Here is a 72089-nt window from a genome sequence, read left to right as displayed (position 1 = left end):
AATTCAGGAGAAGAAAGCTTAGATTAGATTCATTAGAGAACCACTCAGGTCTGAGCCAAGACACCAAGAGCAGACACTGGTGAGGTGGCTCATGATGCCACCAGTGTGATATTAAATATCAAGCCAAGAGGAAGAGTTCTTCTGCTCTTCTCTGAGCAATGAATTCAGTGAAATTTAGTTGTAGTTGCTTGTTTTCCAGGTTACAGTAGCTAATCAGTTTTGCCTTTTATGAGTATGGGAAGAGAAACGGTGTTAGGGGCAGGGTCCATTTCCTCCCCTGCCACTCTTCCATGCACACATCATTTTCTCCTGCATTCAGAGTGAAGGCTTTGGAAGGCTTTCTCCTAACACCCGTTGAGGCCTCTCTGTATAATTGAAGAGCTTGTCTTGTGCCAGGCAGTTTAACATATGCAGCATTAAGCCAGTGACTCCAGCTCAAGCAAAAATGTTCTATTACATTTGTTCTGAATATCTGCAAGATGCTAACTTCAAAGTGCTTAAAAAGGGCAAGTTTCTAAACAGTGGGTCCTGAGAAAGGTCTATGGGGACAGAAGGGTGAAAGGCACTTAGGAAGAGAGAAAAGCTGTTAAAGGAAGAGCTAAATGTCTCTGTTTAAAGAAGCCAAAATTTCAAGAGAGGATTGTTCTTGAGTTGTTTTGGATTAGATTTTATTTCTGATTAATCTGTTCCTCGGTATCTATGCCCAGAAAAAAAACCAATTCTGTTTAAATCTTTTGAGTGGTATTACAAAATAAACATTTCAATTTGATTTGAAGGAGTTAAACAATGTGGTCACACTTGAAGGCACTATATGAAAGTGCTGACAGATGTCTAGGTCCGCTTTCCTCCATAATTAAAGCCCTACTTGAATAAAACCCGAAAGGTTGTTGCCAGATCTCTTCTTTCAGCCTTCTTTCATTACGTTTGAAGTTCAGGTTTTGTATATACCTTGGCAGAAACTTGAGAACCACAGTTAAATCCAGACTATATTTAACAGATAGAAATGAGCGTGGCTGGGCACTTGTGGCCAAGTGCATGTTGGAGTTTTATGACTCTTTGCAAAGGAGGCTTCAGTCATCAGTTGTGGTGTTCTTGGAAAATGAGCTTCTTTCTCCCTTTCGTCCCCAGAATTACAGTATTTGTAATATAGAATTTAAGTATTTTTATTTCTATTGCAATATTGCACCCAAAGCTTTTGATGGAAGTATTTTACTTCTCATACATCTGGTTCTGAGTCAGAAGCGTGAACTTTTTGCTACATTTGCTTCAATACTGCAGTTTCGAAGCAAAATCTCAATTATTTTGTTGTGGATGCTCAGTCTAACAGCTTGGCCAAGCCAATATGCTTTGTTCATGACCACACTTCACAAGATCCTGCAGAAATAAATCTACCTCCTCTACTATGGTGAGAATCCATCACACTTTTTCTTCAGTGTGACCTTCTGGCAAGGTCTTATCAAGCAAAGCTATGTTGTTTTATGCCTATTATCTTATATGAAATCCCTGACTGAGGTTTATCGACCCTTGCCTCTTGTTCCAGCTTTGTCAGGGGTAAGACTTCCATTTATTTGGAGTGCTCCTAGCAGTGGAAGAGGTGGGGCTGGGGAACTGTTTCTAAGCGGTTACTGTGCTGTGTATTAAATTAGCTACTGTGTACTACATTTTTGCGATGAGTGAAAAGTATTTGCAATGCTGCTTTTTGCAAGTGAGGATTAGGTACCTAATATGCCCTCTGTTTGCTGGGGAGTGCAGATGATGTGGCATTCTTGGAAGGCAAGGTAATAGTCACTGAAGTCAGATAGAAAATGTGTTCTGTCTGCTGAACAGAAGGGTAGCTGAATGGCTTTTAGTGCTAAATACACTAAGGACACGAAACAGGCAGTACTGTGGCAGGGTAGGAAAAGCAGCTGAAAACGAGTCTAGCTTTTTCCACTGATCTGAAAAAAAATATTCAGGACAGGTATTTATGAGCCAGCTGAGAGTACACAACTCTTAAAATCTTCACAGCTGGATGGACTGGGGGTCCTTGCCATGATATTGCACTAAGTCAATGTGGGGTATCTCCAGTATGTGATTATCTCCATGTAACCTGCTATTAAAACTGCAGAGAGTCTCTGCTCTTCTAAGATGAATTTTTCCCTTTTCTGTCTCAAGAGGCTGAAGCACAATGTAGGGCTGGGTTGAACACCCTATCCCGAGGTGAACTGTGCTCTTAAGAAACGCCCTGAGCTGTACCCAGCCCGTGGTGGTTACTGTTCTGCAGCAGTCATGTGTGCTTATGTTTTAGTTTAACTGGGTGGGTGCTGGAAGATCTATAAAAGTTGTTAATTGCATGCTTACGGGGGGGGGGGGGGGGGGGGAAGCACAGTTTTTTAGTGGTTTTGAGAATTATTTGCTTGCTGTTAGGTATGCATCCACTACATTTGTATGAGAGCTAACTACTTCTGCTAGAAATAGTGGTGCTGTGTAGTTATTTTTAATGCCTGCCCATACTTAGTGCTTTGAAATGAAGGGATATAGCCTCTTCTTCCTTTTCATTCATTAAAACCTTACTTCTAATTGTGGAAGGGCAGTTAGATCATGAGCAGGCTGTGGCTATTCCAACATAATATCACCCTAATGACTGAATATCTATAAGAATACATATTTAAGCAAACCTATCCACAGGAATTCTAATAAACAAGACTGTATCTAAAAACCGATTCCTGACTATAAAGGGAAAAAACCCAACTATGAGTCAATAGAAATAGAAATGTTGACTTAAACATAGCATTAAGCAGAAGCAAATGTCTATATTTGTCCTGTAGAGCAGTGTGGATGCCCGCTGGAGGGAAGGGGGGCTCCAGCCTGGTGGGCTGATGGCATGCGGTGGGATGTGTGCCTTGGGAAGGGGCGGTGATGACGTCTGGAGCCACGAATGGGATCCAAACTGGGGAGAAGAGCCAAGTCTGTTTTGATACCGGATTATGGACTGGCACTGGTGGGGAGCGCCTGCAAGACAACTAAGCAATAAGGTGCTGTGTTCAGCAATTAAATAAAAACTTAGTGTTTATTCCTAACATGTTTCAGCTAGGGTTTATCTCATGTTGTTATTTTGGAAATACTCTAATGCTAATACATGCTTGATGTTGCTTTAAACTTAAAAAACCCAACACACACACACCCCACCCCCCCACCCCCAAACACTTGAAGGCAGTGCATTACCTAAATTTACTCATGTGTTTTTTTTAAATTTTAATGTGCTTTTTAAATTTGCTTCACTGCATTTTTCATGGAAGCTTTATTTTTAGTTCGTTCCTAGTGAGAGGGAATAAACAGAAGGCCATACCCAAGCTTTCTGCATAGGTTATCTTAGGCATATTTCTTTTTTTCTCTGCTACTTGTAATAACTCCTAAGTAATGATGTAGGTACTGCAGAAAATAAATACCACGTGTTTCATTTTAAAGGAATGACATAAGTATGATAATATAAATAGAAAGCAGTGGGGGGAAAAAGAGGTTGCTGGTTCAGATGCTGAAGGCAGCGTAGCTGAGACAGTCTGGAGCTGAGCAGGAAGGCAAAGCCCAACCACTTACCCAGAACAGGGTTTGCAGGGCATGACTTGATGCTTTTTCTTTGGGCCTAGGCTGGCCAGGCAGAAGCTAGGCTGGGCTGAGCCTAGCTCCCTGCTCCAGTGGAATCTTTAACCAGTGTAGGGACACACCACAGGCTGTTCTAGTCATCTTGCGTTCACAGAGAAGCAAACATTTTGGAGACGTGCCAGATTTCAGCTATGTAAATCTCTTAGGAAAGGGAACACCCACAGTAACCATGTATTTAAATTCCCAGGCTGAAACCTCTGATACTACTAAAATTATTATTTTTTTCTTTTCGTTCTTTTTTAACTTAAGCAGTCATTGTGTTGCAAATGTAAGCTATTAAATCTCTGGGCAACGGGAGCATCTAAGAGTGAAGCTTCCTCCCTTCCTGCCCCAGCTGCAGACAGGCTAACTCTTACTGGAATAGTATTTTCTAGGCTTACTGTTTGTGGACAAAATAATGCAAAGGGTTGAGTAACCCCGTCTATGGAGTTGCTGGAGGAAGTGTTGGGAAACTGTAGTGCCTCTCTTGCTTTAAAACGATCATCTTTCTCTGTACAGACCCCCTGACATGCGTGGAGATGTCTCAGCTTGAAATGCAGTATCAGGATTCTCCAGACTTTCTCTTTTTGTGCCTGTTGCTTTTGAATCACTCACATATCATATTTTTTGCTTAGCACCATGTGGTTTTTGTACTGCTGCTAGTGCTCTGTGGATGTCAGTTCTCAATTCTTCTTTTGATGACTTTTTTTTTTTTTTTAATTAACTTACATGTGCATGGCAAACTTCAGTTTTTGAGGTCAGACAGATTTCATTGGTCATCTTACAGGGGTTCGTGACAGAAACTGGATTGTAAGTCAAGCAAGAAATTTGTTCCCTGATACTGTGATTATGTTCTTACTCAAAACATTTTGCAACTTTCTTGATGACAGTGGTCTGAATTTATTTTACAGATGACTCGGGGCTTTGCTGTAAAAGTTCTGAATTATCTAATTAGACTTGTACAAACTGTTCTTCTGGAATAAACTGGAGTTGCTTGGCCTTTGGGGGATTGTGCTACTGAAGTGATTAACATTTTTGGGTTTAGGGCTTCAGATTAACAAAGCAACTGAGTGCATGCTGAACTTTAGTAGATGTGGAAATAGTTTTTTGGGTGTTTTACTGTGTGTTACTGTACTGTGACGATAAGCTGCTAGCATCTTCCGTAAGCAATGGCAAGAAAGAGGTGTTTCCATTGTGGGATTCAATGTTTTTTATAAACCCATGTATGTAAGATTTCCCTCTCTGCAGTGCCTGACTGGAGCAGGAGTGCAGATTGCCGTTTTATACTGAATGCGTTGCATTTAGGTAGCTGAAGGTGTGGGGGGGCTCATCTCTGGCTCTGCTGCTCCTGTGTGGAAGAAGAATTTCAATTGCAAAGGAAGGATGCTGCTCTACAGGATTAAGAAGGGTAGCATTAGAGCCTAAAGTGTCTTCTGGACTGATTATTGAAAGCCACAGGGATAAACTTCTGGTGATTTTAATAAGATAACATTCTCTTCTCAAAACCGGCTAAGTCCAGCTGAGCCTGCTGAGGTCACCTTCCTAGAAGAACTCTGCCTGTAGAAGGGGGAACGGTGCCCTGAAGTGGAGGGGAAGGATTGTTGCCTCGAATAAAGGTGCAGAGAGTAGGACTACGAGCACCCTGTGACTGACTCTGAACTTTTTGGTATGTGGCTGACGGCAGAAATTTTGCTCGGCTCAGGGCAGGCACGCGTTTGAGAGGCAAACCAGCACTGAACAATGATGAAGATTGAACGCCAGTGCCCCTCGCTTTCTTCTGCCACAATGTGATGTAGTCTAGATGTAGCCTATGTGTAGTCTGCTGGTTCTGTGATTTAAAATCTGCTTCCCTCGCTCCCTGCCGCTGTCAGCGGTGGCATTTTCCAGATCCCTTCCCAGGACTCGGCTCACATTCTGAGCCTGAGCAGTCCTGCCTCTTGGGCTTGCGTTAAAGTGTCTGCCTTGGGTGGGAGATGATATACAGTAGTCTCCTTTATTTACAGGAATGTCTCCTTAATGAGAAAAGCCCTCCAGAATTTCCCCAAAGAACAGTCCAGCCGCTGTACTCACGCATCCCCTTCCCTGGGACACCCATGGAAAGGGCATATGGATTTCTCGCTGCCCCGAGTGAAAAATGTTCCTGGTGAATGTAAATTTTCTTCTGAAATTCATAGGTATATTGGGATCTACGGTCTTTTTGTGTGGTTTGCAGTGCTGCTCTGCTCTTTGCCTCTGAAAGAGGGGTTTGATTTATAGTGGCTCTCTGTGAAAAATGGTAATACATGATTTATAATGGTATTCATCCAACAACAATGATTTCCCAAGTGCTCATTTAAGGAAAAAAAGTGCAAGAGGAGGCTCAAGCTGTCTGACAGATTTGAGGCCATCTCCACCATACCCAAAATCTTAAACTGTGAGTACTTGTGGGAATATCTGGAAGAAAGACGGGTTTGTTTTTCAAAATCTGGCAGAGGCACTCCTTAAGCAGTACAAGACCCCTTGGGAAAAGCTGCAACCCTTCACACACCCTCTGCAAGGGGCTGAGCCAGGCTGAGGGGCTTCCCCCCACCTTGCCCTCCCCTCCTCGCCAAGTGCCTCTGAAATCCAGACCTGGATCACAGCATCCGTGCTCTGAGCAGTGGTTCTGGTCCAGCCTTTGCCTGCGGAAGCTGCAGCACTTGCTTAAGTCTGACCACAAAACAGTGGAAGAGCTGGTCCATAACACTTAGGCACGCTGAATGTGTTATGTGCTGTGACTTCAGGATGCATCTCCTCCTGCATTTGGATAAAACCAGATGGTTTGGGGCTTCTAGACACTGCTTGAGGCTGGGAAAAGCTGTTGTACATTGATATTTTGTTGTTGTTGTTCAGTAGTTTCCTACATCTTGCATTTCTGATCAGATCTCTTTCCACTTCATCCTATTCCCTTGGTGTGTGAGTTGGTGTCAGAATGAAAATGTATAGATGCCCCTACGTTGCCTCCCTCCTGCCCGCTCAGTTGTTGCTAATACCTTGTCTGAGGGAACCAGACCCCTCAGGGTGAACAAATACCTCTAACAAAGGGGGGAAAAAATTTACTTTCCCTGATACCAAAGGGATGGGCTTGCAACAACGGCAGACGGTCACCGCCTGATTCTCTGCCAGAGCGTCCTCAGCCCAGTGTTTCCTACGGGGGAGCATTTGGCTTCAGTGATGGATTACTTGCAAAGATAAGGAATTGTGGCCTTTTCTCTACTGACTTGAGTTTAGCAAGTTTCTCTTGTTAAATATATTTCATTAAAACTTTATCCCTATGTGCTGCAAACTGCTCTTGTCATAACAGTGTCCAGATGTGTCTTGAAAATTCTCTTTCTCCATTGGTTTTGATAACCTTCCCTGGCAACTTACCCTCTGTCTGTCCTGAACACTGTACTCATTATCATGAGGAGTTCTGCTCAAGTGCCTGCATCTTTCCTGGTGGTTTGTGGTTTTTGGTTGTGGTTGTTTTTTGGTGTTTTGTTGTTTTGGTTTTTTTTTTTTGTTTTTTTTTGGTTTTTTTTTTGTGAGGACCTTAATAAACTGGGAAACACAACTTCTTTCATGTTGGCCAAGGGCTTCAGAATTACAGTTTTCTGGTTGGAGACCAAATAAGTTAAAATAAACCCCAGTTGTTTTGCCTTATCTCACTCATGAAACACTGTCTGCAGGAGCTGAATTCATCCTCTTGTTTCTGCTGGTTTAGCTGTTCATTATTCCCCCTGCCTTTTCTATTCAATGCATCCCAGTCTTTTGCACAGCAAAGATCTTCTTTCCCATGCTTTGATTGAAACTTCCTCCCGTTTCAACTGTGCTTTACCAAGAGTACTTTGTCCAGAGCAGTAAAGGAAAGATGCAGTTCCTCGATGCTGGCTTGTGAAGCACATGCTGAGAATTCTTGTTTTCATACAATAACAGCCTGCCTAATGAAGGCAGTCGGAATGGCACGCACACATCTTCCGCGCTGGGTAAGGCAATGGCATCACTCGGGCTGGTATGATGTCCTTTGTTAACGCACCCTCTGGACCTATTTGCATTCATACGTACAGTGGGAAATTGTAAGGACTTCATGAGAGCTATAACCAATAAAGCTTCTCAGGACGGGATTCCTGGGGGCCTATGTTGTTTCCAGTTTGGAAGTTTGGATCTTGGTGTTTTGTTTTTTTTTCCTCTGCTTGCAAATATTTCTTGCGAATACTTTACATCAGGCTAGCATTTTAATTTTGTTTATTTAGAAAGCATATTTTCAATTCTCAGCAGGATTTTTCTTTATGGTAGTCTAGTATCACAGCCACAGATAGAGCGAATGTTTAATTATCAGGTTTTAAATTATCAGCAAACTTTTTCTGGTATTTTATTTTCCTTTTCTCCTGTACAAATACCTATGAAAAAAGTGCTTTCCCTTATTTTTCTTTTATCAGAATCATTTACCAGTGGTTGCTACTTCATCTGACTACTGCTGCATCCTGTACGTGAGACTGTTTTGTATCAATGTATTGGCTTGAGTGACCTGGATGCTGGCATCCCTTTGGTACTGACAGAGCTCAACTTGTAGCCATGATATGTCTCAGTAATGATGCGCATTAGTTCCAGAGCAGTCCTTAAGTTGGGCAATTCCAGCATCTTCCTGCCTCCTCATATCTGTGACTTGCAGCAGTACCAAGGGGAGCTGGGTTCACCAAACCACATGTCTACTTCATCCTTGCATATTTGGAGATGTGGTTTCTTTTGTTGTCCTACCCTGCTTCTCTGATTAAGCCTTCTTCTGTAAATCTATTTCTGATGCAAGCGTTATGTTTTGCATGTGTTCTTGAATATTTTTCCATCATTAATTTTTAGTTTTATCCGACACTAGACCTACTGCTGAGAAGTCTATGTCTAGAGATGTAAAATAAGTGAACGTGAACATTTCAAAAGTGACTTAAAGCATAAATCCTTGCATTCACATCTGGTTTATCTTCCCTGACAAGAAAAGATGACATTAAAGGAAAAGAGTAGGTGGGAGTAGAATTAAGGAGTTACGGTTCTTGATTGCTTGATGCATAGAAGATAAGAATTTCAGATCTTCCCAGATTTCATTATTCTCCGGTCCATTTGCCACTTCAAATGAATCAGCATCTTGTCAGTGATGCAGTTTTTCTCTGTTACTGCAAGAATTGCATCTGAGTCAATCGGAGTTAAAATATGGTACTATGAAGACAGCAGCATTTCAGTCTTGTCAGCAGAGAAAAATGGAAAGTGCTGCCTGTGCCAGAGCAAGGCTTGGCTGAAAACCCGTTCGGTGCTGCCTGTCTCTGCCTTTTGCTGTCCTGAGAACCAGACTGACCCTTTGGATGAGTCCTTTAAGCACTGTTAATGCCAGCCCTGTTTTGTAATGCAGAAGAATGCTTGCTACAGACAGCACTATAATGCTAGCCACGCTGCTGTGTGAAGCTTTGCCCCTGGCACTGCTGTCCCCCTGCTTGTCCCTGTGGTCTGTAGTGCACTACTGAGGCCAGAGGATGCAGGCAGATGCAGAGCAGGCACCGTGCACGGCCGCTGCTCTCAGCAAGGATGCACCGACTGGTGTTGAAGGGGAACAGTGTGTATGCCCTGTAGTCTTTTCGGGTTTTAAGAGAGGTATTTATTTGATACAGCCAATCCTTTAAAAAAAAAAAAATATCTAATAATAGCTCAAAAAATGGCAAAAGTACTGATTTCTTTTCTGTCAAATCCTTGTTGCTTCCAGAAAAGAACTGTTGTGTTACTTAGTGGAAAGACCACTTAGTGGAAAGACAAGTTTGAGAATGGACTTCCCTAAATTGTGGTCTTGCCCTTCTTATATGAAGTCATTTTTTCTGTTTATTGCGGTTTTATTTCCTTTAATTCCAACTGTGGTGGCCTGTGGGTAAAAAAAGAGCACTTTTGTTTTCTGGTGATTACAGTATAACCATGGGATTAATACTCTAATATTTACACTGGAGTAAGTGCTGCTATTGCTGTGAGGCAAATGTCTCCATACTCTGGTGTGGACCCCAAGCATTGAGCGCGGGAGCACCCCGATAACCCCACACAGCAGGGAGGAGGTTGCCTAGGCTAATGGCTTCTATCTGCTGCATGCCCTGCAAAACGGTAAACTCTGTGCATCCTTTTTCCTAAATGACAAAAGAATCTGACCCTTTAATCCTCTTTCTCTAATTAGCTTACATCTGTACCTTGCTTGATTTGGGCCTTAATGCAGCAAAGCTTTTTAAGCATGTTAAAGTGTTTTCCTTAATCAGGTCCTTGGGTTCTAATTCGAATACTCCCAGAGGCCTTTCTTCCCTGGTTTGGACAGTGTTTTCACATTTCCAGACAGAAGCAAAACATGGTATTTTTTTTGCCTCCTTGGCATGCCTCACAGAAACCTCTCTTATCAGTGCTTGAAAGTGTCTTGGCTCTTTTTAAGTACGCTAGCAATAAAGCTGTTCTGTGTAGGTACAGCCAGAACAGACCTTTCCGTAGGGTCAGGAGCTGCTGCCCACACTGCTGAGGCTGCTCCAGGAGGAGCATCTGACATAACAACTGCGCCCGCTGCCTGCCCTGGCCGTTGGGGTGCTCCCTGCTCTGCCCCCGCCTGCCTGCTACGAGCTGGCAGCACCTGCGTGTGGCCATGCAGCCACCAACTTTTCCTCCTTTTCCAAGGTGAAAGACTCTGATTCTTCCTGAATATTTGCTTTAGTTTCCATGCTGCTTCAAAGCTGCTTCAGCAAGTTGATTTGCAGTTTGCCACCCAAAGTTTGGTTCCCATTGTCCTCCTATAGCTGCACCAAACGCCAGCGAACCCTCTTTTGCTTTGCAGCATCTCTACTTTTATTTGGTCCCAGGCTAGTTTCTAGTGGACTCTGTGTGGTGCAGTTATTTCTCGCTGCAGGCCAGCAAGTGCCAAGCATTTAGCCTGTTTCTGCCTCTGGGTATGACCCTCTTATGCCTCTGCTTTGCCTTACTGTATCTCTCCCCACCCTTTTCCCTGGTCTTCTTCTCTAGCTAATTTGCTATTAACACTTGCACGCATTTACACTTAAGAATCTCAGAAACGGCGTGGAGGACTCATGCTGTTTGCAAGCAGTTGCTGTGCTGCCTCTAAGCAATGCTTTCCCCACCATCTCCATCTCTGTCTTCTCTGCTGAGGCTGCAGGGCAGAGATCCTCTCTCTCTTTTTGGAAAGGATCACGATTTCAGCTGAGCCCTGCAGCCTTCTGCATAATAGAGAGTAATATCTGCTTTAATTTAATTAACTATTTGTATTCTCTTGGTGTGTTTCATTCTGCTCTGAAGATTTTGTGTTGCTAGGCAGGTTGCTATTGCCGAACAACCTGGTGGTACTGAAGAGCCATCCCTAACCTTTTAAGAAGGGTAGTTCAGGCAACGTTGAAGAGCATGTCATGATGTGCGGCATATCCCTTTGACAGTAAAGCCAGATAAATTATACCCCTATAGAACGTGCTCTATGAGGGTCTGTGTGCTTTGAAAGGGAACTTTATGAATCTGCTCAGGTTTTATAGAATTGTATGGGTGTTGTCGATGTTTAAAATTTTATTGGTCATCTTCATTGTGACAGAAAATTGAGTTTCCTTTTATTAGTCTGTAATGGTGGCTGGTATATGTCACACCACTCACAGTAAAAAAATAAAACAAAGTCTACTTTAAAGTTGAAGATCCTGCTGTATTTCATATTTCCACTGCCCCAAGGAAATACCTTAAAATTGCTTTACTGCTTTTGAAAGAAAAATGTTCTGGCTGGATTTGGAACTGGACTGTTGTATCCGTATTTCACATTAAAGATGCTAAACTGTAAGGAAGAGCTGCTTCTACGCTTATCACAAATCTGTGGCAGAGAGCTATAGGTTATAAAGTGTAGATGAACGCAGAGAAAATCTCTCTCTAATAAAAAGTGTGGAAACAATTTCACTGCCTCTTTATCCATGCAATGGCCTGTGGGCATACAAGGCAACAAAGGGCATTCTTAGGTCATTGAAACAGGCCAAAAGAGCACCCAGAGTGATAGCAGCATGTGAAGGTAGACATGCCCCACATCTGAGAGGCACGGCATATCCCCACGCTTGCAGACTGCAGCTCCAGGGAGCAACTCTTTCCTCTCTCACATTCAGATTCCCTCTTTCACCTTAGACCTTGCTCCAGCTTGTGCTGAAGTCAAGAGTGAAGCCCTGGCTAAAGGCCACGGAGCAGATTTTGTCCTTTACCTCCCCAACCATCGGCCCCTGGGTTGAAAGGGGTGGTTTCTTCCAATTTGTCTCCTCTCTAGAGAGCAGCAAGCTCTTTGGCATCCAGGCAGACTTGGCTTTTCTGTGTCTTTATGATATTTAATGTGTCAGCTCTGCATCTCAGCTGGGACTTCAAGGTGTTACTGTGATATTATCATAATTATTGCAGGCAAATGGGCAAAGGACTCAGGGCTCAGTAGATATTATCTCTTGGGCTTGGCCACCGGCATCTGCCTGCACGTGTTCTGTTGCTGTAATCTCACCTGAGCACACTGCGAGTGCCCACAGTTTACCTTTGGGATTCATCAAACACATCATTAAATTACTTCTGCAGGTTAATTGAAGAAGCTACATGAGTTCAGGCGTTCGGATGAGCTGAGTACTAATCCCCTCTGTGTGTTTTGAAAGCCCATCTTGAAATCAGTAAGTATGCAGCTATTTCTCCCCTTTAAAATAAACATTGCTATAAAGGTCCCAGTCCTTGTTCATACAGACAGCGCTTATTGGGCTGTTCTGTGAAAGTGTCTTTTGGAGGATGATGCAAAAGGGCAAACCATAAACACTTTTATAGAGTGAGTCAGATTAAAATCAGGCAGGTTGTAGAGGAAATGATGCCTGGTTTAGTGTACTTTAATCTATTTTAGGTTTGCATCACTAATTAATCTCTTTCATGGTTCACATTACTGTAAGTGCATATTTCTAACATGATAGTTCATCCTAACTGCTAGCATATCCTTGTAAAATAAGAAAGCAATAATTTCTGCTTGCAGTTGTTTTCTGTGAATTTCCAGTCTTTCAATGACTTATTTGAAATGCAGAGTAGCTGTAGTGGGAGGCAGGAGGCTCTGCATGATCAGAAAACTCTTCAGATCAATAACTGAAGCTGCTGGTCATTCGCAGGTTGTGATCCAGTAGCATCCTTGAGCAAAAGGCTTGGTTTTGGGAACTTTAACTCTTTAAAAACACCCCTGTCTAATGAACAATATTTGTGGGACAGTAGGTGTAAGCTTTGCATATGTACCAAGATGGAGGATGTGTGATGGTTTTCACTGTGGATGGAAACATCATGGTGCAAGTCAGAGTACACATGACTGAACTGACTGTCCTCCTGGTGTTGCTATGATGAAATCCATCTCCTGGTAGTCCAGTGCTTGCACAGCCCTGGAAGGGTCCAGGGTTGGAAAAAGTGCTTTAAAGTTGATTGTTTTGCTGTGAAAACAAAACCCTTTGGAGGTCTTGCTTCAGCTCTAAATCTATTTGGTTTCTCTTCTTCCACCCCTAGCTGTGGTACCTGCTTTGAGGTATGGGATGGGATTTGGTCTTTAGGCACTGGAATAATCTAGCTTCCAAAAGTAAAGGCATTGATGGATCAGACGTCACTTTAAGCCTGCTCGTTGCAGGCTGCCTCCATCCTAGCAGATGAATGGGACTGTGGCTGGCAGATTGTTGGATTAAAACACTCTGACACCCAATATTTTATCAACGTGGAGGGAATGAGATTGATGCACAAATCAGTCTGGGTAATCTCAATGCAGAGGCTGTGGTTAACCGAGCAGTTAAAAAAAGGAGGCTTCCATATTTCGAACAGAGCTCTAAAGAGGCTTTGCAGGTCTTGAGGAATCATTGATATCTAGCTGGAGAGAAGCTGAGAAAAATGAATTGCTGCTGCGTGAAGGGAGGCCCTTTCACTGCCAGTGGTGTGCAGCATGCTGCCTGTGAAGAAAGAATGGAAAGAGGGAAACAAAGTGTGTGGATGAGATGCATGACAAATTAAACCTCTGGATAACCCCAGGTCAGTAAATCACTTGCCCCAGACACTAGTACTTCATTCCTCAACATGCCATGAAATTGGGTAAAAGCAGGACTTTACACCCTGCCTATTTGAAGCTGAAGCCTTACTTAAGTGCATAAAATTACAGATCTTGGGAAAACTCTGCAGGGCCATTACGTACCACAGGGTGTGCCTGAAGGTGATGTTACAGTTAAAACATCCCATGGTTGGGCTGAAGGGAGGGTAACACCTTTGATATGGCATTTGAGGTACACCAAAAGTTGGGCAAATGTTATGCTTCACTTGAATCTCCACAGAATACCAAACCAAGCTCCATCCTCTAGGGACCAGCCTCAGTTCCACACGTGTGACAGGCTGGGACCTTCCTGTGCAATGTAGTCTTTTTCAGACTCTTGTACCTGATAAAATGGTTTAATTGTAAAAGATATTAGTCACTAAACAGCTGAGAATAACTATTGCTATACAGTGGTTCCAGGTAATGCAACATTCCCAATTAAATTATATATATGCTGGAAGTTAACCACAAAGAGCACTTTAGGCTACTTCTCTGCTGTCCCTGACTGCCCTGCAGAGCCAAAATGGGTTCTGATGGATTTGCTCCTCTAGAGCATTTCCTTTGGCAGGCAGGGCAGAAAGGGAGAGGACCTCTGTGTGTGCATATGTGTATTTTCAGGCACATGAAGGACTTCAGTGCCTTTATTCAGGCTATTTTGTTAGAGGACTTCAGACGATGAGCTCTGAAATGGGCATGAAAATGCAAACAAATTCTTCTTCCCCTTGTGTCTTTCCAGTAGTGGCTGCTCAGGAGTCCCATGTTTGAGGTAGTAAAACATCACTTCCCGCTGAAGCCGGATTGCAGTGTATTACTGCTGCAGGCTCCCAAGTTATGCTGCATGGAAATGAAGTTCTAGGTAATCGCACAGGTTTCCCAAAAGGTGTTAAATATCAAATCCAGAGGCGAACTTTAGTAAAGCCTGCCGTCCTTCAGGCTTTAGCAGAACCACCAGCTCCAGCCAGTTGCAATCACATGTGAAATAAAATGGTGCAAGTAGCTATGTTGTTTATAAAGTCTCGTACCACATACTGAAATTGTGATGTTTGACGCAGGGATGCTGATAAAGGCTGGCAGGAAGGCAAAGGGACGAGGTAGGTGGGCACAGTGTTGGGCAGCTGTTCCTGCACAACTGCCTGCACCCAAGTCTGACCCACTGCAGGCAAGGGGAGTCAGGCAGCAAGGTGTCTCTGCTGTAAATTCAAGAAAAATGGTGCTTTGGGGTTTGCTTCATTTCAGAACAGAAGTTTGACACTAAACTGGATAAAGTGAACTTTTCCGTCTTTTACCCGTAGGCATCCCTGAAACTGCAGGGACAAGGCAAATGGAGGGAAAATGAGAAAATGCAGGGCACTCTGTAATAGAGTTTGTAGATCAGCAGTAAATGTGTGCAGCATGTTTCGAAGGGTTGCTTTCACGCATCAGAGGCAGGCTCCCATCCCTGGACTTTGCTGCCAGGCTGTAAGCTGAGAGCTCACGACTATTTTTCTGGTGGGTACCGAGCAGCCTTCCAGCAGGAGTAGCTGTGCTGGGGCTGTGCCTGGAGAGCTGTGAGACTCATGACCTTCAGCTCGGCTCTGGGGTTTGATCTCCTCTCTACTGTGGGAGAAGCTTTGTCTGGTTTATTTTGTTCAGTCAGCACAGAAATGTGCACATCTATTTTTTTTCCCAGCCTGAGACTATTCTCATCTTTAAGTCTTACTGAACAAATGAGATACTGTTCACTAGTTCTGACAGTCGTCTATTAAAAAAAAATATCTCCTTTCTCCCATGTATCAAAGAAAGTTAATTGAAGTAACAACTGGTTTAACACTATCTTGTTTTTTTTTTTTAAAAAAATAATAATTCTAATAAATGTTTAACATTTTAACAAAGTTCAGTACACGCTCCAGCAGTACTGCATCTGTGTTTCCTCTGCTCTTTTTTTTCAAGCTTGGCATACAAAGTACCATTTAAATACCATGGTGAAAAGGGCAAGCATTCGATTTAATGCCTTTGAAATTATTCTGGAATTAAATCCTGGGCAATATATCTCAGTCGAGCAGTGTTGCATGTAGCCACATGCAGCTAATGAGCCATCAAAGGCAATGCTTTAAATCCCCATGCATGCAGTACGCAGATCCTTTATTTTTGCTGTCATAACACAAATCACCAACCTTGATTCTAAATCAAACACAGGTAAAAGGAAGAAAGAAAGAAAAAGAAAGGGGGAGAAAAAAACCCCAAAAAACAAAAGGAGAAAGGAGGGAGTAACTTTGTGGCTAATTGGAAAGAAATTTGAAACAACGGTTGGGGTTTCTTTCAACACCATTAATCACCTCTGCTGGAACATCCTTCATAACCCAAGCCTTTCTCGTCCTTGCTGCTGTTTTCCCTTTTTAACATGGTACAGAAAGTGCATACTCTGTTGTTCTTGAAAGCAATTTCTCTCGTGCTGTGGTGGAAGGGCTTAGAGTACAGCCCATTACAGCTCCTTTGAGTTTTGGTGGGGCCGCGGGTTTTCTGCCTTCACCTGGTGCCCTGAAATTACCAGCACAGGCATGGCTGCAGCTGCTGGTGGGCTGCATGGGGGAGATGCTGGTTCATCTTCTACACTGTCCAGCACAACAAGCCTGAGACCCTGAGGATACAATTCAATCAAAATAAGCCGGAACGGGAGGGCACAAGATGATATTTGCGTGCAGTCGAGACATGGGCTCTGTCGCCATTTCTTTCCCCTACCCTGTTCCCACCCACACCCCACCCCACCCACCCCCCCCCGGCAAGGTAAACGTGTGCAACAGCTTTGGATCCATACTGTTTGCCTGCAGGCTGCTTAATGGCCAGTAAAATGAGTGATGGCCATTAGCCAGTTCCATAACCATAAGCATTCACCTTGCTAAAACCCTTGAGATACCTGGAAGGAGGAGGTTCTGCAGAGTGCCACCTGGGGCTCCTGCAGCCCTTGAGCAGAGGAGCAGCACTGGGAATGTATGGAGAACCACATGGGTGACCTTGGCCACCTTGATTTTCACAAGGACTATGGGGAGGTCAAAGTAGGTTATCCCCAATCTGTTTTCCATTTGGTTGAGCTGTTTGCCAGCACGACAGCTGAATGGGTGCTCTGCGTGTGTGTGTACAAGCATTTTAATTTTTAAAAGTGAAAGTTGTCACTACTCATAAGCAGGCTGGTAGCTGTGAAATGAGGAGCTGTACACTCCATGCACAGTTCCGAGTGCCTTTTCTTGACTCGTTTTGTATTTTGGAAAACATTCATGGGGTGGGTTTTTAATGACTCATGTCAGATATCCTTTAATTGCATGATGATGATGGAAGCTAGAAAATGAGCAGCTATGAGAAACACCCGTTGCGTTAGGTGAAAGGTGTGTGTTTGTACACCAAGAGGTAGTGCTTGCCTGAAACCTATGAAATGCCTGAGGTGGTTTAAAAAAGTGGGAGCGGGGAAAGGTTGTTATTGCCTCTACAGCTGCATCAATATGGCACAGAGGAATTAACCTCTCTAGAGATGTTAGGGAGGGGATCACCGAAACCCAGCCTTACCCATGGAGGTGTGTTCGGATACTGTGGCTTGGCATCCCCATGCTGCTCCCATCTACTGTGAAGCCACGTGCATGTGTAGATCGCGTACACGTGTGGAAATGTTCTTGTTTGCTGTGGTATTCTCAAGTGGTGTGTGAAGAAGCCTGAGCTGGAATTTGTAGCTATGATAATCCTTTAAAAAATAATTATTAATCTAGTAAGCAATAATGAAAAATGCTTAGGAGATTGGAGGAGAGATCTGTATGAGTCCTTCAGCCTGCTGTGTTAACCAGAGTATTCCCAAGCTCACAGTGTTTATCTTTGCAATGTAATTTTTGAGCAGAATAATGTTTGTGTGTTCTTATTTAAATGTTGTTATCAGTTCCACTGATGGAGTGGTTAAGACATAACGTTTACTGAGCTTTGAATTTCCTCTGGTTTTGGTCCTTAGGCAATATAACTCAGATTTTGTGAGACGTTTAACTTTCTGGCAAAAGTAGTACAGAAAATAAATCAAGCTTTGCTATTGTAATTAAAATAACATTTTCTACTTTAAAGTACTTTTGACTATATGTTTTCGTATATGTGTTTATACGGCATGCACAAGTCTTCAGATTAATTTTTTTTTCCTATAGTGGAAATTCTATTCATTTTTTTTTTAAAGAAAAAAGCATCAGTGGAGACTGGTCATCTTTATATTCCGCATACGTTAATGTGATGAATAGAGATATTTTCCCTGTACCATTGCAAATATTTATAAACTACACACCACTGCAATTTACTTGAAAATGTATTTTCTCTCACAGGGGTTTCCTCTGTTTGTCATGGCATTTATTTAACTGGGAAACACTGAAAAACAGGAACGTGTTAACAGAACAAGCTAGAAGGATACAAATCATTCTCTTTCTGCCCCTCTGTGGGAATAACATGAATATTTACGGATCTGGAAATATTTCAGGAGTCTTTAATAAGCGAGAGCCAAACCATTCTCTTTGTGCTGATGCCATTTCTTGCTTTGACCTGAACATCCATCAGCTAGGATCTGCAGCACCAAGGAGACTGAATCAAATCAGTCATCTGTACTTAAGCCAAACTGGTGGGTGTTTTTTCTATTAAAACTACAGTAGAGCAGGAGCAAAGGTGCAGAGTCCCACAAGGGTAATGTTGTTTGCAGCGCATGGCGAAAAGGACCCTTAAATGCAGTCATCCTGGGGAGCGGGAAGCATGTGGCTTCTTGCTTTCAGATGCCGCTGTGAAGTTGCATGGATCGAACACAAGAGCTGTTTGACCGGCTTGTCTCACACAGCTCCGGGGTTCCTCGTGTGGTATTTAGCAGTGCTTCCAGGCCTTTGCTGCCGCCGTCTTTTGCCAAACTGTTTTATGTGGAAGGTGGGTAGGACTTTATGAGAAGTGAAAGCACACTGATAAGACAAAAGAGGAGGTTCCAGTGAGCTCCTCTCGCTTATTGAAGCCAACTGATGGAGTGGGGAAAGGAGGAGGGTGAACACGATCCGGTGGGAAAGCAGAGAGCAGAAAAAGCACTTCAAAGCAAAGGCTGAGCAGGGGTCAGGAGCAGTGTCAGGTCCGAAGAGAAATGGAGAGGGGAAAACCTGAACTCCCTGCACCTTCCCTGACAAAGAGAGCAGTGTCGGGCACTAGAGGGAAGAGTGGAGGCTGGCTAAAGTGGACACGCTGCAGGGAAAAGGTCAGAGAAATCTGGGGAAAAGACAATTTATTATGATTAAATTAAAAAAAAAAAAAAAAGGCAAGCAGAGCATATCTTGTGAAAAACTGGTGAAAGCTCTCCTGTTCTTCTCTTTTTTTTTGAGTTTCCAGGAGCAAGGTAGGAGCAGAGCTCCTGCAAGTGAGTGGGAGTGTGTGTGTCTTGTAAGAGGAGATGCGAGGCTGGGTTTTAGCATAGCTCATTCTTCGTACAACTCTTTCATGTAAAGGTCATATCTGAGTCTTTTGTTGTTGTTGGCTTTAGGACTGAAGGCCCAGTTCTGGGGCAAAAGTCCCCCTTTCTGTAATACAGTACTGGTGTAAGTTAAAGCTGCAGGATAGATTCTCGATTCTTTGTTCACACACAGCCAAAACAAATCAATAAAACTTACTTAAAGACTCGCTTGGGATCATGGATCCTATAAAGCCTTCCAGAATGTTTAGTTTTACCAGTGTTTTGCCTGAGGATGTTGTGTGGGCATGCAGCAACTGCATCCTATAGCAGCAAATGGTCATACAAGAACTGGAAAGCAAAAATGGTCTCAAGCAAAGAATGTAGGGCAGGAGGAATGGATTACAGTTGCTTCAATTTGTGTAAAATCTATCTTTGGAGGGGAGGGGAAATAAGTGAAAGTATGACTATGACACAAGGAAATGGGCTGGCTGCACTGGGGTCACACCTAGACAACTGTCTGCTGTGCCCAGCTGCAAGGGCTGGTAGAAAGTGGAGCGTGGGACCACCTCAGTGGCCACACACACGGCTTCATGGGGAGAACGGCAAAGATTATCTTCAGAGGAAGGCTAACTATTTGATACCAAAGCAGAGAAGAGCTTACTACAGACTTGTGCTGAAGTGCTGGCTGTTTGCCTGGTTGCTGCCAAGCTACTTGGCAAGCTCCGGGGGAGTTTGGGTTTCTAGGGTCTGCTGGCTTAGTGCCTCGCAGCCATTCAGGCTGCTCCTGGCTCCGGTGTCGGCAGGTTTAGCATAGACATGTCCCAGCAGCTGCCTGGGTTGAGGGTACCCAGCTCCATGGTTTCCTTGTGGAGAAGCCAGCAGTCTGGCAACCTCCGCTGCACCCTCCTTGACAGCCTGGGAATGAGCCCGGGGACACCTGGCTCCTTCTCGGGTTACTGGAAAGGAAAGATGAGTGCCTGGCAGCTTGAGGGACCAAGAAATGGGAATCTCAGCTGTTGCCTAATTTGGAAAAAACTAATATTGTTTTGGTGGTTTGGTTGGGGTTTTTTTCTTCTTATTTTCTGCCTATAAAGAATGCTGTAATTTCTAATCTTTTCTCCAAAACAGAATTATGACAATTTTATTCCAAACTCCCCATGGACTGAATTTCAGTCGTTCTATACCTCAAGATTAATCAGGTTTGCTGTTGCATGTCCTTTCTCCAGACCACAGTCTCTGCTTTTCTGTGCTACTCCTTTGGTGTTCAGGGCTCAGTTGCCTTGGCCATACGTAAGCTGTGCAGTGGTTGCTTTGTCTCTTCTTCTACTGCTTAGAGAAAATTTCTTGCCACTGTTTGCCCCAAAGGCCTATTTAGATGCTGTTTTATCTTTGATTGTTTCTGTCCTTTTAATAATCCTGGGACATGGTGGAGCCCGTCTATACTTCTCTGTCACTTCTTCAAAGCTGCACACTCCTCTTCCTGCGTTGCCTACCTGTCCTGTTTTGGGACCTCTGCTCTCCTCAGGTCTGCTGTCTTACTGCCATCACTAAGGCTCTCCAAGTGCTCCCTCCACCATTGAAGCAACCCCAAAATACAGTAAGCTGTTATGGTTAAGAGAAAATTCTGAGACAGGGAGCAAATTGACACAGAGAACTTAAATGTCTCAGACCATAATTTGCAGTAACAATTACTGAAGGAAGAAGGGTCAGTATGGGAGACTGGCTTCCCCTCTCACTGATGATTTTTGAGCCAAAATCTCAAAGATGAGGTTATACTGTCCCCCAATGAAAAGGCTGTTCTATTCAGCAGGTGAAATTCATAAACATTTAAGAGCAGCTGTGCACCAATATATTGCAGTGCGTTGGTTAAGTAATCTTCAGTTACAGGAAAGGCAAAGGCAGGAAGGGTTCTTTTTCTTTTTTTAATTATTATGATTTTTAATGTGGAGTGCTAGATACCCACAGCAGGAAAACACGCTGTATGCTCAGAGCAAATGCACTGATCTTGGAGATCGCAAATGCCTGTAATAGTCATTCCATCATTTTTGTGCGGACAATAACCCTGTCCAAAATCTTCAGTTGTCCCCTTGCTGGCATGAGCATCCTGGTTCAGCTCAGCCCTCTCTGCCCTTGCTTGCTCGCAGGGGAAGCATTAGCATGCTCAAGAGACTCACCTGTGCCCTGGGTGATGTGCCTTGTTCTGGGATTGCCAGTCTGGTGTCTTCAGTAACTCAGAACAGTCTTAATCTGTGGCTTTGGGGAGCTGATGAGGTTTGCGTCTTACCAAGTGGCAGCTTGGGGATAAGAGGATGTTCTGGAGAGTCTCAGCTATATAAAAAATGGGAAGGGTTTGGTCCAAGAAGAATATCCCTCCACATATCCTTAGCAAATACAGCTATTAAATGTCCTGGGTTTCAGGGGCTCTGCGTTAGACCATTTGGGAATTTAAATTAGTGGGTCAGATTGGTATGTCACGAGTGCCCCTTCTCACACTTCAGTATTATTTTTAATCAAACTGTTAAACAATAATGCTTTTAAAAGAAACAAAAACCACTTCAGGAGAACATTGAGTCCTGAGGTACCCCAAACAATAACGCTGCTCCAAATTCCTGCTCTGTGTGTGGTGAGGAGACCAAGACAAGCATGAGACTTTCTATTATGAGACTGTAGCCACCACTGCTGATGAGAAATGGAGTAAGAAGGGTGGAAGGGAGTCTATAACAACACAGAGGAAATGCTTCTGTCTAAAACTGGCCCATATATAATCTGGGATGTCAGCAATGCTTTTACTGGGGTTTATTTTAATGGCTTTTAGTAGTTACTGCTGATTGGCAGTGGTGGGGCTCGCACCCTGCCTTGGAGGGGTGGCCCCGAGCGGGCAGTGACGTTGTGCACCTCCGCACCTTGCCACCAGCGCCCTGACCCGAGGGGACCGTGCCTGAGCCCCGGCAGTCGCTCACCCGTGCCCTTTCACTCTTTGCTTTCCCCGCTGAGCCTGGCAAAAAGACCTCCAATTACTTCCAATTGCAGTGACGGTTTTGTGCGAGGTCAGGCACCCGGCTGCTGCGGCACAGAACGAGCCGACCAGCTCATTAGGCCACCAATCTGTCAATGGTGGCTGCTCTCCATCACAGCTAACCTGGCTCACTCCTGCATGGCAATGTCTCGCTCTCCCCGCTACGGCTGCAAGCTGCACACGTGCGGAGGCTGTCCTCTGAGAGAGGGTCGGAGACCTCAGTGAGGGTTTGAAAACCCATGTGCTTCTTAATCCCCATATACATCTTCACTTTACAGGGATCACCTTTGTATAACATTGAGTGGTCCAAGGATGGATCCAGTCCTTGGGCAGGTCCAAGCCAGGTGGAATGCCTACGTGACTACAACACGAAGGAGCAATCTCTTTTTGATTGTGTTGTACCTTTACACGCGCCTCATGGATGCTGTAGTATGGCTTGTGTTTGTTCAAGTTAGAGGAAATCTGGTTTGGTGGATTGGCCAAGGGATGGATACATATGCAATCAAACAAGGAATGCAGCAAGTTGGAAGGGGAAGAGTAAAAATCTCTAGTACCTGCAATCCCTCTAACCAAAATTATGGCTAAATAGGTCTCAGAGGAGCTGGGAGCAGGAGTCAGAAAAGCCTGCATTACCACAGCTTCAAAAAATCTCCAGTTCTAGAAGTATTAGCATGTCCTACAGACAAGGCAGTACTCAGAACAGCACTCTGCTTTGCGCAGTGCACTTACACAGCTATGATTTTCATACTGTAGGATGATGGAAATCAGAGATGTCCAAAAATCAATAGGATTTATACATCTGATCTCAGAAAGGACAGGATTTTGCCCTCCTTAAGAGCAGACTGTACATTTCATTAATGGTTACTTAGGGACAATACGATTGCATACCCCATGCTTGCAGGAGAAGCTTTTACTTGTATGTCTTTTGTCGACTGAAAGTTGCAGAATGCAAATGCAGCTTTGGGGTACCTGGCTATGAGCTCTGTGTGTCTCAGCATGGAGGTGTTAATCCCATTTCGGATGGCCTCCAAGCAACTGTGTGTGTGCTTGCAGCAGCTCCCTAAGATGTAGTCAGAGACATTTCAGAAGGAGTCTTCCCTATTCTTCTAAGGCATTGGATAGCACGAATGTTTCTTACAGTAGTCTTGCTCTAAATACCCTTGAGCTCACTGGTTTGCAATTCAAAAGCAGGCTGTAATGAAACAACCCTAGAATATAGTAGCTTTTTCTCCTCTCTGCCAATAAACTCTTGAATTATTTCACACATTGAGTTTAATTAGATTTTCTTTTATTGTAACAAAAAAAGAGTTCAGCTAATGTGTTCATCTAAGCAAGATGTTGGTGTCACTTTTTGTCTGCTCTGTTATGCTGCATCCATCCATATTCTCCAGGAATGAGCTTCATAATGCAGTTTGGTTTGTGGCGTTGGTTGGGTTTTATGCCTTTCCTTCTATTCAGCAGTTTGGTGCCTGGGGCAGCAGAAGGCTTCCTGCGCACACGGGTCCGTGTGACACCCTGCCTGTTCCCTTCTTCCTTCTGCTCCCGCTTCTGTTTCTTGCTTTGTAATGGCTGTTAAAGGAAGGAAGGGGGAATGGTTGGTTAGGACACACTGGACCCTTGGTCCACATAGTTGCAGTTCATTTTCTCAATTTGCTGCATACTGCTGAAAGAATGTGAGCAATATTTATGTATAACCTACTACAATAGCAGCTGGAGGTCCAAAGCAAACACAAGGACCTTTGTGCTTGCCATCTAGCAGGCAGAAGTCCTACACTATGAAACACTGAAACGCACAAGATAGGCATCAAGTTAGGAACTGTCCCGTCACTGGGGGCTTCACGCTTCTCAGGCAGTTGTATTTTGGGATTGGGTGTCTCTCTCTAGAGCTGGAATAATAATTCCCTGTTGCGTTTAAATCCTTGTCACATGAGGAAAGTTTTATACTATTTTGGTGTTGCACAATAACAAAACCCCTCTCATTTTACTTTTTCTTTCTATAAACCCTTCTCTTTGAGGCTGTGTGTTTTCATGCATTCACTTTCTTCTTACGTCCCTCTTTTTTAAGTGCAGGCTCACAGCAAGTCCATCAACCCCAAACCAGCCATTATCCTTTTTTTCCCTCTTGAGGGGTTGTTTACATGTGTAGCAAGCTCATTAAAGACTGCTTGTTTAAAATCTGTGTGATTGCTCGCATTTACATAGCCAGATGGAAAAGTGGTTGCAATGCCTTCCAAAGCATGGTCAGAAACCTGTGCTTTACCTCCCTGATTTGTTGAGCAAAACCAAGCTTAGAGTGGTGTTCCCTCTTTGTTTGGAAAGGTTTTGCCTTTTACATTGGTCTAGGCTGTAGGACACTTTTTCTGAGTGTGGGTTAATGCACTGTAGGACTCAGGGCAGCCAGAAGCTCCAGGTGTCCGGAAAAGCTGTCCAAAGAATGGACTCCTGAGTTTTCCTCTACAGAAAGCTCCTTAATGCTCAGCGGAGACCCAGATGACTAATTTATACTGCAGAACTTCAGTCCACATAAGCACAGAGCGAAAGATTGTAACTTAAGGGTAAATTTCAGTCTTTGCAAGACTGCCCCAAGCAGGCTGAGACAGGAGATCATAATGAAAGGACAGCTCTAATTGGTGTTAGTCAGCCCCTACTGCACACTCTGCATCTTCAGCTGCCAAAAACTCAGGAAGCCGAGCATGTTCCCATCCCAAGGAACTGAATTGTAATGTAAAAAAATCACTATCTGCAAGACAGAAATTTCTCACCTCCTATATTAATCATTTTCTGTGTCATAATTTAAGGCCTTTACATCTCAAAGCTGTATTTGGGTGACTATAATGAAATAGTAGCAATGACTGAAGACTTTATAGTTCATTTGGTAATTTGGAGATGTGTTGTTAGCTTAACGAAACCTGATAAAGCACAAAAAGTAAAGCATCGTCTTCCATTCCTGAAGATGTAGATTTTGGGTTTAGAAAAAGAAAAACTGAGTCCTGGAATGCAAGTATTTTATCCAAACTTATATCTTGAAATTTATATATTGAATATGATGCTACAGAAACGCGAAAGAATTACATCCTTATATCTGATTTTTGGTTACAAGGGCAAGGAAACATAGTAGAAGCTTTTCCCTATTTTTATCATCACCAGCTGTGAAGCACCAGTAGTGGCAAGAGGTGACTGCAAGCAACGGAGCATTTTCAGATATGGGGAGAGTGGTCCTTTGCTGTCCTCTGTGAGAGAGGGACCTTCTTGCCCTGAGAGTTGGACAAAGCCTAGAAATAGTGAATATTTGACTTGTACCTTTCTGGAGACTGCTGATGACAAGTAGGCATCAGGGTTCCTATTCCAAGCACAGGCTCCTTCGAGACTCCATGGGTGAACATGAGCCACACTTGGCGATTTCACCTGTAAAACGGCTCAGCTGAAGAGCAGATTCTTGGCTCTGTTTTCTGCTAGCCTATGGGCTACAGTTCACTTGAGGTAAAGAACATCTGTCATTGTTCCCTGCCAGCAGAGCGCTGCTTCTGGGAAAACGGGGTACACCTGGTGACCAGGAGAGCTTTGATGGATCTTTTCCATCAGTTGGAGAGTACAGGAAGAGCTGCATTTTCCAAGTCTAGTGCAGAAAGTGTATGGAAAACATTTGAAAAGGGCTAGCTGGCACTTAATGTTAGTAAACTTTATTTTAAAGCCATCAATAAGGCCTCCAATTTCGCTTTAGTTACAGATGTCAGGAGGACAGAAGCAAATGTCAACAGGCTCTTAGAATAATGCAGTAAAGCCTTAGGTATGCTCTGTTACAATAAGATGGATTTTTTTCTTTGTGGAAGTCTTGCACAAACTGGAAAGTAAGCAATTAAATATGACGTGATACTCCCATTAAAAAAAAAAAAAAAAAGAGCATCTACAACAGACCCAACCAAACCAATGAAATTTCTAAATTGTCAGAGATTTTTCAATCAAATCTGTATAATTTCAAATGGAGTGTGTATTCCTTTTCCGTGCTTTGAGTCATATTTTTTTTTGTATCACAGGCATCTCACTTTCGCTACGAGAACCAGTATTATGCAGACCTCGTACAAACGAAGAGCTTCGCTGTGAGAGGTGTCAGCTCTTGGAAATAGTTCCTTGCTCTCCGGCTGAATGCAGTCACTTGGGTTTTCAGCGGTCAAGTTCAGCCTTTTGTGAGCACTCCTCCTTTCCGTACTGATGTCAATAAAAATTGCAGAAGAATATTTAAGAGTGCAATTGGTCCTGATAAGTAGAGCAATTTGCCCTTTGTAGGTATCGCTAACATATGGGGGAAGTGAAATGTTTTTCTCTTCTCTGCATTGCTGTTGCTGAGACTGTGTGTTTATTTTTTTGGATAAAACCATAGCAAGAGAACGTTTAGCACAAAATTAGGTGTGTTCTTGTAACCAAAAACATACATGGTAGGCTCCAAGAAGTTGTCGATGTACTTGGCTGGGAGCAGAGTTTCAGGGTATGCCCCATGTTAAACAAGTAATTTACTTTGCACGAAGGCAGGATGTAGAAATTGAAATTTTCAAGGTCTTTCTGAGCTTTTGTATCTGTTTGTCTCTGGCAGATACGGTAATACGGAATGTGCTTTTGGAGATCTTGCAAGTTGTAACAATATTTACTTTTTAGGGTTTTGTAGAAGAATATTATATTGGTGCCTGACAATGGGTATGGGAATACTTATTCCTTGTATAGTGATATTATAAAAAATGGCACTTTCAGGAGGTTATGAAAATTACTTCCTACCGTGTTGTTCCATGGCTCCTGTTTCATTTCAGATTGCACATAGGAAGAACACGCCACCATGGTTACCCAATGGTGCCGGAAGAGCACTATCCTCTTTCACCTTTCGCTGCATTGTTAATGGTAAAGTATGAATCATAGTTATCGCTTGGTACATTTTCATAATGATGTATGGTGATTCGGATGTGCGTATCTGTAATTAATGAGAGGGAGTTGCATGGCTAATTCCCTGTGCACTGCTGACATCCTGTCTGCAGCTTTGTCCCTGATCTTTTACTTACGTGTCCCAAACAGCCGGTTATTGCATTACATCCTTGTATTATATAAATAAAGCCTTGACCTTTGTCCTTTGCAGTATTGGTTCAGAGTGGTTTTAATTCAATTTAGAAAAGAAGCCTGGGTGTTAAAAACATTTGAATCTCCTTATGCACCTTAAATGTTGATGGGACTATTTCTGCTCAAGAGAAAGCACTAAGGCTCACAAATTGCCTTCCAGCTTTTTGTCATTGACAAATGAGTGCATGTTTCTTCAGATTGAAACTATGCAGGAAGCCCTTTCTGGGCAGGGAGTACGCATACTCCTCTGCATTGCAAGGCAGCATGGGTCTACAGAAATTATTAGCAGTGCAGTGTCTTATTATTTCATCAAACTGTTCTGAAAAAACAACCCTCCTCAAGCAAGTTCCTTCCCTTGTTGTGGGAAAATCTCCAGTAATTGTTTTCTTCCCCTCCCCCCCACCCCCATCACCATGTTTTACAGCTTACTTCAGGCTTGTGTCCATGAATTCCTCCTGAGAAATCCGGGCTGGCCCTACAAACATTGCAGTCCATTAAGACAGACAAGCTCACAGTTATATTGGTGTCAGAAGCTCAGGTCCTCTCCAGGAAGAGTCTGAGCTCTTTTCTCCATTGTCATCCACGTGGTTGTGTCATTTTTTTCCCCAAGTGTGTGTTAGAAGTAGAGATAATCAGAATGCTTATGTCTCTGGGCATCTAAACCATATTACTGCTGAGTTTCAGTTCCCCACTGATATAAAATGGGGATAAAGGCGCTTAATTATATTCTGTGGATATTGTGGGATAAATTCATTAAAAATTTGGAGTATTAGAGCTAGACACAATCTGGCCTATATTAAAATAATTGTGATTGTAGTGCCGTTAGTACCTCTGTGCAAATCCTAGCAAAAGCAATTTTTTTATAATGATGGAGACACAGATCCTCTAATTATCCAGGACAACTCAAATTAGCACCACAAATAACTGCTAAAAGTTGAGACTGCATGATGTGAAACATAATTGATTCTGAATACATTAGGGCAACTGCTGTTAAGTGATGTACAATGTTATTTTCTCCTGTTGGATGTTTAATAATGTTTTGAAGAAAGAGCAAGGTGATTTATAACATTGCTAGAGATTTTTGGGAGTAGAAACTTGAGAGAAACAAGGAAGGGAAAACAAACTTGTAACTTGCTTGAATTTTTCACCCATTGCCACTTCCACCTTGTTTTGTTTAATTAGAAATGGCTTTCTATCAATTTTGTAGTATTTGCAGATTTTGAACTGGGTGCGGCTACAAAGCCAGAATTAAGAAATTATTTTTTTATTCACCAGATTGGTCCCATTAGTAGAAGAAAAGGATTGCTAGCAAACCTCCATAGGTTTCCTTTGGGAGAAGTAAAATAAGCCTTGACCACTGATAAGCTGACAACTCCATTTAGTTTCCCTCCTGCCCCGTCACTGCCCCTTACTTCTTGTACAATTATGTGTAAGCAGTGATTGCATGAACCTGCCTGGATTCCATGTAAATGATACGTCTGGCATACAGGAGTTTTTGTGAATCATTAAAAGCAATGCATTCTTCCATGCTTGGCAGAAGAAGGATACAGAGAGCTTTTGTGTTTCAGTTGCATCAAATTGAATATTTCTTTAATCACCCTGGAGAAGAATGCACTTGATTGCATTCTGTGAGTTCTGCTGTTATTGTTCTTGGGTAGACCTGGTGGGTAACAGATGACCTGCCTCCACATCACTGCTACCGTGGCCACCCCCTTGAATCCACCAGCTCTTCTCCCTTGGGCAAGACCTGCTCCACTGGAGTAGTAATTGTGCAATAGTCAAAAGGAAAGAATGTGAGGGAATAGCCATTAATAACAAAGTTGGCAACCCTCTGTGAGAAGAGCTATTTTCACATGAAAATCTTCTCCAAGGAAGTAATGAAGCCTTGCTTCATTTGACGTCTTATCAGGTAATTGCACAGAAGGTAATTTCCAGGTAAGGATTTTTTTTTTCTTGAATATAGGGCAAATATCTGCTCTTTAAAAACAGATAAGAGGCACACTGCCCAAACTGTCAAAGAATTAGCACCAGGAGCAGAAGTTTAACGTTGGTTGGCTTTTTTCCTCTAATAAAATGGTGCTAAAAAGATGATAACTCCTATATGAAAGATTATAAATCCTCTAGAAGAGAAGAGAGAAACTGATGAAAGCTTGGCACTGTTTTTCTTATGGCTGCACGGTGATGCATTTTATTTTGAAGACTATTAAACAAAGATGAACCTTTCCCTACCCTTTTGCATTTACAGAAAATAGTAAATGTAAAGCCATAACTAAAAAAGATAGTAGATCAGTTTAGAAGTTTTCCTGGGAAGTGTTATGAAAAATATTAAGAAAAAAAAAAAGGTATTTCTTTATTTTAGTATGCTCAGTTTTCACTCATAAGCTCCAAGTTTAAAGTAGTAACTTAAAATAATCTAGACTTGATCTTCAGTGAGAAACAGTGAAAGGAGTCCTGTTCTGCTGGTGTTTTAAATTGACATAGTCAGCCTGAGTACTAGAAAGCTAAGAGGAATTGCAATCCTTGGCCTCGGTTTATGAGCTAATTGCCGGTTTGATAAATGTGACTTGTTCAGTGGAGGGCTCATTCTGAAACTGTTTTCTGGCAGTGGTAAAAAAGGAGTTAAACTGCTGCTTGGTGCCTCCCTTCTGAAGGAGTCATGGGGCATCGGCATCAAGCCTTTCCCTGGTGCTTTGGCGCAGCACAGAAGGGGTAAGCCCCTCGCAGCAGGCAGAGGTAACACTGTTAGGCAGGAGCAAGAAGTGCTCATCCTGGGTTTGGACCAGCGACTAGAAAGCAATGCATGACATCCTGAACCAACAGGATGAACACATCCCATCCCTACTGAGCTCGATGAGCATGGGGGGCAGAGTTTTGCCCATCCTGGTTTTCATTGACTCCGTCACTTAGAGGCTTTATTTTTTACATGGTCAGCAAAACTCTGTGCACAAAAACAGGTGCAACTGTTTGCTTTCCCATCTCCATCTGGGTGTGAGGCAGTGCAGGGTGGGAGCTGTGCAGCCGTGTTTTATACGCCGAGGCAGCTTAACTCGGGCTCAGTGACGTAAATAAAAGGGGACTTCCCAGCTGCAAGCAGTTCACATCTGGTGGGACCCAAGCGAGCACATGGCTGCCTTTGCCCATATGTGTAGACATACCAAATGTAAACATGAATCCGGTTAAATTTCACACATTTGTTACAGTTTCCCCTGCCGCCATGGAGGCCTCCCACAGCTGCCCTCCTCCTTGATCTTGCTGGGAAAGCCTGGATTTATGACAACATAGACTGTTCCTTGGCCTCATGCTGGGGTGCCAGTAGTGGGGCAGGAGCTTCATCGCACTGTCAGAGAGGCAAGCCAGGCTGGGAGGTGGTTCAGTCCCACCAACCCAGGTCGTCATAATTTACCAACCACGGCCATAGAGAACAGGGAGCAAGACTGATAGAAGGGGAAGGCTCTTTTAAAGAAACACCCAGGAGGTCATAAAATGTCTCTTAAGCTGGGAGGAGGGTCTTGCTTGTAAATCAGGGCTTTCCTGCTCACAGTGTCTCCTGGCATGGCTTTCAAGGTGACCACATCCCTCAGAGTAGCCAGGATGGGAAGTGATTTGTCTCCCTGCTTTGCTTGCTCCTTTAACCAGAACCAAGGAAGAGGAAAATATCAACGATTCTGCATACATGTACTAAGCGCATGATTACTTATATTCTGTTTCCTGTGAGTATTTGGAGTGCATTTAAAGCAGCAGCACAGTGCGCTGCTAGAGTAGCATGCGGGTGACCAAGTGTCAGGAAACCAAGGTGGGGAAAAGCTACCTCGCTTTGTACTTGTACCTGCGACTCCCGCCGAGGCTTTGGTGCCCCGCTCTGTGCCGGGGTGGGGGGCCTGGGACCGGGCTCCCCTTCCTGTGCGCGGGCGGGCTGGGACAATGGCCTTGACCTGGCTGGTGAATCAGTGGTTGGACTCGCCCTGCAATCAGCTGCGTGGTGCTCAGGAAACGAGCCACCTGCCCTGCTTCCTCTCATTTAATGGATTTATTTTTAAGTGGAAAAAGGCTGTGAGCTTTGTTCCTTTTTCTCAGGGACTTCATGTCCTTTAGAGATCCCTGAAGGCTGTGGTGCAGTACAGGCCGCCCCAGGGACCCTCCTTTGGGGACCACATCCCGGTGTCTTCGCTCAGCACCAGGCAGTGAAGCCGAGGCTATTCACGAGGTACGCACAGATCAAGATCCTGGGCAGCACGGCAGAGACTCCTGATGTTATCTGAGCCTCTTTCTAGCGTGTTCCCAAGGAGAGCAGTGGAAAATGTTTCTGAGCAAAACAAAAGAGATCCTGGCCCTGCTGAGCCCATGTTGTCCACACTTGCATCCCGTAGTCCTGGTGAGCAGTGAGGCTCTTGGGCTGGGATTCAGTTAGTTTGATCTGGACTTTTGCTGACATCTACAGCTTTATATACTGTAAACCTGTCTCATTATCCGTTTGTGACCATGCACTCTGATATTTCTTCTACTCTACATTTTGTGTATGAAAATTGCAAATCCAAGGTCCATCCTCCATGGGGTTACTTCTCTCATGAGTAGATTTTGAGATGCTTCCAGACTGTGAACCAGCACAGACTAGTACATCCCAGATCCTGCACATCTGATTTCCAAGAGCCTTCCTTTCCTTTGTAAATCAGCTCTGAAAATCAAGGGGGGCTAAATGTCATAGATGTTTCTTTTTATATTTTGAAGAAATGCGTTGTGCTTGCGTTCTTGCATTGAGCTATTACTATGTCTCCAGCCCATACATAGTTGCTCTGTGTGAAGAAAGCTGATCTAAGTCCTGACTGGGTCCTGTGCTGTACCCAAGTGAGATGTTCCTATGAGGTGACACTGCTTCTGGGACTTGAAGTGGTTTGTCTCTGTGGCACAGCAACCCACTGTGTAGATGTGCTGGTTTCCTCACATGTCTGGCTTGAGGATCTCCAGCACATCTCTGCATTACATGGTGTAGGCATGCCTGTATTTGCAAAACATCGCTAGTAATTAATGATTAAGTAGAAAACAAAAGAATGCATATAAGTTCCTTTCTTAGAACAATCCAAGGTCTACCCATGCTTACAAACCCCTCCTTTTATTCTACTCATCTCTATATATGTATTAATTCACTTTAGCACCAATTAATCCATATGTTTCTACCTACCCACCCATTTTCTTTTTTTCAAGTTACAAGTTAGAATACCTTCTGGGAGGTGGTTCTTTATGTCTTACTGAACTTTTGCCAAACCAGTGGTCCTCAGAAAGGATTGTTAAGTGTCAACAAAAATTAGTTTTAGTCAGAGAGGATACATGGTGGTGTGCTGTTTATCAGAACAAAACCTGTCTCTATGGAGTTAGGTAGGATTTTAAGTAAGTTAAAGGATTTTAAATAAGTTAATGTAAAGCTCCAGTTAAAGGATGTGCATGTTATATCTCTTTCTGTGGGCTGTGGGGAAGAGGACGGAAAGGGGACTATTTCAGAGCCATTTTTCCCACTGGGTTCTGCTGGGAAAGGTACACACCACTTCACCCTTTGCAAAGGTGTCTGTGTATAGGTAACTGGAGAGAATGGTCTTACCTGTACGTCCCTTGTTTTTGCGTGGTTATTGCTGTTTGCAGAGCTCTGCAGATGCAGAAGTAAAGACAGACTGGAATGGAACTAAAATCCCAAGTCTTACCACTTCTGTGATGCTTCATCCAGCTTCACCAGCTGCTGTGACTGAAATCTTGGTGGGGTTTTTGTCATTTAATTCCTTACATAAGGCCTGCAGTTTTTAGCCAGTGCACAAGCCAGAGATCTGCAGACACCTATCTAAACTCAACAGAACTTGTTCTGTACTTACCATCTCTCCTCTCAGTCTCCTTACCCTATTTTTAAATATCCTCACAAATCCTTCCTTCAGGCTTTGTTCAGGAAGTAACTAACCATATTAACGCAAACCATGTAAACCAAGCATCGTTACACAAGGCCAGTGTATGATACTCTTCATTGATACCACTAACTATGATAGTATCGTTCTCCTTTTTTGAATACTTTTTTTTTACTGTACCTTTCCTTTCTGATGTTTGTCTTTTCCCAGTTGACAAATGTGGGGTTTTATTCTGTTTCTTACAAAACATGAACCAGCTTGGCTTTTCTCATTAACTTCCCTGTTATTATAAGGACTGCCATCGGTAACAGCCGTCACGTTAGCGGCATGGTGCTGGGAGCCATGTACGTTAGCTAACCCAGGTCCCCTCTTACAGCTAGATGGCAGGATGGAAAAATATTGCAAGTTCATGCTTTCAAGGCAGGGGTGTTTTTTTCTTCAACCATTTTGTAGGATTGCAATTAAAAAAAATGAAATTCTTAAGTGTCTGGAATCCAGAGAAGGCTGAACTCTGGCTCCTTTTGCTCCAGGGAAGCCAAGCAGCTGTGAAACCGTGGAGGACTGGAACCATTTCTTTCTTGTTGGTAAGATTGGCTAGAGTCAAATCCAAAAGGGGAGAGTCTTTTACGCAGTCGTGCAATTTATGACTCCATTGCAGATTCTCCTGAAGAAAACGATACGTTGCTGTAATGGTAACCAGAAAAATACCTTGAGGTTTTAAAATGGGATGAGCAGTTCATGCTAGTTAGAGTAATGAATGATACAAACTGCACTGAAAAACAATGCAAACACATTGTTTCAACTAGCACAGCAAAAAAATTAGATATAAATTAAAAGTAACTGCAGTCTTGTGGTCATTGTTGGTTATTTACAAGCCTCTAGAAATATTTTGTCTGCCTTTCTCATCAGAAACTAGTCAGTTACAATAAATAAGTCTGAAGATGGAGAACATCAAATAGTGAATCATTATGGCATCATTATGTAGGAAGTGGTAATGAGGGGAAGGCCAAAAGGAAGCTCACAGGCTTTTCAGCTTCAGAAAATCTATTTTTAAATTAAATTGAAATAAAAGCCTTAAATAAGTTTAATGTAATTATGTGGGAAAGGTAGTCGCACAATGAAGAGGTATTTGCAGCCTGAAATTCAACTTCATGCTATTCAGAATATTTCTAAACAGGAAAGAAATAATTGCCATGTCATTGAACTAGTCATGGAACTGTGTAGGTGAATCTTCCATGAGAGAAAGAGAAAGGTAGCCTGGAAATGTTCTGATTCAGAAGTTTCTAGAAGTCAGGGAAAAGGGAAGATGTTTCATTTAGATATTGTTTGGTAGCAGCAATGTACGTGCATTCCTTATTAATTCTCACTTTAATTGCATAATATATATGCTTAATATTTTATTTATGCATCTATAATATAACATGAAAACATATTGATATGTAAAAACTGCATCACAAGAAAGTATTTTGGGAGCAGCATGGCTGAGTTTGGGGTTTTGTGGGTTGTGAGGTTTTTGTTTTCCAATTCTGATATGGAATTAATTTATTTTTTTTCTTCTGAATCAGCACAAGAGCACATTTCAAGATGCTTAATGGGTTTCTTTTCAGGATGAGAATTCAAACTTTGTTAAAAAAGCATTACATTTGTTGCAAATCAAATCAGATATTCAAAATGTTTTCAGCTCCCCTGAACATCAAAAGGAGTGATCAGCAAGTTCCAGGCTCGGTCCTGATTTGACAATTTTAAGGTAGTGGTTTTTGACATTGCCTAGACAAACCTTGCAAGGTCTGCAGAGCATTGCTCCAAAGGGATAGACATCCAGCAGACACAGATAAAATGAGCCACTGGTCGTCAGGAAAGGAGCTGTTGATGTCCTGTTCGGCTTGGGCTCTATAGAAGATGAAATTGGGAAACTGATGCCTACACTTGCCAGAAACTGCAGTCTGATCACGACAGTCAGGACTGATGGCTTTGATGGCTGATAGCTTCACACAGTCCTCTCCTGTGGCTGTGCTGTGATTAGTTAGAGCAATGGGCCATCATAGCTGGGAAAGTTTTTGCCATTCAAAAGAAAAATAAAAAAATTGTCTGGTCTGCTTTTTAATTCAAGTATTTCTTCTTTTTAATAAATAGTATCAAAGCAGGGCAAATTGGGTGGAAAAGACACTGTTTGAAATGCCTCAGGTTTGCTCATACTGGTGACTCTTGAGGAAACCTGTGTATCCTGTGCTTAGTATTGATAAGTCCTAAGAGTGTGATTATCTTTGAGCATCTGAGTACCAACCTGAAGAATGAGACTTGGGAACCTGATCTCTTTTCCCAATCTTAAATGTGCTGTAAGGCAACGAATGACTAAATTTTCATTTTGTGAAGTATAAGAATAAGGCAGTCGTTGTTCAGGAGATGTCACTCTTGATTTGGCTAATGACAGCGATGAGAACTCAAATTTTTGGGTAAATGGAGTACCAGTTCACCAGGCCTACATGAAAAATGTATAGGTAATAATAACAACTGGCAATGGGAGATGACATGCCACTGGTCACAAAAGGACAAGCTATAGCAAATTGAGTCATAAAAAGGTAAACCTTGGTGTCACTTCAAAAGAAATTATCAAAATCCATTTCAGAATATGCAGCTTGGGTTCAGAGCAAAACTTACCATTTCTAATAAGGATGTGAAAATTTTAACATCGAGAAGTACTTTTTGTATGGGACTCACACCACTTAATATCGAGGAGGTGAAGGTAACAGAGATGCTGAGCAAGAGGACCAGTAGTTTGTTTTCCAGTTTAGAAATATCAAACAGTTTCCCAGAGTAGTGGTAGTTATCTCCTTTGTTGTGCACAACTTTGAATCCTCTTCCCTCGAGCGATGCATTGGCTTTGCTGTGCTTGTTGTATGGAAAGGTCTAAGTCACGAATCTGAGCAGACAATACTAACTTGCATGTTTCTAAGGTCCCAGGAGAGAATGAGGATCCATTATGCTAGGTGCTGTCTAAACACATAGCCAGTATTTAAAGTCTGAGTAAATAAAAGAGGAACAGAAAAGTTCAGTGACACACGACGACCCCGTGAGAAGAAGCAATGGTCTGGAGTCAGCCCAGCTGCTCTGACTTCTAGTCCATTGCCTTTTCCACTGGATATTGCCATACTGACATCTTGGATTGTGTAAAAAGTATTGGATGATATATACCAAATGGGAGGCTTATCACAGTTATCTCTACAAAGTCTGGCACCAGAAGGAATTAAAAAACAGACATCAAATTATAGACACATAGCTGGATCCTGAATGTATCTGTTTAGTGCACTAATGTATAACTGCTTGATTATTGACAATGAAATCCTCATGCTGCTACTCATCTCCACCTGTCTCAAAATACATTGAGATCAGTCCTTAGATTTATTTCTTACTCTGTCTCAGGTGTAGCAATTAAAGAATTGTTCTGTATTGCTGAGAGCACCAGATGTGTGCAGTGGAGCATCCTATACTGACAAACATTTTGCTTTTAATGGTTCCTTTGGGTACACATTGGCGTCTGGTTTTATTTTTCTGTTTATACTTTATTTTTCTGTTTTATGGAGCTGTTTCCTTGATGGGGTTTTTCAGTTTCTTGCCTCGGAGGATGGTTTGAGGTAGCATGGCTTATGGCATAACAGCATTAAGAGCTGTCTCCTGTTTCTGTTTCCAGTTTTAAGGTCGTCCTAAGTTCTTTCATTTGAATCCTACCATATGAAATAAGAGCAATGCAAAATTCTGACTGATTCTGGAACCTGCACTGTGGGTCACGCTGATGTCTTCCTGGACTTCCCTAATAATTTCTTGATGTCTCTGGTCTTCCTGGACCTGGAACTACACTTAACAAATATACGACAAGGTTCCTTCGGAGCAAAGTCAAGGAGCAAGGTTTTTCAGTCACAGTAGTTGCAAACCTTCTTTCACGCACACCCTGGAGGCGGTGGGCACTTAGGAGGTGTCAGGTGGCTTTTATTCCTCAAAGTTCGTTTTTAGTCTTTTTTCCCTCCCATCTAACTTTCAGCTGGTACTTCATTGCCAAGTGGAACAAGATGCTGGGTCGCAAATCTCGGTGTGAGTCTAGTGATGAAAGGCTGGAGTGCAGCAGCAGGCATATTATAATGATTTGGAGAAATCAGATCTATTTTTCCCTGGGATATTTTCTACCAAATTGAGAGTACCATGATGGATATGACTAGGTGAGAAGAGCCACAAACTATGTAAACCTGTAAATAGAGTAGAAAGTCTTTCCTGACCTCTGCAAGTGATTGTCTTACTTCCTAAAGGGTGGAATTTGGTTACTTTGGCTACAGTATGAGCACTTTAAAATGTTGTTTGGTGTGGTGGATGCTATTTTTCCAAAACAATATAGGCAGTGAAAAAACAGATCTTCACACAGTTATTATTTATGAGTATCAGGTGTATCATGATACTATGACCCATGTAAATCTAACCCGGGAACCTCTTATCTTGCAAAAAACGCATTTATTTATTTTTTCAAACAACAGTTCAGGTAAAACCACAATGAGCAAAAGATTAAAGCTCTGTCACATAAAAAGCAGTGCTGTACTATTTCAATTATCCTAGTTTTCAAAAGAGAATAAAATATGCAGTAATTCACACAGACAACATAAGTATTGAATAACCATTGCAATGGATTGTATTAATAGATACATAAGATGAATAAAACCACGCTTGATTTAGTCCTCTGCTGATGGTGCCAGTGGATTACAAGGACTAACCTGTCTACTGCAATGTTACCCGTCAAATAGCTGTAATTCAAATCTTTCACTTTTTTTAATTTTTTTTTTCCCTCCTAGGAATACAAAGTAGCCATGATAAATAACTGCTTTTACATTGTTTTGTTTTTCTGGAGACTGATCCTGATCTTACCCATCCTATTTCATGCCCATGAGTATTCCTGTTGATTAAGGTAAGAAAGTTGGGGGTTTTTCACACCCATAAATCATTTTGGGATTTGGAACCATGATGTATCGAATTAACCCCTGCCCTCACTCAGCTACCTGTGCATCCACTTGGCCTGATACCACATGACACAATCTGGGCATAAGTCTGCGATGGGAACCCTTGAAGCACAAGCAGGAGCCAGGGTCCCACTGACTGTCGGTGAAGATCAGGTCCCACGCTGTGCGCTCTCCTTCTGTCTTGTAGGGACATGCATTCTGAGGGTGAAGAGTACCAGGCATTCAGATCTGTGCATGGCATCCTACTCCTTCATGCTGACATGCATGGACTGTTTCCTAGATCATTTATTTTATTTTAAGCTATTTGAGAGATAGTCATCGAAAAAACTCCATGGAGTTCACCTTTATAAAAGACTCCTATCACCAGTTAGCAGGCTATGGATCAGGCTTCCAAGATGTTGCAGATATGATTCATTTCCCTCTTCACTGTGTGGCGAAAGCCGCGTGCGGTCAGGAAAAAGTGTTTTGGTGGTCTGAACCAGGCTGCACTCTAGCATCCCTGCATCCCTGGCCCTGGCTCTTAGTGGCTTCGTGGTCCCCCCTTGGTGCTGACCGCTTACAGTAACATCCCCAGCAGGATGAGGACAAGTGGGAGTGATGTTAGTAGGAGGTTTTCTCCTCCTATCACCATGGATCCAGGGTGGTGCAGTGTGCTTCAGGGAGCAGAAGCTTGAGGCTACAAGTTGATATTCCCCAATGTGTTCGAGAAGTGATAAATCATACTCTCCGTTTTGATTAGCTTTTCTCCACCACCAGTGGCTTTTCAGATCACATTTAGTGAAAGAATCACCCACAAGTTGGCATTAGAGGTGTGCCTCTAGGAAATATATTACCTGAATTAAACTGTGCTAATTCAGAAATAGCTTTTCCACTTTTTTGTTGCCCTTGTTAGGGAAAAATGCTTCCCTTTAAACTCCAGCTAACTGATTACCTGCCAGTTCTGAAGCTGTGCTCTGGTAATCTGCTCCAAAAGCCAACAGAGATGACTTACGTTTGGGCACCTCGCAGGAAAGCAGGGAGATGAAAAGCCTTCACAAAACTTTGACAAACAACTTGGAGTGTTTGACCAACTATGCACAGCTGCTGCTGCTGCATGAAGAATGTAAGTAAAATGGAGACAAGAGGTGATCAGCAGGGAAGGCAGCTTTTGTATCTGCACTGAGCATTTTATTTTCAGGCAAGGAGAAGGAATATGCTGAATTACCTGTAGGAGGTGTGCCTGCTTTGGCTAATAGATGTACCTGGTTTATGCATTAAATCCTAACCGGTCAGATCCTGTATCAACGTACGCTGGAACCCCTCTGAAGCCGGTGGAGAAAACACTCATGCACAACACTTTAATTTGGTTGATTTCATCCCACCCATTTAAACCTGCCTTTACAGGCTTGTTTGCAGAGTGGAACCGAAATCTCTCTGCCCCCTCCAGTTCCTGATTTCAGGCGATGATGTCTCCTCATAAACCCTGGATGCGATAGCACCAGCGTGACCCATCACTTCATTACATCAACGTGCAGCGATATGTATTGCGCTGAGGAGGAGTTTATCTGGTCAGAATGGATCTGGTCCAGGAACAAATAAAGGAGTTAGGAATCTGATTATTTCTGGGCCAGCTCTGTATGAATTACAGCTTCTCAATTTTCCTCATGTCAGCTAGTTTAACTTTGCTTTGTTTTCCCTCTCCATGCAGGACGTGTATCTTGCTAGCAGAGGCTTCTTGATGAGTTCCACCATGAAGCTGATTTCTTAACAATGCAGTTATCGAGAGATCTGACCTGGATTTGGTATCGGGTTGTGATGAAACTTACCATGTTTGGTGTCTTTTGAGCACCGGCTCTTTTGGGGCGTGCTGAGCTTGTTCCAAAACTGGGGACCCACCTGGCTGCTGGGCTCAGGGGGTGTGCGGTGGTTCCCCAGACACACCCTGCCTGGAGCAGCAGCCTGATTTCCTCAGCTTTGTGCAAATGAGCTATCCTCGAACAGAGGCGGCTTCCTGATGACCAGATACAGCGGGTTTTCTATTGCATTTCTCACAGCCAGCATGAAGGGGTTAAAGGAAGATGATACGTTAGGCTCCAGGCTGCTCCGCACTGGTTCAGGCATGAGTGGCAGGGAGAAAAGCCCATTTCCATTTTATTTAATTTCTCTAACTTTTCTTTATGATTGCTTTCCAATGATTGCAGAGGTAGTACAAGGCCAAGAAGGAACAGCTAGGTTGTTTAGTCTGATGAGTATCACTTGTTTATTTCTTCCAGGGCATTAAATTTTCCCTATATTTGCTTAACAGTTTATATTTGACTAATGCATATCTTTCAGAAAGACATTCAAACTTGATTCAGTGATTGCTGGAATTTCCTATGTTTTCCAAAACCTTAAAAATTACATCAGTGAGTCAAGAGCCTCCCCTTGCAAGATTCTTCTATGCAAGTTTTGCAGACTTGATGGTTTTAGCAGACGTAACTCCTGCAGGTACTTGCTAAGGTTTAAAAGTATTTAATTGGTCTTGAATGTATCGTGCAGCTCTCCAAATGCAGGACTGAGATATTTACTGATCCCTTTTGCCTATTCTGCACATTTCAGTTGTCATTTCCAGGTAGGCTGACGCTTGTATAGAGGAACTGTAAACTACAATGGTTTTCAGCAGGAGATGTTGCTAAGGGGAACTCGTGGGTATACATCCTTAGCTGCAGCACGGTGACAGCTCTTCAGTTCCTGCTTTTGGCACCTCTTTTAAGTTTATGCCTGTTCTGAAGTTTAGAATAAGCAACAACTATTCCACAGAAATGCTTTTACCCTTCTGCAAACTTTATGTTAACTTACCAAGTTTTTATTTGATTGGGAAGCACTTCTGCAGGGCCTTACGGAAACGTTGGCTGGCTGTTTGTCCTGCTCCCTCCCAGGTGTGCACTGCCTGCTCCTAGTGCTTCTGGGCCTTTTTAATGTGCATATTCCTGTGCTGCAAACAGAACTGGAGAAAAGCTAACTTGCTTGCTTGCTTAATTTAGTTTCAAATTCTTACCCTACTGGGGAGTTAATCCTTTTCCAGGAGGTAAGGAGCAACATGTGTGTGTTTTTTACTGGTATCAGTCAGCACTGGTAACTAAGTACCAGGTAATATCTTCAATATCATCTTCAGCACTTTGGTGTAGAGATTAAAACAAATACCTCTTATTACAGAAAACTGTTTGAAAATGTGCGTAATGCTACAAGCTCTGGGGGCTGGCTATAGAGGACATCTAGTGTGTACCCTCAGTGAAGACTGCTGTCTTGAGCTCCTTTGCCTGACTTCTGGTATGTTGCAGATTTTTGGCACATGGAACAGGATTTCCTAGTGCCAAATATTAAGAATAACTTGGGGAAAAATTAGCATCCAGCTCCAAAGCCCATTTTGAGGTGTCATGGTGAGCAGTCAGTGGTGATGCCCTGCTCCTGCCACTGCCAGCGGGGATGGGAACAACCAAGCCAAGTCACTGCAGTACCAAACCGTGCTGCAGGCTTGCACCAAGTCATTGAGTGGGAAAGCTCTCTTACTTCCCCAGCAGCCATATTAACTTAGTGAACTAATTTTTAAGCAGGTAGAGGTTTAGATAGAATTTAGGAAAAGTATTTGGATTAACAAAGAATGCTTTGATTTTAGGGCTGTGCCTTTTCTGCCATGTTGTCTGAGAACGATGGTGTGTGGAGAAGAGAGTCCCTTGTGGCTATTTATACCAGCCTGCCAATGAAAATCTCCCTATCAGGTATAACTGGTGCAAATCATACTTTATCATGCAGCAAAAACATGAGCTTCTCCAATTCTCTTTTCTATTGATAAGACAATGGTGTCCTGTGCATAGCCCTTCCTGCAAAATTCAGGTTGTGGTAGAAGGTATTATGTACACCAGCAAAGTGTTTCTGTGATGGAAATATTGTCTCAGACCAGGATAGGTTCTGTTCTCAGCTGAAGGTGGGAAGAAAATCCTCTGGGGGGAAAAAAAAAAAAAGGAAAATATTTAGAGTGGTTTTGTGGTTTTATTGCGTCACCTTCTAAAATAGATGTGAATTAATCTATTCAGGTTCTTGTCCTGTTGTCAGTTGTTCCTAGTGATAAGAACCCTTGTGTATTTTTAAAACACACATTCATGCATCTTCTAATTTTTAAGTACTTTTCTCTTAAAATTAAACTTGAAGATATGAATTCTAGAATTATGGCAGTCTAAATTTGTTACGAATGCCTAAAATATAATTGTATTTTCTTGTTAATAAGCCCTTACATAAAAATAATGGTTGACTATATATTCACTGCCAAAATTCTGAAGAATGTCAAGTCACTGAATGAGAGATATTACTAGCTAGACACCTGGTATTGGAGCTTCTTGAGTAATAAACCAGCTTTTGACAGCTGCAGCCTTTTTTGCAGGTGCAAAAAGAACATTTTATTCTTTTTATTTTATCTGCTTAACAATACGTACTGACCAGAATATTCCAAGTTAGGAAAACAACTGTGAGTTGAAAGAACAGGAAATTTTGTTTATCCTCTCCCATCTTCTGAGTAAAAGCTGTGTGTAGGAGTCTGAGATTAACTAACTCTGATCTTGGAGAATGTGGAAGCAAGGAAAGCTCAGCTGGTTAACAGCTGATATTTGCACTGTTAGGTACACCAGCTGCCTCAAAACGCAAGGAATATTTTGATAATATTTCCTAAAATATGCAGGGCACAATGTAGTTCTATTTAAACGATTATGTTGTTCTGAATATTTTTGTTCAGGAGCAGCATGACACAAAGCACATATTAAAAAGTTAATCAGGTGACCAGAAGTGCCATGTCCTGTTTCCTCACAAATCAAATGTAAAAATCAAAACCCAAAATAATTGCTGAGGTATAGAGTAATGTAAGTATGGTTTTAAAGTATTCTTGTTACTAACAAAAACAAATATTAAATACAACCTCAAAGCTACCTTGCTTTGCAATTAAACATTTCTATTAGCTGTCAGCCTCAGAGAAAAACAGTTTCTTATGAATATGTGTTGGAAGGCACAACTGCAATGGAAATTGAGTCACCTAAATTGGGATTTTCTGGTTCTGATTTAAACCACAATTAACAAAACTGATTTAAATCAAAGCGATATAAATTGGTTCGTCCTGCTTTAGAACTAATTAAGGATGTGCCTTGAAAGCATGCTTATATTGGTGCTCTGACTCAGTGGGTTCTCAGAATCACTCAAGTCTTAATAAATCACAGCAAGGGATAGAATTTTTATTTAGTTCAATAGTCTCAATCTCTGAATTTAAGGCCACTGAAGAATAGATTAACATTTATAATTGCTAGGTTGATCAGTAACGCAAATTAAAAATGGGGATTTCAAAACAAATTAACCTTTCCAGCACATCATGTGGAGACAGACAGACGGTGAAATCATTGAAAAGGCTCCCCTTGTCCTTGAAGTGTTTTGCCACAAATCACCGTATCCTCCGTGGTGCTTTACTGCTCTGCAGCGAGTAGCCTCTGGAGTCTCAATGTCCAAAAAATAAACTGATAACTGAAAGAACAACGTGGATGGTCTGAGGCTGGCAACTTGCTGCATGGGCTACCATTGCTTAGCATCACTCCAGGCAGACTTGTATATTTTTGGACTAAGATTAGGATGTTTAGGCTAGGGCCAAATAGGTTTATGATTAGATATGTGCAGGCTCTGACCTATTAATTGAGGCTCATGCTTCCCTACATCCACACTCCACATTTAATGAGACTTTAAAGCAGTAAATGGAAAAAGGATCTTCTGTACCTGCCCACACACTTTTCTGCTTCCAATCTGCCCATCCTGTGTGTTGCTAAGAACCTTTCAGTGTTCAGTTGAGAGGCGTCTCAGTCTTCTCCCAAAAGCTGTCCCTCTTTGGGATGCCACATGGATGGAACATGACAGCATGCCAATATGGTCTGTGTGGTATTTATTTATAAAATTAAGAACTAGAACCCACCTGCAGAAACCAGCTGTATGGGCTCAGCACTTACATATGTGCCAGGCTTCTTCTTGGGCAGAAACGCAGAAAACTGGAGAAGATGGAGTGGATTTTGATGGCACCATCAAAATCTGAGAAGGTCCAAGACTGTTCCTTCCATGCTCAGATATCTACAGAGATGGGAGATACTGTCAAGTGCAAGAACATGTTGCAGAACCCTGTGGAGGGATGTATGGGGAAAGAGTGGAGCAGTCTAAGCCTGGACAACCACGGAGGGAACGGAAAGAGTGATAGTATCACCTATTACATCAAACAGCTTTGGTCTTTTCTCTTGCAGGTATGCCAGCTCCTGGGAAGTTCTTGTTAACTGATGTAGCTGATGAGGACTCCAAGCTCCCTGTGAGTTGTTGTCCCAAGGCAGTGTAAGTACATATGATGTTTCTACCATGGTCCACAGCTCCAGGAAAATTGTTATTTTCACATCTACAGTACTTTGCCCAAATTTTCAGTTCCTATGGGTAACCGTTAGTACCCTCAACGTGCATCACTGATGACTGAAGTGGAATGTGGAAGAAATGTTTCCTTTTTCTCACAACTTAACTGTGTGCCTCCACGGTCCTTACCAGAACTGAGAAGTCAGGAACCAATGTGGAGTATGCGACCCATTAGTCTGACCCTATAGAAAATATTAGATTATGCAGATGCTCATGCACATCCTTTGTTTAACAGTAGAGCTATTGAATAACTTGACTTTTTTTTCTGTGAGTGAATTGACACATGGGAAAACAGGTAGTATTGTCTCCTGATCCCAGGGCTCCAGGAGATATAAATAGGGACTGAACAGTGGTATTAAAAGCTTCCTCTGAACAGAATACTTTTTTTTTTGCTAAGTTTATAAACAGAAATAAAACTAAACCAGGCTAAACAGACTGGAATGAATGCAGAACTGCAGCAGGTATTGTCATCACTGTTCACAGAAAGCGAGTGGTATTTTGGTTAACAGAAAAGCAGAAAAACAAAGCCAGAGAGGATCCTTAAAGGTGTCCAAACTCAAGTGGTGGAAATGAAAAATGTTTTCCTATGTGGTAGAGCACAGATGGACAAACTAGCTCCTGCCACCGTGGTGCTGATGGCGCTGGTTGAGGCCTGGTGGCTGGCTGCGTGGTGCATTCATGGGCACGGCATCAGGTGTGGGAGGTGGGAACAGACCTCTCCTTCCTGCCAAGGCCACACCAGCCACTTCCAGCTGAGATGCTCTTGGCTTCTGGCATCAAAGGATGGCAAAAATGAGGGGTTGGTGAAGAAAAGCTGATGCAGTGGCTGTTGATAAGGCTATGGAATAGTCAGCCAAATACTTGGAAGGATTTTCAGAAGTTTTAGTAGATGATACAGGGTTGCTATCCAGAAGAAAAAGGTACTGCTGTCTTGTTCAGTAGATGCTTCCAGCTGCTTATAATGGTATTGGCCATAGCTAACTAATAGATGGAAAACTATTGCTTTTTCATGCATGCAAAGGTTATTCAACTTCCATAAACGTTCAGTTAAACGTGCCCTGCTTTGCACGCCCTCCCCGCACACAGAGGTTTTACAAAATCAAAGTTCTTTAGTATGGTTAGCCTTTCTGGTCTACCTTATTACTAATATTTACACAGATGCACTGGCAAAAATAAATTTATTGCAATATTTATTGGACTGAATTTGAGGTTATTTGTAATGTGGTTAGATGGTTATTTATTAGACATGTTACAGCAGCTATTTAACACTTCTATAGCTGTCTAGATGGCATTATGACATAAAACAGTATTTATTGTATATAATGCAGAAATTATTACAGGAAGAGTAAATTCTAAAAGAGAAAGAAACAACTATCAGAGTAATGGAAGGACAAAGAACAAAAATGTAGTTTTAAAGACCAATTCTGAGCCAGACTGAGGGAGGGGAATATTTAGGATGTGAGGAAGTCCAGGTGCAGACTTTAAGTTCTCTAAAGTGCACCAGCACTGTGCCTAACAGCTGACCTTTCCCTCATGAAATGGACATTTTTCATTTAGAAAAGGAAATGAGAATCTTCTTCTTTGATTTTTTTTTTCCACTGATTAAGTAGAGTTAAAAAGTTCTATGGCATCATTTTCTGCAGGGAACAATTTCACAAAAATCAAACATTTCACAGGCAGCTGTTACTTTGACATTGTTAATGTTTTATGTTAAGGTGGTATTGGCTCTTTTATTTCACTGTGATGGATTCAAATGGCAATGCTTTTCCATATCTGTGGGGTTTTAGCTCTATCTTCCACTGTTGTGTTATCACAACAGTTTTTTGCACTGTCAGGTGAAAGAGCTTTAGTTTTAAAGCTTTAGTTTTGGTTCTTATTTAAATCAGAAGAATGAATGCATGTATTGAATGTCCCATGAAGAAATCTGGATGAGGCATGCCTGTAAAGAAGAGAACGTAAGGGCAAAAATTTACCAAAAAAATTATATATATAAAAAAAGTTTCCTGTAATCTTCAGAAAATTCAGATTCTTTAGGAAAACAAATCCCCTATTTTTGTATACAGACACAGACCATCTTAAAATATTTCACCAAAGCAAGTCAGTCTCATTACTTCTGTTTAACCGATAGACCCGTTTCTGTGGGAGGATGCGGAGGAGAGAGGAAATGAGGCCGCTTGGAAGGGTTTGCAGGTGTGAGGGTGAAGCTGGGCAGACGTCGGTTTCCATTTCTCCTGATGCTGAGGCAGAGGAAGGACAGAGCGTGGGGTGAAGGGAGTTGTCCTCCTTTTCCTCACACCTTCTTTTTACACTTGCTTGTGGCAAAAGACCACTTTTGCAGAGAGTATCACTGTTGTGCAGAAGCAGCAGACCCCATCCCAGCTTTTGCTTTTCCAGCCTAATTCAAGTTGTTCACCCAAAGTCCCGTGGGACCACCTCCCCTGCATACACAGTTAGCTCATCATGGGACAGCAGCTGTTGACCAATAAATATGTATTTATCCTTTGCTTTTTGCAGATGGAAGAGCTGAAATACTCTGGTCTTTAGATGATAGAGCCTTGAATGGTGTAGGATGAGATGCTGAGTAACATGGAGGCAAGAGGACATGGGGAAAAACTTCGCTCAGATCACACATGGACTGGGAAGAGTTTTCATGATGATTTTTAAAAGAGTGTAGCTGCCAACTAAATTCAAGTTAATGCTGGTGAGAAATTACAGTAGGTAACTCAAGGAGACTATATATTTTCTTTAATTCATTAGCTGCCCTTAGAGGGTTAAAGAGAACATAACTAAAAATAATTACATAGGAGTTATGGAGCTCAAACAGAATGTGTTACTCTGCTCACACAAAACTTGAAGGGAGACAAATGAGAGAGGATTATTAGCATATTCTATTTTTTCAACAAATCTTACAAGGAAGGAAAAATATAATAATGTGAAGGAGCTGAAGATTCTTGTTTCCGTAATAGCTGTATCTGCACTATCCTACCTGCAAAATTTATTCTCTGTGGGTGGTGATGCTGTTGAATATTTTTTCTTTCTTACCCATCCTGTTTTTCCCCTGTAAGCAGCAATTTTGAGTATGTATATTAACCTGAAATCCTGTCTTAGCTAAAACTTTCTTTGGCCGCAAGGGCAAGGACTCTTACAGGGAGCAAAGAGCAACGTGCAAAAGTGATCAGCAATACACTCACAAAAATTCATTTTTCTTTGAGCTCATTCATTCCAACTGTTCTCTTGAGGCTTGATCCGGAGCACAGAGAGATCCAGAGGGGGTTCACTGGGCTGTGGGTCAGGTTTTCAGGTCACCTGTACATGGCAGGTGGTGAATAATGAGCAGCATGCCACACGGTGCCAGCTCCTCGGGCCTTACCCTGACGATGGAGGTAAGGATTTGGCCACTGATTTCACTAAGTGCAGCCTTAGGGCTGGAGGAGAGCATGGCCACTCGTCACTTCTGCAGCAAAAGGCTATCACAGACCTTACTGATCAACAGGCTGGTGTGTCCCAGTAAGGCAGTTGACCATGCCCTAATTAACTGGTTCAAACTGTGCCCCGGAATGTTTTCTCTGTAGAGTTAGCTCTTTTATGGATGGCAACAGTCCAAGAAGTTGTTAGAGTCACTGCTGGGACTTGATATGATTACAAATATATTTCCATGTGTAATTATGAGTATGGTGATGGCTGATTTGTCCCTCCCACTGTTATAAACAGGCTGGGATTAATACATGTATTTTGCAAACAGAGGTACACATACTGAAAACTATTTAGGGTGGACTTTTCTTCTTTTTTTTCTTTCTTTCTTTTTTTTTTTTTCCCTTAACAGAATCCTTTAAACCAGTTCAAAAAGTTTGCTTTTGCAGACAGAAACGTCCTTCTCTTTAATCTAGATAAGGTATTTGGGTTGGAAAAGGGATTTGGAGGTCCTGGCCCGCCTTTTTGTGCAACCATGTGTGAACCACTTTGAGCTGCCACCCTTTGCTGTCCTACCAAGCATTGCCTTGCTTTGTTAGATTTAAAACTTGTGGGAGGTGGTTACCATCTTCTGTCTTTACTGTAGACACCAGCATGGTATGATCCAAGACCAGGGGTTCTGGATATCACCACGATAATCACGATAAGGGTTTGGGAGCCTCTTGGTCAATCCCAAAACTCTCACTTTTTTGCACAGCGGCAGAAGCAAGTCCTTGGTGCCTTGGTGACCTGCCAGCTTCTAGCCTGTAGCATCCCCATGGGCACCCCTTCCTGGTGTCCCATTGCTTTCCATACATTGAATCCTACTGGTGTCACAAGGATCTGGAAACAGATTACCAAACATAAGTCAGATTACTCCATGGCAGAAAAAGAAATGTTCAAGCCTGGAAACACAAGAGTTAATATAAAACTAATTTCTCTTACCTACTTTCCAAAGACACCAACCTTTCTATATAAATTCCTCTGTCATTAATCTAATAAAGCTCTACTTTGTTCATAATTTACTACGCCCTTCAATAAGCATTGTAATATTTGTGCAGGGCAAGTATATAAATCACTGTTGCCCTTCTCTTACTTTTTCACTTATCTGGTTCTTTCAAGGTCACTAACCTACCCTATAGCTTTCATCTGGTTTAAATATTTTGCTGTTACCTTTTACACCTCGCTTCCTCATTTACACCCATTTAGATCTCTGCAGCTGCATCTTCTCGAGTAGCTATTGATCCATGTCTCCTTGCTAAAGGTTACTAACTTCATCAGCAGTAATGATACAAATTACATCTGTTAGGGTTCACTCACACCCTTTTGCTGGTCAGAAAAGGGGGACCGTTTTCTGGTTTTGTTGTTATTGACCATCTTCTCTGCCTAGGATTATCTAAAACACAGAGAGAAAAATTGTATTCAGTAAAATAGTCTCATTTTGACACGTAGGCTTTCAGCGCCCAGGTCGTGCAGAGAGGCTAATCAATCCCTACTGACTTCCAAGGGCCTGAAATGTAGCTGGGTAAGGCCTCAATCCAGAAAGCACTTAAGGATATCCTTACGTAAACAGATGACCAGTCCCATTTTCAGTACAATTTGGTGAGAAGTGCATTTCAGAGTACAGCATCTCAGGGGATGCTGCTTCTTGCAAGGGCTGTGCAAGACCAGTCTGTACCAGCTGCAAATGCAAGCTGTAGTCCAAGGTGTCTGGTGTTCTTGCACTGAGCAAAGTAACTCTTTCAAAGTGTATTGCTTGTGGGGACATCCCCGTGCTCTGGGGAAGGCTGTTGGGGTGCCCCTGCTTTAGAGTACTAGTGAGCGTTTGTGAGTGTGAGCCTTTGCCCGCTGCAGAGGCAGTGGGCTCTTTAGGGCTCCTGAATTTCTTTTGCTGACTGTTTAAGAGGCAATGAAACCATTTAGGAATGAGCAGAGTAATTGCCTGGGTCCTACAGGACCTGACAGCTGTGCTCGCTGTGTGATGACTGGAGGGGTCACCCAATCTTGTGGCTTCATCGGTTCCTTGAGCCAAGCGTGCTGCCGCCGCAGGGTTGCCATCCTGTACAGAAACACACGGGTGAGGTGGAGCTCTGCCGCGGCTGGCTGCCAAGGACCAAGGCTGGGACCGTTGTCACCGTGGTATAGAAGAAAATAGAACTAGAAGGGACCTGAGGAGGTCATCTCATCCACCCCCACCCCCCATGCCTGACACATGTTTGTCTAATGTGTTTCTTTAACCCCACCAGCAGTGGAGACTCCCCAGGTGATCTCCTCCAGTGCCTAATGACCCTTGCAGCTGGGAAGTTATTCCAGCACTGAACTTAGCTCTCCCCTGCTGCATTTAAACCCATTACTTTTTGTGCTTTCCCTGTGGATGTGGATAACAATTTATTGCCTTCCTCTTTGCATAAGCCTTTTACATAATTAAGGACTGTTATCATGTCTCCTCTCCGTCTTCCCTGCTCTAGACTAAATAGCCCAGATAGGAGGATGAAAGCTGGAATGGGGTGTCAGGGAGGAGGAAATCAGAGCGGAATTAATCCTGCTTCCTGTCCCCACAGAAATGGACTTTTCCTTCTGAAGGACAGGGGCTGTGGGAGGGGGAAACGTGCTTCTCGGTGCTGTTGATTCACTAACGCAGCTCTGTGGGCTGTGGATCAGATTGATGGGTTGCTGCCTGGCAGCCTAAGGAAGAGGGGCTCGGGCTGCCCCTCTGCTGAGCTGCTGCAGCACTCCTATCCAGCCTGTGTGCTTGGGAAATACGGCTTTAATTTCTTATACGGGTGAGGAGTATCCAACTGATGTGTCAGCTCCTGCAAGATGCATCTGGTTGAGCTTCTGTGTATCACGAAAGCTGTTTCTAGGTGCTGTGTGTGTTATACAGTCAGATGAAATGACAGTATAACACCATCACCCTGCAGCAGCATCCAGGCAGTGCACCACAAGCCCTGCCAGGGAGCAGGAGCCCTCTCCTCTGATGGCAAAATGGCATTTCTGTTGGGAGTGGTGCCTTCAGCACGGCCGTGTGCATCCCACCCATGCAGAGGATGGAAAGCCACCCGCCACACACGCTGCCTACATGTGTTTCACAACTTGATTGCTGTTCATAAAACCAACACGTGGAACAGGCAAATGCCATCTGATCCAAAATGCCCTGGGGCGTATTATGTCAATGTCACATACATTAAGAAAGTACAGCGAGCACTCAGAGTGACTTCTTGTGTTCGTAGCCCTTTTGCATTATTCACGGCTGCTGTCAGAGCTGCACCACATACAGCCCTTGCGTTGCAGCTGTCATAACCTGCAGGAAACAAAAAATGCTCCCAGCCTGGAGACTTCCAAAAGCACAAGTTGGGGGATAATGTTAGGGGAAAAAAAGGGGTTTTTAACACTTAACTGTCCCAAAGTGCTCTGAGAACAGCATGTAAGGTGGAGCTCTTTTCCCTAGACTCCTGGTGGCAAGGGATCACGGTTTTACTCATGGCAGACAAGAGCTGGCTTTGGAAAAAACAAAATATTAGAAGCTATTTGGGACAGCAGGGAAGTTCTTTGCATTGCAAGCATACTGCAGGCTAGCTTCAGCACCCCCAGCCCCTCACCAGCTCCCCCACTTGTTCATCACGTGGATGTTAAGACTTTTCAGTTCAATGCCACAGTAAAAATATCTTGATAAATTGCAATCCAATTGATTTTTTTTAACTCTTCTTTCCCCCCCTCCTTCCTCCCCAGAGTGGCTTTGATGATGACATTTGTATTTCTGAATTGAAACCACATTTGCCCAATGCTGGAAAGGGAGGAGGCAGGGGCAGAAGAGAGAGAAACCCTTTTGTTCTCCTCCTCATGGTTACCCCTCACCTGCCAGGGCCAAGCTCCAAAATAATTCCTAACAGCTGAGGTTAGCCAGGGACATCTAATCCCGGAAAGCTGCCTCTGAATTCCAGGACCAGCACACAGTGCTTGAGTTTCATCAACAGCCATTTACATTTAATTCCCCAAAATCTCTGAAGAAGTGTAAGCAATGTACGGGTATGTGATTATTTAATTTAAAAGAATAATATTTTTTAAAAATAAATCTGAGCCCAAATGGCATCAACAGCAGCAGCAATACTCGTGTTTTTTAAAGCCAAGCAAGTTCAGAAGCTGTTTTGAGGATGTACTGGGGTATTTCGAGTGCAGCCTAAACAGCTATGTCTATAGGATGCCCAAGAATTGTGTTTCTCAACCGAAGGGAGCGCTAGGTCCTCTTTCCCTGATTTCTTGTAGTGGTAAAAGGTTGTTCTGTGCAAATGGAGCTTAAAGTGTCTTGCAGAGTTTTGTGAGACCTGTCCTGTTTGTTTACAGAAGGAGCGTAAGGAGCATCCTGGCAACACAACAGGGAGAAGCCTCCTGGGATTCAGCTCAGCTGAGGTGGGAGGATGTGGCAGCAACAGGCTCGCTCTGAGCGAAACACCTTCCCAGGCAGGAACGGGACCAAACAGGACGTGTTGGGTAAAACTGCAGTATTTTTATTTTGGAGTCAGTCAGTAGGGGTAACTTGCTATTTTTCTCAGGGGAGTTCTCATTTTTTCAAAGAGAGTTCTGCAGCTGGCTCTAAGTATCTGTGACCCAAAGATAAAACTCCCCATCAATTCTCTTCCAACCCTCCCCAGAAATAAAATTTCCAGCGTCTTTACTTTTGGTGGTATTTGCTTTAAAACCACACACTTTTTATTAAGAAAAAGCTTTGGTTTTGCTGTTTAGCCAATTGAAATGAGTAATGAAAATATTTGTATGGGACAAAGGAAATGTTTTCTTTTAAATTATCTCATCTTACTAATTGATTACAACGGGAATGCTTGGATGTGTGCATTGTACAGCATCCGGTCCCTCTGCTCTGAGCAGGAATTTGGCCAAGTTGGTGTAAACCATCCCACTGGAGAAAACAAGAGTAAAAGCTGTCAGGTATCTAGGGCTGCCTGTCCCATGGAGCCTGCTTAGCCTCCATGAGCAAAAAACTGTGGGTGTCTGAAAAGAACATGTCTTAAATATTAGAAGCTTCTGTGGAAGATGAAACACTAAAGAACATTGATAATTAAAAGCATAATCTAGAAATAAAAAAGTTAAAAATTATCTAGAGAAAACTCTTCAAAGAATAGGTATTCTCTGTTGTTCAGTGCAGATGTCACTGATAGCCTGCTAGCATGGAAATTGCTTGCTATTGATGAAAAGTAATAATATAAATCCATGGTATGTCTGAATTTAAATCAGAAAGGGAACGATTAATATAAAAGATTACAGTATTACAGTGCCATTCCCTTGAGATGCAAAAAATCTCATATTTGAAAGTGGCTTGAATATACAAAATCTTCAAATATTCATGGATGAAAATGTTTTCTAAATGCTATCTTCAAAATAGATGTTGCAAGACAGCAACTGTCTTGAGCTGATTTAAAAAATTGCCTTTTTCATGGAAAATAATGTTGTTTCACATAAACACAGAAGAAAATGCGACATCAACAAAAAATGAAAGGGGGGAAATCATCCAGGTCTGTGTGTCAGGGATGGAAAAAAGAGGGAGAAGAGGCTTAAACAGGAAAGCTGGAAAAGCCAGCTTGGAGAAGCAACATCATTCCCGGCTCACCAACCCATCCGTGCAGTTTGCATGGTTATGATCTATTCCCCCTCAGCTCCAGCAGCCGCCCTCACTGCTGTCTACTGCCAAGAAGTAGGTCAGAAACCTATTTTTGTCTCTGTTTTTCTATGGCCACACCATGGTCTTTACCCCCGTGCCGAGACGGGAAAGCCTCTGAACGGAGGCGGTGAGACCAGAGCTGGGCTGAGCGGGGTGACCTGTCCTGGCTCCCACTACGGGCAGTGCCACGAGGGAAAAATTATGTCCCCAGCAGCAGGGATTGCCCCCGGGGGGTGCCCATCTCTCTCTGATTGCTGGAGAAGGATTTTAAGGGAATTAGGGACTTAGTTTGTGGTTAAATACCTAAACTTAACAGGATGAATCTGAGCCAAAGCACATGTAACGTGCCAGCCCCATCCAGTGAGCCTGCATCTGAGCAGCGCAGAAAGTTTTCGTGTTAACTCAGCTCTCAGTGGTCTGGGTTAGAGAGGGGCCTTGCAAACACCCGTACTGGTGTGGCTGGGGTGGGGATGAGCAGGGACATAGGGCAGCACCAGGGAGCTGGGGGTGAAGCAGAAGGAATTGTTTTGTGACTGCACCACGTTCAGTGCTCTGCGGCTGAGAGCTGCCTGTTCCTCCTGCTGTCCCCCAGGGCTAGTGATTTTATCACCTCTGCTTGCTCATATTCTTCTTTCCAGGTACCAGCTGCCTTTCACACCCCACACTCCCCCGCCTCTGCCCACCTCAAATTGTCCAATTGATTAACGTAATTCATTTAAATTCAGTAGTTGTTTTCAACTCATACTTACCTTTGAAGTTCACGAGAAGACGTGCCAGTAAGCTGCTCAGATTTTCCCACTATATCATCTAAAAATTAAAAAAACCCTAATAATAAATTAACCTGAAGATGCTATCTCTCCTTATGGAGCTGTGGTATTTGTATCTCTGTGTCACAGGTGCCAAAATCCTCTTCTCGTTACCTCGCCCGTCCCAGGTCAGGGCAAAGCAGAAACTGGCGGGGATGGTGGGTTTGCCATGCTGGAGCCCTGTGACCTTTGGAGGACAAGTGATCCATCTCCCTGTGGGAGACTGCATTTTGTCACTGGTCAACAAAATACTGTCCCCAGCTGAATGGTTTTACAAGTGGCAAACCCAGCCAATGCTTCTGCCTCAGGGCATGGCACTGTCCTAAAACTCAGCCTTGCCATTTGTCACCGTTGGGGTGAATTGCAGGAGATGCCAAGCAAGAACATTGACCATGATGTGGACCTCTAATTATGTTTCCCTAAAATATCTTCAGGGTTCACTCAGATGCTGCGTTACTTTATCTGAGGGAATTGCAGTCTGTGTGATGTGAAAACAAACTGCAAAGCAGTTGCCTCATCATTCTACTTCTAGCAGCTCTTCAGTCCAGCTTTTCAAACCAATTTTTCCCTTTTCACAGTGCATCTGTCAAGATTCCTGCTCTGGAAAAGAAGATCAGAGCAAATGGGGACTGAAGAGAACAAAAGCTGACCCAAACCTTTGACCTAAACTTAACATAAAGCCAAATGAAACCTTAGAGGTTTGTAAATGTTCATAAAACATTTCCACCTCCCGCTCCCCTCTCCTTTATCTTCAGTGTCTTTATAGTTCTACACTTACTGTTTGTAATTGAAAGTCTAATGTAAAGCCTCGCTAAATTAATGGAAAGACTCTCGCTGGTTTTAGTGGCTTTTGATTCAGCCTCCCAAAGAAAGGAAATAATTTCTTTAATGAAAGTGTCTTTAAGCTTAAGAGAAAACAAAACCTGAAAAGATACAAGGAAAATCAGAGGTCAAATGCAATTTTCCAGCTAGCAGCACATGTTCTTGATCTGAACCCTGCCCATAAAATTGATATGGATATTGTTAAGACAGAAAAAAAAAAAAACCTGTACAGAAACAAAGCATTGTTGAGCTAACAGTGAACTGGTTTAATAAACTATAATGTCTGTTCACCAGAATTAGAGATTTTTCTACTCTTTACTGCCAGCTTGTGCTGTAGAAGAATACAACTGGCAATCAGCTGACATGTATGACCTGAAGTTTCCATTTGCATGTGTGAGTTTGAGTCTTTCCCTTTGTACCAAAATTGCACCAAAAATGTCAATCACATGAAAACTTTATTAGGAAAATATCTCTCTAGTATTGATACAGCTTTTAACTTTCTAGGTGACTTTTTGACAGAAGCGGGTAGAGATATCATTGTTTAAAGGGCTTAATAACACCTGAGCTTCCCTGGACGATGCATTAGGCAGTGAGAATTAAGAGCGTTCTTGTCTGTGTTATATTCTGGATTCACGGATGAGGAAGGTTGTTGAAACCAGCTCAAGCAGGAATTAAGATGTGGCTTTTCTTGGATGGCTGTTGCTATGCTGTTGTTTGGCAGTGACAGTTCCAATGGATTGGTGTTGCCAGTTCAGAGCTTGGTCTCCTCCAAAATACTGCCTCAAGCTCCTCTTTTGCACGTAGAAGCGGAGTGGTTAGTGTGCGTGGACTGGCATGGCTACATATTTTACTTGTGAATACATGCACAACGTATCTAGAGAATTATTTCCCAATATTTGTGTAACAGACAGTTTTGATTTTCACAGTCGCTGGGTAGATGCACACAGAACAGTGTGTGCTCCAGAGGCTGTTACTCTTTCTTAATGGAAAACACAGATGTGGGAAATGTCCTAGGAAGATGCTGCTAATAAGCAGCTACTGCTAGTTCGTAATGTTTCTATAACAGAACGTTATTTTATTATTTATATGCAAATTTTGCACAGTATAGGGGTTTTTTTGTCATTTTCTCTTTTTCATAATTTTCTTTTTGTCTCCTCTTTCCTACTACATTTTTTGTTCCTGAACTCCAAAGTCCTCTCCAGTGTCAAACCTGGTGTTGGCCAGCAATAAGCTTGCTGCGCCTCTCGGAGAGCCTGACAGCAGCGGTGGCACTGCCTCGCTGGGACACCTCGCGTTGGGCACACTGACAGGCTTCCTACCTTCACGGCGTCTGCTGGGGGACTTTGTCTTTGGAGGTTTGGTTAGTTCTGGCCATGCACCAACCACTGTTCAAATCCTAAAAGGAAATGCAGTCCAAAGGTGCTGGCTGAGATCTGTGGACCATCCAGTTCCAGGATGGCAGTGGTGGAGGGAATCCTCTGGACAGGGAGATCAGGGACAGAAGAAATGATCCTATTTGCTTTCTTGAGCCTAAGTTAGAAGGGCAAAATTCTATGTGTTGGCCCAGTGACAACCTATTTTGGCTGTCAAAACTTAGAAATCTTGTCTTTTTCTCTCCACTCATCTTGAATCCACTTTTTCATTGGCTGCAATGGCTCCGCTGGTGTGCTTTTTGTAACTATTTCTTCTATCTGTTTCTAGAAGTCATACAGGGCATGAAGTACTGGAAATGAAGCAAAATGTACCAGACATAAACTCAGTGCATTCTCTCTAGCTCATATTCTCTGAAGACTCATTTGTCCCTTTCCTCCTTTTAAATATTTCCTCTCTTCTTTCTGGCCTGATCTTGTTATTTGTTTCATTGGCTATTTGTTATCCAGCTCTTGGCGAAATATCAGGGAAATTGTCCTGACCGTGAACTGGGAAGAACTTTTTTAAGGGAACAATGACAGCTTCTTTACTTGGGAGAGCTGAAAAACAGGCAAGCCCAAATACTATCTTTGCTGAGACCAAGTTTGTGAGGACTGCGGTGTGCTTTGTTGGACTCAGTTGTGTAGCTGATGAAGCTTGTCCAGTTGGTTTTTCTTCATTTTTTAAAGGGTTTAAGGTGTTATTTCTCCCTGTAAAACTTGCCTCACTGCTGTGATGGTGGTCAAGCAGGCAGTGATGGAGGGATGGACTCAGCTGCTGTCTGGTGGGAGCGGAGCTCCACGTGTGTGGCTCTGTGGAGGTGGTGGATCTTCTTATCTAGGGGTGGAGATGTCTTTCTGACTACAAGCAGCCCAGATGGTTGTTAAAACAAGCAGAAACTGCGTGCTTTCTTCTCTCCTGAGTCTACACCTTCCTCAGCCTGGACGAGATGAGCTTAGACGCAGTCTGAACCTCCGTAAACTTTTCACTTTCGCAGTTTCACTGAAGGTTTGACTTTGCTCTGGGATTAGCCTGACATTCAGCTGCTTCAGGGCTGTTGGGTTCCTCTCTGTCTCCTCTCCAGCTGAAAGTTTATAGCTGAGCTGCGCAAGCATGTCCTAACTTCAGAGCAAACTCAAGAAAAGGCGGCTCCAGCTGCAGCTCGCAGCCTGCCAGAGAGACTCCCCTGGCAGATCTCCGACAAGCCTGTTACTACAAGTTCGCCCCAACCGGCAATTCTAGCAAACACAAAAATTTGCATGAAGTTCATATTAGTTCAACACTAGCTCACGTTGCCAGCAATTCAGTAGCTGTTTCTAACTGCTTGCATCTCAGCTGAAAGATTTAAGTGCACTTGCCATGCAGCCTCTCTGAGAAAGTCGTGAAGGTGGGCGAGTGTTTAGTTTTCTCAAATACCATGGTGCAAGTGAGTTTTATAATGTCTTCTGAAAGGATTGAAGATTTTAAGTCCTAATACATGGTTGTCATCTCTGCAAGATGTAATAGTATCGAGTTTGACTTCCAAAACATAGGACATAGGAAAATTAGGTTTATGTAATGATTTTCATTTCCACTCACTGATTCATTGAAGTCTTACACCGATTCATAAACCCAAATATTTATAAAGCCTTTCTTTTAAACTAGTTTCTGATGCTTTGACCGTATGTTTCAAAACAGCCTGTTCAAAAGCATTTCCTCCCCCTAAAGCACCCGGTGCATTATAACCTCTGTAATACCTTGACTGCTACAGAGATCTTGCACAGCTGAGGATGTTCACTCTAAATAATTTTTTTATTTTTTCCCTAAGTTTGTCAAAAGTCTTTTTCCTCAAAAAAAAGAAAAAAAGATAAATCTGTGTTGGTCAAATTTTGAAGAAGGTTGACTGAAAAAAATCTCTAATTTGATTTCTTTTTTAATGTGGAAATTGAGTCAAACTTCAGTAGGTTTTTAATGAACGGTGTTATGCAAATATTAGCAACGTAGCTGACATTTCCTGTTCTCTTCTGACATATTATAGATTAACAAAGACGAATTATTTTCTCACCCCTTGTCTTGGGTGAATGCCATGTAGTCTGGGCTCAGGCTAATGAGCCCACCCCAGTCCTCGACTAGATCTGGAGCAAGGCAGTGGCTCCTACAGCTCCCCACTAATTTCTGCAGTGCAACAGGTAACACCGACACCCAATGATCCGGTCTGGTACCTGTTCACATGCTGCCTAGAGGGGTATCCAGAGCAAAGCCCACCTCCATCCTGCTGGAAAGGGCTTTGCAAAGAGGAAGTAAGTCTCCTCCCCAGTGCCACGCAGAGCGGACAGTGGCTTTGCAGGGATGTCTGTGGGAAGGGGTGGCTCTTGCCCATCCCTGGGAATGGGAGGCATGTCCGCAGTGGGAGGCAGTGCTCACGGGGTTCCCCGCTCTCACCATTGAGCATTGTTCAGAACAAACATAGATGCTATATATGAATGTGAAGCTTAATTTGTGGTTTTTACACCCACCGCATTTCTTGGAGTTGACATTTTCTGGAACTTTAGGGCTTTTTATCTCCAGGCTGTTGTTCTGGGGTTTTTTTTCCTCATTCATTTTATAGAAAGCTAACAGCCTGTGTTTTTTCATCTACATAATAAAATAGCATGCAATCAAATTGACCCACACTTTAGTCAAAGCAGCTGTGTAATGCTGTTCTCTACTCGAAGGTGTACGAACCTAGAGGGCAGTGGGGACATGGTTGGTTGGTATAACACAGTACAGCTGCACCATGACATTGCTTGTGGGGATGCTGAGAAATCTGGAGGAATTCCCTGGGGAAATGTTGAGTTGGGAATAAAAAAACCCAAACAACCCAACCTGCTTCACCTGCTGTTCCACTTTGTACCCAACAGTGAAACGATTAAAATGACTTGCTTTTCAGAAGTGCCTTGGACCTGCTGTGACTGAATGGCACATGGGCCACTCCTTGTTCCTGAGAGTGCCCAAAATGTTCAGGGCATTTTCCAGGTGGGAGAAAGTTACTGCTAAGCAGGCACAGAAGAACGAGGGAGGACATTCAAGGCAGCAGGTATTTAGGGTAAGTGCAATCTCATTCATTCTAAATTTTAGCTCTGCTGCTTCTTTAAACTTCAGAGTTTCAAAGAAAAAATACTTTTCTCCTCTTTTAGGAGTATTGGAAAGCTCCTTGCTCCTCCTGCGCTGTGGCAGAAGAGCTGCATGAAGATTTGTACAAGTCTTTGACATGAGGTATGTAGTGCTCACCTCCAAAAATCAGATTAATTTTGCCTGAGGATGGAAAAAAATAGGACAGTCACTCCTTTTTCTGGGAATTTCAAGCCAAATAGAATAGTTACGTATTTTAATTCATTAGCAAGGGAGCTGCAGCATGGGTCATTGGGTCCCCTTGTCAGGCACAGGATGACGGGTGTGTGGAGATGGCAGGACTGTTGTCACCTCTTGCTCTACCATCATCAGGTGTGTGGCTGTGGCAGACGTGGTGAGCCAAAACCCTGGAGGGTCTCTGCAAACCCCCCCATACTCTGGCCTGCCACAATCTTTTTCTCAAAGCTGTCCCTCCACTCTTTACTAGTCAGAATGGTGGATTTTGGCACATGCAGCAACAAAATCAGACAAAGCCAGCTGGAAGAAACTGGTAGTAGCCCCAGACAGGCATTGATAGACATTCCCCATTGGTTGAAAGTTTCTAGTTTAGTTTCAAGGACACTTTAATTTTCAAATCCCTTTTCCATTGGACATGTACATGTGAAGTCAGATAGCAGAGATAAAGGTTGGCACAAGAATATACGCCTAGCTTCCTGATTTCTATTGTATACCATAATTATAGTAGCATACACTTTGGACTGACAGCATTTTTCAGCAACAGAGTACTTCAGAAATATTAATCTCATATCAGCTATTTGTGTTGAATACTGCTATTCAGCAGGTGATGTAAGCTAATATTATCATAATTCTATGGACAGAAAAACAGAGAAAGAAAGAAAGATTAAGTGACTTACCTAAGGTCAACAATATGTTCAAGAGAAAACCTATTTAAGCTTTGGGATTACTGCCTCCCACTGATCAAGAAATGTGTGCAGTATTGCTAAGAAACTAATGTATGTGGACCTTTGATAAATTAGAAATGATACTGACTTAGGAGGTTACTCATTCACCAGTGCGATGGAGGTTTTTGATTGCACAGCATTCCAAAAGCCAGGAGGACGTGGTGCTTACTAACTGCAATGGCCAGATCCTGCAAAATGTCACCATGTTCCTACTTGTGCAAGTCCCACGGACTTCAGTCTCTTAAAGCAGAGCTGGATCTTCAGCAGGTGGTTAGTATGAGTCTAGAGTTGTGATGAGCTTATAATTTGGAAAAAAAAAGGCCAAAATTCAATTCTTTTAACCTCTTCTCCTCACTAGTGGCCATTTGCCATTCCATTAAAAAGGAATTAATACTGATTATTATTAGGAATAGGTTACATGATGAGGAACAGAAGGCGTTTATGTCCATGCAACTTGTACAACAAGTTTCAAGGTAAAAGCATCCCTGAAATTGAACACTGATGGTATAGCAAGTTTAGAAAATTGATTATCCCTTGACAGTTGAGTAAATTTCGGGGGGGGGGGGGGGGGGGGGGGAGAAGTTTAGATTGAAAAATGGCTAATAATGGGGCTAATGTATTTGTACATGGGGGAAAGGGGAAACAAGGCCTTTTGTTTCCTGGGCCTTCTGCTCTTACATTGCATTATGAATGCCATTCAGGGAAGCAACCTCTGCAGAACAGGTCTAATTGCTAAACCATTATGTTTCAACAAAAGTGAGCAGGGTCTTAGGTTTTACTTGGCCTGGATGTTTAAAGACAAATTATACGTTACGTAATAAAACAACAGAATCATTAAACATTGATTTACATGTTTATTTTGCTATAAGAAATGAAATTTTTATTGGAACGGAATTAAACAGACGTTTATGTGCTTGTATTCCCCATAGCCTTTTGTATACTAGCAATATAGCAATATTCATAAATCATACCAGAGTTTTCAAATTTCCTCAGGAGTGACCTAGGCAAGAAACCCTTAACAACTTGCTGAGAGACTTTGAAATTAAATTCAGCTGTAATATCATCATGACTAATTTATGGCTAGTTTGGTTGCTACAAAGATACATTTAAAGAAATTGCAGCAAAGAGTGAGGATAAGACAGAACATGGCTTCATGGAGTTATTCCACTAGAAAGATTCATTCTGTGTTTCATTACTTTATTGAACATGGCAAACCAGTCTGTTCCTTGAGAGAGAGGAAATGTTATAATGAAACATGTAAATACTAGGCCTTCAACCCAGCAAAACAGGAATAACAGTAGATATGAAATTAAACCTTCATACAGCGGTTGAAGGACCCTGTTCCCTTTGACATCAGATGCATTTGTGCGTGTGTATGAACATGCAGCAGCATCCACAGACGTGTGCTCTATATGTATATGTGTATGTACAGATGTACATGTGCTCATGCATGCATATGTCTCCACTTTAGAATAAGGTTAATAGTAAAATATTGCTAAAGCTGAGACATTATCTGGCACAATTTGAACCACGTTTCTGGAATGCCCTACGTCCCTGAAGCCCGTTTTCGTCCCACTGCAGCTTTTGAACTTCCTGCAAGGCTCGTTACAGCAAATTGAGATTGATGACAAAGTGCAACATTTTGAAATTATTAAAGGTATTTGTTTTTCCTTTAACTTCTTTTACCACAGACTGAAAAGGATGAAAAATGGTTCTTTTTTTCACAGTAATTATATGTCTGACTTCTCAAATTTTATGCGGATGGAAAACTCCCTCTGAACTCTGTGTGTGTTGGGACCCAGCTCAGAAGCATCTTGCTTTATCCCACTCCAGCATCATCATCACCTCTTGTTTAAGACATGGATTTTCATTCTGTCCTTTCTGGTTAAGACCAGTGAATTATTTCATGCAGAAGTTAAGCTGAAATATTTCTTGGTGTATGTCCTTTTGTGCCACCTGCCTTCAAGTAAGTGGCCTCCTATTGCTGTTGAGCCTTCTAGGATATCAAGTTCTCACCCTTTTCCATCGACAGTCAAGGGGCTGACCACAACCGAAGCACTGAGGGGCTCAGCCTCCCAAGGTTGTCTTCTTCCTGGCCACTCTGTGTGGTGACATCTTGGCATCATACGTGGAGAAGCAGTTTACAAGAGCCCATATAACTAACCAGAGGTCTCCACCATGTCCCAGTCATCCCGCTGTCACACCGCTGCCTACGACCCAGCCGACCGATGCTCACCCAGCACCACACTGCTGACTCGGCAGGTGCCCAGCGCTGCCCGCACCGGGACTGGGGGAGCGCACAACAAACAAGTACTCACCCAGTGGCAGCGCCAGCCAATCTCCCTATTTAACAAGCAAGGGAAATGAGTCGCAGCTAAACTCATTGCACACTTCTATTACGTGAAAGAAGTGTCAATAATTCTGTAAATCCACCAGGGAATTTATTCATCTCAGCCTCCAGTAATGGTGAATTACCCTGGTGACTGGTGCAAAATTCGGAAGCGTATACAACCATAATGAGAAAGTTCTGTGGTTTCCCTTAAAAAGTAATATAGTGGTTATTGCTGGTAGTTACTGCTTTTGTGAAGTATTAACGTGTGGTTATAGTGCAGTCATGTAGCAAAATTATAAGGGCCTGTAGAATGTTACTTAGCAACACTTGCTAAAGTTGAGGTGGTAACGAAGAAATGGAGTAAAATAAATACAGAGTGTTTTGGAGTCATAAAATGAACTGTGGTGTGACTTGAGAAAGCTGTTCTGAAGTTAAAGACATCTATTTCTCTTTTTGCCATGTGAATATGGCAGAAGAACTTAAATGCTGATTTGAAGCAACACACTTGAAATATCTAAGTAACAGAAACAAACATTATGTTATTTTTTCTTATCATTGCTGCTGTCTGGGAAAAGCATCAGAATTGCTGGGCTTTTGAAGATCCTCTCCTTGTCATTTCAAACCCATCCTGAGGCACCGGCTGGCCAATTAAAATAGTCTCTCCTTTGGAAAGCTAGCATTTGTCAGAGTTAAGAATGAAGGCTTCTTTCTACTACATTTATTTTCCCCATTCATTCATTTACATAACTCTCTCCACCATTAATCAAGTGCCTGTAGGTATATTTCAAGGAAAGGATAAGGCCATAAAAATGAATGCAGATAGTTCTAGTTATAGATGAACCTTCCACATGTTGCAGATCTGTCTCAGACGCTTATCTTGGTTTATCTCCACCTGTTTAAATTGGAAAACTCACAAAAATCCATCTCCCATGAGATTTCCAAGGTTTCTTGGTTCCATGTGGGTCAGAACTGCCACAAGAGATGCATTTCTCAGAGCGCTTCTGAGCTGCTGCCAGGAACAGGGAGTGCTCGGCTGTGCCACTTGAAAAAAAAAAAAGTTTTCTTTGAAAAGTCACCAAATTTTATAACATTAAAAAAAAATGTCCTAGTTTAGTCTTGGGTATGATTAAAAGAGCTGCTCTGATTTATTGGTGTCAAACAAAGTATGTTTGTGTAGAACATTATTTTGTAATGGAAAAAGTGTCAGTGGAAGCACTGCCTATCAGCACTGCTTGGACTGGATGAGGACTGAGCCTTAAATTAGGAGTCGTTTAATAACTGGAGAAAAGGAAGACTGCTAAGAATGTTGTAACTAGGAGGCCGTCTCTTAGTCTCTCAGATAAAGGTAGCTGTGAAGTCAACCTCAGCGACATCTAGGGTTCTGCTGATTAAATGATAGATGATATTTGCCTGCTTTGTGCCTCACCCTGGCCCTGTAAAGCAAATGGAAAGAAGTGTCTTATTCCAATCCCACCAGGAGCGCTGAGCCATGAATATGGAGTGAATGTTTCACAGGGAAACTTTCTATATACACAAATTTAATAAACAAATTTCTGGTTGGTAACATAGTTGCTTCCTATTGTCCTTTAATTTTGCACTTTCTTTTTCCTTGTAAATGAAAAAGTCATTTTATTTTGACTAAGTTCTTGTTCTTGCCCATTGCCTCACTCAAAGTAGTGCCCTACCAGAGCATTGCCACCAGGATGTGTCTACCAGGGTCTACCCAGAGACAAATAGAAAATCAAATAGAAGTGACTGCTAATGCAGGGGAGCCAAGCCTGCTGTTAATAAACCAGTCTGATTCAGCATGTACTTCTCCCACCAAAACAAACAAAAAAAAAATCATCGTTCTGAAGCATTTTTAATAGGAGAACCCCTGTGCAAAGGGAGACATTACTAAGACAGCTACTCACACCTTTCCTGAAATGGCCATGTTCCTTTTTCCCAAAAACATACAGTCAAGATGGCTTTTGGCATTAAATCTGCTTCATGGCCCTTTGAGATGCCATTGGACTACAGCTGAGGCCCTTAACAGGACAAAAATAGTAGCAAATATAAATTTAATTCAGACAACTTTAGATAAAAATTATATGGAAAATCAACACTGACAGGAAAACTCTAACATGCAAAATTGTACTGGAATTAGCAGAGTCCTCTGTACCTATACACATTCCTCTAGCAGATGTTCTGCCTGTCCCACTTGCAGGCAACTACTACTCTTGGTCAAAGTACTCCAGGCATTAAAAAATAGGTGATCCTTATTTTGTGATTTTTAGCAGTGTTTATTTTGGGTGAACAAAATTTTCTTCTGTCTTCAGATGTTTAATGGTTATTTGAAAGCAACTTGATGAATAGAAAAGCATGTACTCCCACTTGGGGCAAACGTATTTTTGGAGTGATTCATAATAATTAATCTTTGTCTAAGTGGAATGCATTGATTTCTCCTACTGGTGGTGACTGTACTTCTGTTTCTTTTCCTAAGTTAGATGGTTCTGCTCCAGAGGCATATTTGCTGATTAAATTGGACCGTGACCGGGCACTCAAGTTATGTCACCATTATCCAAACGATCTTTTAAAGAACACAGAGTACTTGTTGTTGCAGATATTGGGCGCTCCACATTTAATCAAGGACCTTTGTAGCTTGTTATTTCTAGAATTCAGATTACTGCAACTTAAAAGCCTCTCTGTCCTTGCCAGTGCTCAGTGACATAAAATAAACCTGCATATTAAGAAAAAAAACACGAACCTTGTCAAGTTGCACTGAGGGATGGGAAGAAAAAGAAAGCATTTTTTATGGTGATCTGGAAACGCCATCTGCAGCACAGCTATAAAGGGAAATGTTATCATTTACTAATCTTTTCCATGTAGCCAGAACTTCATTTTCAAGTGCTGTCACCCGCAGCAGTACCCGCGTGGTGGGGCAGCCCTGGCAATCGCAGGGTCCCACGGCACGTGTGGGTCAGAGCCACGTAGCAGGAGACAGTTCATACCCCAAGGAACAGGCAGCGAGGGGGGGAAGGGGAACAAAGCAGAGGGAGCAGTTTCCTGCTGCTCCTTGGTGGGACCAGACACCGAACCCTGGGTTTAGCCTCCCGTTTGCTTCTCCCAGCCCTGCTGTGGGCTGCCCAACATCCCCAGGGTCGCTTGCGGCTGGCCCCGAGCCCGCCGAGCCGCTATTGCAGAGCAGGGCGCCTCTTGCCATTTTCCTCCCGCTGCCGCCTCCTCCTCCTCCTCCCGGGCGCCAGGGACTGCGGTAGGGATGCAGACGGAGGCGGCACAGCTTCTGCAGCTCTCGATGAAGTGCTTCAAGTTCCTTTTTTAGTAAAATCACTTTGTCTCAAAAGTGCCGCGGAGCAAAGCATCTCACCCCCGCTGCCCCCCTCCTTGCACTGGGTGCGGTGGAAGTGCCAGGCCGACGTACCAGGAATGCTCCTTGTCCCCGGAGATGGAGCATCCCGGGGCCCCGCAGCCTGTACCCCAGCCTGTACCCCATCCCGAGCCCCAGCCCAACGGGAAGTTTACTCAGAAAGATCAGCCTGTCCTCCCTGGCCCAGCTGGTCACTCTCTGGTGAGGGCTGGTGGCAGCATTGCTCCTTTGTTCATTTTAAACATGGCATCTAAGGAATGGACAGAAACCATCAACTTTTTTTTTTTTTTTTTTTTTTTTTTTTGGCCTGGGATAACAAATAACTTGCATGCAGCTGTAAAACACTACACTCAGGGCAGGATTTCACTGGCTGCAGGATGATAAACTCTGCACAGTGCCATTAGATTCTTCTGTATTACGTTTTGTCTTTTCTGTGCTGGTCCTAAGCAGCCCACGCTGCTGGTGCTGGGGCACGGCCAGGGTGCTAGGAAGAAAAACGGCATGAAGTGGTGATGGGGGCAAGTTCTGTACTCCATTGCTGAGTTTGGTTATGCTCCATTCCTGGTTCTGATGTCTCCTGATTTCAAAAAGGGCTTTGGCCCTAAGCCTTTGCCAGTATTCCACCACAGAAACAATTTACTTGTCCAGATACCTCCTGCAGGTCAGATGGCCACTCGGGGTGGGGGTGACTGGCATCACATTGCCCTCACAAGACACACAAGGCAGGGTGCGAGCAGGGAGCAGAGCAGTGTAAAAGGGGCTTAAGTTCCAGCAAGGGAGTCAAGGAGATGCTGCGAGCTAATAAGCTGCTAATGAGGCTGATAAGGAACATGTGGAAATAAAGCGAGCAGTAAGCAGCAGAGAAGGTTGGAGAGAGGTTGTGGAGGTCCACGAGGACATGAGTAGTGAATATAATGTGATGATAGAACTAGGTTAAGAAAAGGAGATTGGATAAGAGATGAAGTTGGGATGAGGGCAGGAAATCTGAAGTTGCAGGTAAGAAGGGGAACACTTAGTTTCATAAGTTTGATGAATTGACTTGTTGTCTGCGAGGATGTTGTTTTCTCCAGTGCCTGGTTGGAGCTCAGTGTTCCTGGTTCAGCTCTGAGCTCTGGTGAAAGGTCCCTGTCTCTCCCTAAACTTTGCAGAGACCATCTGCACCTCTGCCAGTGTATGGGGCAGGCACCTGTATGTACGCTGTCTGTGTGGCTGCAGGTATGATGTTAAGTGTGAGAGACTGTCCCTGGTTTGGGGAAATTACTTGCTGCACAATGATACAATCCTTAGTGATGTGACAGGGTACAACTGGGTATTGAGACAGGCTTTGTGGTTTTTTGGTAGTTTATTTATATGTATAGATTTCCTGCCACCCTGGGTGGCTTTGCTCCTCTGCCAAAATCCTGGAAGATGAATTTTTTTTATCTGTCAGATTTCTCTTCCTACATGATGGGAGGCAAGCCTGGGACTTCAGACAGGATGGTCCCATGACTAAGCTCTCATGCATTTGAATGCTGTCCTGATGAACTGGATTTAGTTTCCTCAGTTACCCAAATCAAACTCTTTTAAGATGAGTTCTTCTGTGGTTTTGGGCAAGGATTGAGGATTGGGTTTTGCAGATGTTGCACATTCCTGGTTGCAATAGATACAAGAGTTGAGTTTTGCATGCACAGCGTAAAGGCCTCTGGGAAACAAGTGTTGTGAATAGCTTGGACACCCCAATATCAATAGGACTTTTTCACTTTATTCTGATTATTTCTCACCCCTCCCTATTGTCACAACATGTGGTTTAGCTGCAGGAATACTTACGTTGCTTTTGGGTGACCCAATAACAAGAAGTACAGAAAACCCACAAGGTGATGAAGAATTTTGTCATATAACTCATGTAAGAGGTAGCAAGTAAGGCATGGTGCAAGTAGAAAAACAAACACAAAATTATTAAAATGTATGCTCCACTTGAGAAAAATGAGGGGCAGAAAATTCTTAGTAAAATATTTGGGAATTTAGTTGCTCTTGCTGATCTCCAATTAGTGTAAAGATGGTGTTCGTGTAAGTCCTTGTGCTTATGCATAGATAAGTTCCCGTTTCAGCCACTTGTCCAATATTGGATCATATTTATTCTGACAGCAGGTGTGATATTACACTGTGAATAAAACAATCACTTGCTGGCAGAATAACTTCTACTTGTCTTGAGAGGTGGTGATGTTACTGGGGCCTTGTGTTAGAGGCTGAAGATGGCTGATCTGTTTCTACATCTCCGGACCCTGCTAGTAACCTGAACTGGTAACCTGAATGCTCATTTTTTTAATGTGTTTTCCACTAAAGCAGTTTAAAAGCATCTCTGTTGCTGTGAGTTCTTGCTTATTTGTCATAAAAGGAGGGGGGGGAAGCACCAAACAGGAATTAACAAGAGGATTTTCTTTGTGACTTCAGTCCCTCATTAGGAGGTTTATGATCAGGCTTTGGGAAAGCTTTCCTTGAATTATTTTAAGGTTCTAATGATAAAAACCTTGGGGAGGTCATGCACATGGGGGATTTAATACCTATTCAGAACCATCTGGCATTAGATTACATGCAGGGAAGAACAAAATCTGGCAGTAATATTCATCTCCATTAACCCAGAATACAGGCTGATATGATTATAGCAGAGAAAATACTTTCACCCTTTCACCAGGAAAAGCTCTTAATAGACCTGGGCTAAATTGGGTTATAAAACCAAAGACTTCTTGAAGCATGGACTTGCCTTGTCATTGAGTGCATTTGCTTTGGCTTTTAATATTATTTTCATATCTCTTTAACTTTGACAACTCATATGTTAAGTTACAAAATATTTCTAGGGTGAAAGATTGTGTTTGCAGCTCCTGACTTAGTAGTAAGACTGTGCTCGCAGTGTAAGCATAAAGCTGGAGTAGACCCCATTCATGCTTTGCTTCTAGCTCTTCCCAAGAGCATCACTGAGATCCTAATTATATCCTTAGCAAAACTCCCACTGATGTCAGTCATGACTAGACAACCTGCTCTCAAACCAAGACCCTGAACCAGCTACGTGAGCCTGTGCTTGGCCTGAGACACACTGAACGGCGAGGGTGTTGTGCAAGCCCAATTAAGGGAGTGAAGAATGTCAGGGAGGTGGTCACGTCTCATCCAGACTAATTGTCTTTCAGCCTAACTGCTTGGGCAGGCTCTCTTGAGCCTCCTGTGCTGCTCATTACTTCCAATTTCACCTCTCCATTCCCCTCAGCAGAATGGCTTCTCCAGAGATGGTCTCCTTCTGCCCTCCAAGTTTTCTCTCCTCTCCCAGCTTGGCACAGTAAGTGCAGTTGGATAACACCTCTCCTTCAGCCAATGTTATGATTCTCTTGCTATATGGGAAGCAAAACCATATGGTAGACAAGAAAAGGCCATTTATCTCAAAGACTATTGAGATGTGACCATCTCACATTAAGGCTTCAGTTTAGCCAGCCTTTCTTGCATATGTTGCTGTCATGTCTTTCCACCAGAACAGAGATGGACTCTGAGTCAGCCAAAACAATCCTCTTAGCTTGTTATCTGGTTTGTACTTAGCATGGCCCTGTGTACCAAACATCCAAAGGAAGTAAGACAAAAAATATCTTATTATGTCTTTTCCTTTGTTCTGAGAAGCCACCTGTGCCAGCTTTCCCTTTGCCAACTGCTATCTGGCGGAGGGAATTGTTATCAGCCCGCGATAGGGCTATAGTTCAGTAAATGCAATGTGCATCAAGCTTGGTGAAGAAAAGTTTGTTCTGTGTTCAGTAGTTAGATGCTTCTCCCAGAGTGGCTGAGAGAGGATGATATTCAATTAATAGCTGCTTTGAGGAGGGGAGCCCAGGGTCCCAGTAACACCAGCTGGGCAGGTGGATGAAGGACAGCAAGCACAGCACATGGCCCAGGACACTGCTTCAAGGTGTCCCAGTGCTTCCTCAGCTGAGGAAGACCTCAAGCAGGTAACCAGGTATTTAATGCTCCTTATCTGATTTTGCGTCCCTGAATCCTTTCTGCAGTCCCCACCAACAAAACAAAATGACAGTTCATTTAATTCAGAGTAAAAGCCTCCATCTTTTGCACTTCTGGAAGATTAAGGAACAGGGAGACATGCGAGACATGGCTCTGGTGGATGTCCTGCAGTGTCTGCAGGTAAGTTTCTGCTTTCTTCTTTGGGGTTGTAACATATTCGCTGATGGATTTATGCTGCAGTTGGAAACCAGAACCCAGGACAGCCTGTTCTCTGGCTTCACGCTATAAACATAAATACGCTCGCGTAGCCGTTTGTATCTGGTTCTTTCTATCTGCACGAGCATTTTATTATCTCTCTGAAATGGTCCTGAAGGGGAGCAAGAGACTGGCAACAAAATGAAGTGCTCAAACAGGAGCAAGAACAAAAAGGAGCAAAGGGCAAGAGGCTGCTGTGAGACCATACAAGCAAGAGCAGGCAATTAATGACAGGTATCAAAGTGACTGTTGGAAACGGCATGTTTTCCTATGAGGGCTCGTCTTTTGAGCAGGAGCTGCCATTGGCTCACATCGGAGTTGTTCTGATCTGAAGTGCATTCTTAACATGGAGGAAACTTTGTCCCATCTCCAGTTTTGAACTTTGCAGAATGAGTTGTGAAGTTAATGACAGGCCTTTGAATTAACTCGTGTTGTGGAGCAGCAAGCGAGTAAGGTGGGGGGTGGGGAATGCAATTACGGTGCAAACAAACCTCACCCACCTTATTATTAGAAACTACCTGAGAAGAGTTTTCAGCAGTGTTAAATTCATCTTCCAAACAAATTATCCCGGGTCTCCTGTGTGAGAAACCAGGAACCAGAGGGTTTGCAAAACGTGGGAAACGCTGAGTAATTCCAGGCAGGCAGCACAGAGCTCTCAGCTGCTTTCTTAGAGTCCTTACAAAGCCCTCGTATTCGGGTCCCCTGGTTTTGTTGTTACTTTGCCCCGAATATGCCGAGTGTCTTTTGACTCTGTGAGACCCCATGTGCTGAACAGGACGAGGCAAATGGGGTGGCGGGCAAGTGGGGCAGCAAAACACAACTGAAAGGTGCTTGCCTGATAATATGATGCTTGCAATGACAAGAAAAAGCCCCAACTAACCCCTGCTATCTACTGATTCTGGGCTCAGCTGACAGTAAATGTCTCTCATACCCCGTTGGCCACAACCATCCCGAAGAAGCCAGGGTGCTTTGCCTGCGTAAGCAGAACTATTGCCATCTTTCAATCACCGCTGTTGGAGAACTACTCAAACTCTCATATTCTGAATGATTCCAGCTGTTCTCCACTCCCTCAGAGATAGCATCAGAAAGTAGTCGCTTGCACTGAGATTACTTTAATGATATCAAAGGGTGTGGAAGAAGGCTGCTAATTAGTAAACCCTCAAGGTACAAAGATATAAATAGCCCTGGAGCAGTGAGAACAGATCCAAATCTGCAGTCTAACATTATCTTGGGATGAAAGCACTACGTGTAGACTGATTCCACTAGAGAAGAGTGATTGAACTTTCCTGTTGAGCTGAACATCAGGGCTTGTTTTGACTGATAAAGCTCCTTGTCAGATTGTGTGGCATATTATCAGTTTATTGAGCCACCTGCCAAGGCTGAGCC

At 42.9% G+C, this 72089-nt stretch overlaps 1 long non-coding RNA gene across 1 annotated transcript; it reads right to left on the bottom strand.

Moving 5' to 3' along the window:
- Nucleotides 1–37128: 37128 nt before the first annotated feature.
- On the bottom strand, nucleotides 37129–49057 carry LOC308062002. The gene is made up of 2 exons (XR_013927433.1): nucleotides 48962–49057; nucleotides 37129–48859 (listed from the first exon to the last, which is right to left on the bottom strand). It is a non-coding gene; the product is annotated as an uncharacterized lncRNA (long non-coding RNA).
- Between the last annotated feature and the right edge of the window lie 23032 nt (nucleotides 49058–72089).

Source organism: Falco punctatus (genome assembly GCF_963210335.1).
Source record: "Falco punctatus genome assembly, chromosome: 4".
Classification (NCBI taxonomy): domain Eukaryota; kingdom Metazoa; phylum Chordata; class Aves; order Falconiformes; family Falconidae; genus Falco; species Falco punctatus.
The sequence above is the reverse complement of the archived record's forward strand: the minus strand, read 5'-3'. Positions and strand labels throughout refer to the sequence as shown.